The 60,948-nt window shown below is 34.5% G+C and overlaps 2 protein-coding genes across 2 annotated transcripts; both read right to left on the bottom strand.

The window, feature by feature from the left end:
• Positions 1-26,413: 26,413 nt before the first annotated feature.
• LOC132615653 (homeobox-leucine zipper protein ROC8-like) lies at positions 26,414-32,195 on the bottom strand. Its single transcript, XM_060330270.1, has 4 exons — positions 31,546-32,195; positions 28,132-28,249; positions 27,005-27,160; positions 26,414-26,800 (listed from the first exon to the last, which is right to left on the bottom strand). The coding sequence occupies exons 1-4, from the start codon at positions 31,650-31,652 to the stop codon at positions 26,624-26,626; spliced, it is 558 nt and encodes a 185-aa protein (XP_060186253.1). The 5' UTR covers positions 31,653-32,195; the 3' UTR covers positions 26,414-26,623.
• A 4,410-nt stretch (positions 32,196-36,605) lies between these two features.
• Positions 36,606-38,976, bottom strand: LOC132615821 (homeobox-leucine zipper protein PROTODERMAL FACTOR 2-like). Its single transcript, XM_060330411.1, has 4 exons — positions 38,733-38,976; positions 37,944-38,061; positions 37,107-37,286; positions 36,606-36,889 (listed from the first exon to the last, which is right to left on the bottom strand). Exons 1-4 carry the CDS (start codon positions 38,837-38,839, stop codon positions 36,713-36,715), a joined length of 582 nt encoding a protein of 193 aa, XP_060186394.1. The 5' UTR covers positions 38,840-38,976; the 3' UTR covers positions 36,606-36,712.
• Positions 38,977-60,948: the final 21,972 nt, after the last annotated feature.

Raw genomic sequence — 60,948 nt, forward strand, 5'->3', positions numbered from 1 at the left:
TATTAGGAGTATACGGTCGTTGTCAAATATACAATTCAACAAGATTGGGGTCGAATCCCACAGAGAACAATTAAGAAATATACTTGATAAGTGTAATGCATGACTATTAGTCTATATTTCAAGAGAGAGGGGAACATAATAATAATTGGTTTGAATTTTAATCATCAATTTCTAAGAGTTGTTGTTATAAAATGTAAACTATTGGTAAAAGAGACTAAGGTTGTGGTTCCAATGGAAAGTAATGCGCTTGGGTATCAAATAAACTTATTTATATGTGTAGATGTAGTATACCATGGGTTACTAAATTCTTACTAAAATTCTTCTAACCAAATTAGCAAATTTCGTCACTAAGCTTTTTCGAGCCTTAAAATGCTGCACATTTAGTCTCAACTAGCTTTCCTATTTCTAGCTCAAGCTATTAGATGGGTGTAAAACCCTAAATTATTGCTATTAACTCTTTGCCTAACTTACACTCTCTTTTCCATGCAAAGTGTAAGTAAATAGGCACAAATAATGTTTGCAACCATTAAAAGACATTAAAGCTACAAGAGTTAATAGAAGACATCTTTAACACATAAAATAGAGTATGAATATGATATTCAATTACATAACTAACACATTTGGTCCCACAACCTTAGCTAAATGGTTTAGCTACTCATCTTCATTAAATACAAAACAAGAGTAAAGAGAATATTCATAAAGCTTACACTGATTAATGGAAGAAGGTGACAAAAAGTGGAAGAGTCTTCTTTTTAACCCCAACAACCAATATTCAATGTTCTTTATGCTAAAAGACACAATAAATTTTGTGTAATTAATAGTCAATAAATGTTCACAAAAATCTAGAACTAGTATTTATAGAAGGGGGACAAAAAGTACACGTTTGGCATTAAATGACGTGATGCGGACATAGTATGCGGTCGCAACAGGAGTATGCGACCGCATACTGGCTGCATCCTCTTTTGTGGAACTTCGTCATGCTGCCGCAAGTTGAGCTTGTGGTGTTGCATGTTCTTCGCAACCCTGTGCATTTTGCTCCAATCACTGGTTGTTCTGAGGTGGAGTTTTCAACCGCATAACAGAGTTTGCAGTACCGCATACACGAGGCATACTGTTGCATTTTGACAACCGCTCTGGAAATTCTCTGTCCTTAGTATGCGGTCACTACTCGCACTTGCGGTGCCGCATACTAATCGCATATTCAGCTGTTTTCCTTATTTTTCTGTCATTTTGTTCCTTTTGTGCCCTTGACTCACAAACCTGAAAACACACAACAACCTAATAGAAATACAGAAAATTACTTGAAAATACTCCAAAAAAGTATAAGTAGTGGATGTAAAAATCCTAAAATCCACGACTTATCATTCGCTGAGGCGGAACCCCTAAAAATATCCCATGTCCTCAGCGGGCTTCGCTTGCGGCGGAGCTTCGCTTGCAGCTGCGTACTCACTCCTACAGAAACACCTTCACAGGGGCTATTGACACCTAAATTTTGACCTCCCCGTAATTTATTTTAATTACTCAGAGTCTTTGGGTGACAAACAAAATGAATCATGCATTTTTAGAGGTCAAAATAATTTTTATAAAATTTCTTAGGTCAATAGTTTTACTCCTTTAAATTGATAAACTAATTTATATGATATTATAAATCATTTAGGAATTAATTGGTACATTTTATGACATTTATGAGATATTTGTTAGATTTAAACAAAGAAAAGCATTTTTAAATAATCATTTATTTAATTGTTTAAATTGTCAAAAATTAAATTAGCAAAATTCATTATTCCCTTTAATCCAAGTAGTTTGAGTAATTAAAGGAATTGACCATTTTACCCCTTTATCCTTAATTTTGTATATTGGCATAATTTGTTAAAACTAATCATAATTGTTTCCAGTATGTAATTAGTATAATTAATCAATCAGAGGGACATTATTGCAAATTGATTTTTAATTATTTAAAGTTATGACCACAATTAAATTAACCAATTCATGATTTAAGGAAATTGGGGTCAATTTTGTAAAATTAGCCTCTTAATGGCCTTGACTAAAATGACCAAATTCATTTACTCAAATTAACTAAGGTCAATAGTGGCCATAATTGAAATAATCAGTCAGATTAAAATCAATTAAGGTCATATTCGCAAAATTAAGCCTATTTATACAGTTGACCACTTTTTGCATTATTTAATGGGTTAATTATGTCCTAATTTGATTATAATTGAAATATTATGATCAATAATAGATATTTTAGTTTTACCCGCTTATTAAATTACCCAGTATATATATGTATGATTGTATATATATATATATATATATATATATATATATATATATATATATATATATATATATATGTATGTATATGCATACATTATATACATGAAAGGGCCATCCTCAGTTCTTTATGACTTGGACCGAGTCCAGTCCAAAATGGACCAAGACCCGGCCCAAGCCCAGTCAGCTTAAGAGGATAATACCCTTTACAATTTCATTCATAACAAACGACTATCCCAACCCCCATCTCTCCCCTTTCCCTTTCCTTTCAAAACCCTAGAGCCGCCGCCTACTCTCTCTTTCTCTCTCATTTAAAAATGGTAAAATCACAAAGTAGACATAAGACATGCAGCTTTTGCAGAATCATTTGCACGAAACAATTAATTTCAAGGTTTGTTTTCAACCAAATCTCTCCTAAACGCGGTAATGGCCTTTTTCTTTTGCTTTTATTTTGAAATTATTCAGTCAAAAGTTGATCTTTGTTGTCTTATTTGTTGTACTGTGTTCATATTTACTCAAACCTCATTGGTTGAAGGTGAATGGGTCGAATCGAGTACAATAAGACTCCGATCTGACCATTCGTTGTTGTTGAATTCATTTTAAGCCATAGATGTCGTTTTACAAGGCTAATTTCTGAGAAAACTTGTTGTCCCACATCGATATTTTGAGGGTTTTTACTTTGCTGCCCTCACCATGAAAGGAGGTCAGATATGGTTAAAAACAACCTTAAGAGGCTAGAACTTCGAGTTTAAAGCTTCTCAGTATAAAATTTTGAACTTTAGCTTAAAAAGTTGGAGTTTCCTTAGTTGTAAAATTTGTTTTCTTTCTGGTTTTGTGTTTGGTGTGGCTGGGTGTGGGATTTGGAAGCACAAAGGCCTCCAAATTCATTCTCGTACACGGTTGCACATCAAAAAGGTAATTACTTACTATTTTATCACTTTCATTTAATTCTTATTTGTCTTAAAGTTAGTTTAGTTGTAATTAAGTGGTTTGTGTTTAGTTTGAGATGTTGATATAGCTATGTTTTACATGTCTTTACATTATGTTTTACCCAAATGATCAACATGTATCTATTCCTGACAATTTAGTCTGACATTTTGTTTGGTTGTTTGTTGACCTTAAAGGATCAACAATTTGTGACTTGTGATTAGTTTTTTTTTCACTCTAGTTAGACCAGTTAAAGATACAGTCATATGGAATAAAGTAAATGTGAGTTAGATGAAGATATTTTCTAGGCTTAACCTGAAGAAAAAATGGAGAAATATAAACTAGTTTTGAATCCTGATCATTTGAAGAAAATAACTTGAAATCATGTGGTAATTGAATTTTGAGATTAAAGGACCATGACTATCACATAGTTTAAGTTAGGATTAGTTTGACCACCCTGGATGTGAAGATGCTCTTAAAACAAGATGCTTGTTAAATAAAATGTGGATTAACTAAACTTTTGAGGTTCTGAATGTACAATAGCCTTGTCAAAACTTGTTAACTTAAATGTGTAGTCTTAATGAGTCTCTTGTGGGCATGTTCACTTCATGATCTTGTCTATGTGAAATCAATTCATGTATAAAGGATATAAAAGGGCCTAGGTACTTTAAAATAAAGGGTGTGCTTTTATAATCCAAATTGGGCTTTTGATTATACAAATGGACTTGAATGCTTGCCAAAAGATAAAGTAGAGCTGCAGAACCCTTTAATGACTTTGAGAATGATAGAAGAAAAAGAATTGTAGTAAATTAGCACAGATTGTTTACATATCAATGAGTATGTTGTATTTCTATATGATGGATCACTTAGTCCCTCTTGAAAAAAGGGGGAAGGGGAAGAATAAAAGAGGAAGGGAAAAACTTGATATGAGTCTGTCTAGGTCATTTCATGAAAGCTGCCTGCATTATTTTATCAAATTGCATTTATATATTGAATACCATGTTGATCATAGACAAAAACAAGACTAGTAGTGATGGCTATCCCTTCTTTAGGGATAAATATGTTATTTAGGGTTCTGTCCTGATCTGCCTAGAGGTTTAGTTAGTTATTTCAATTAACTTGTGTAGATCATGTTATGTAAAGGACAAACATCCTAAATATGACCTTAGTATGTCACTTGGTTTAGGATGGAGGCGGAGAATGGGAGTTGCTTCTAGGAGTAAAGGGTGAGCTTAGGGATGAACTGCAGGTGATGACCAGTGGAGCCTTTGCTCCGCTTTTACTGAAAGGAAAGTCTAGGAAAGGGTGGGGGGTAATGGCCTCAACCTGCACCATCTTTTCTTCAGTACCTGGAAGCCTTTCCTTCTAAACCTTATTTTTTCCTATAACCATGGGGTTCATCAAGGTCATCCCCATGATTGTTTAAATGAGAGTTAATGTAAATACAAAGGTTCTGATCAAAACTAGTGTCTCTGAGGATCAATATGCTAGAATCATGTTAGTTCCAATATGTCTAAGTAACCTGGCTAATAACTTTAGTTTGAAGTTAAGAGTATTCTGAGGTTTGAAAAGGTTTTGATACTGTGAGCAGGGTTTGTTCGTTTGAATCAATGGTCCTGCTTCAAGTGATCCTCCTGATCTTTGTGATTCTGTGTATCCTAGACCTTGTTTCGACCTTGGATGACTTTTCTTTGATATTCATTTGCCTATAATGGGAAGAGGAGTGCAATTTGAATCTGCCCAGATCTTTTTTATGAATATGTTTGTTTGAATCATTATATGAATTGGTGCTTGAATATTGCGTAGGAAATGGTCATAGTGAAGAAGAGATAGATAATGCAATCTGGTCTTTTCTTGAGGGTGAAATGTACTGCTCTGGCACTATTCTTAGTATGTCCTTTCTTAAAACCAACTTTAGGATGAGGTATCTATGATTTTATTGAGATTTCCATGATCAAAAAGGGCTAAAATCACTTCATAACTAGAATACTAGGATAAGGGTATTTGAAAAAATGTTAAAATATGTGCCATTAGTTAGGTTAAATGTTTAATTGGACTTGGTTTAGGAATGGTATTTGGAGAGGCTTAAGTATGTATGAGTGAGTTATAATCCACTTGGCATGAGGAAACCTTTTTAAAGGCACCTTAAGGAAAGGGTTAAGCATGAACCAAGTATAACTTGGATCATAGCACTTCCCTCCAATAAGAGGTGCAATGGTATGTTCTACATGCTTATGGGGTGTATGTTCACAATGTCCATACTCCTAGTCTTCCAACTGCTATCAGTAAACCAAAGGGGAAAGGGAACCAAAAAATGAATTGGTTAAGTGTCTGAACAAGCTGTTAAAAATGGAAGAAGAATAACTGCTCACTCCAGGTTGCTAATTCCTAAAAAATGGATCTTTTAGAAGACTTAATGTCCAAGTCTCATTGTGATATGAAATGTTAAGCTCTTTTTTTTTAATGCTAAGCTTTTTTTTCTTTTTTGAGTCATTGGGGTTGTCTGGTTTAAATGATTGTGTTTGAAATATATAAGGAAGCCTAGCTATAGTTGGTTAATTTTGGAACAAAAGGGTGTTGGTTGAGTTGAGATGCTGATTAGTGCGGTTGTGTCTTGAGGAGGATACTAAAGCAACTAAAATCATTTAGTTTTTGATGGGACCTTGAGTACTTCTTCTTTCTGTGAGGCCTTGTAATAGACATAGCTTCTCTTTTCCATTTTTTACCTAAATGGAAACTCACATAAATCTTGCTATATACATGCTCCTATTACTGTTAGTGACTAAAGCAAAGGTTCATCCCTGTGTGTTTTCTGGTAATTTAAATCTGCCCAGTTTCAGTCTATTTAGTGTTGTTTCAACTCAGACTTCTTGGTGCTCCCACCCTTCTTTGTGTCACGACCCAGTTCGAGACCGCGCGGGCACCTACCTTTCTTACCTCGGTAGGCGAACCCTCTCATTTAGTAACACATCAATTAAACAAACAATTCATTTTAAACCATTAGATATTTAGAAATACAGCGGAACTCCATAATATATTCAATAAACTCCAGTGTTTATATGGTTACACCAGTACATGATTACAGACTAGATACAATTTCCCATCACCTGGTCTAGACTAGTACAAGAGCGACTAATGACTTCAGATTTCTACTACATTCTAAGACTCAACCTCTGTCCCGGAATGAAGTGGGAGTAGGCCTTCCAAATACGCTCCGCACATTTTCGCTTCGTATCAAATCAAATACCTGAAACAATCTGCACCTAAAAAGGGTGTAGCAAGTGCAATATCAGTACAAGCCACGCGTACTAAGTAAGTATCATAGGCCGGCAATGGTTAGTAACACATATTGGTAAAATAATTCACAAACAACCATGATAATCACTAAATCAAGTCATATATTTATCCACAACACATCATAACATCAATACCTTTAGATCACAACTGCTCCCTAACAACTACAAGTTAAATATCACCAGTGCAAATTCCCAATACATAAATCCTCAGATCGTTCATTTTAGTCTAGGAGTCAACTCATCGTTATAACGCCTTTTATCTTACATCACTTAGAAATAATCAAATAACTAATTATATGGAGGATACACTGGGATAATCCAGCAGGCACAAATAAACAAGTATAATCAACTGTAATCGAATCCAGAAACACATCATCGCTTAAGTAAAGCATTTAATTCCAAATATGCCCAATCTGAATAAGTGCAATCCAATCCAGCATCACAATACAACACCAAACATCTCAATCAAGTCATAATGCAATGCAATGCAATAATGGTATGAATGCAATGCAATGCCATGCAAATGCGGTGTACACATATGCTCCGGACGGAAATATCGACGTCTCAGTAGCACAACCCAGTGTGACTCACGAAGTCTAAGTGCCACATGTCCTAGATCTTTGCCCAACAGACAGACGGGATCCCTGATCTTTGCCCACGGGGGGTTCTCACCGACATCACTCTGGGGGACCCACGGAGTCCATGCACTAACAACGATTCCGGAACTAACATCGGATATCGGCCATGCAACAACGATTTCAGAATTGATCTTCAAATATCAACCATCTCACGTCACTCAAGTAAAAGAGATTTATCAAATATCAATTTTGACTCAATTAACGATTCCGGGATGAACATCGGCCATCTCATGTCACTCAAGTAAAAGAGTTTTATTAAATATCAATTTCACTCAATCAACGATTTCGGGATGAACATCGGACATCAGCCATCTCACGTCACTCAAGTAAAACTGAGCCCAGCTCATCAAATGTTTCATCAATCAAATTCCAGATTTGATTTAGATGGGAATCCAAAAAGGTGGTAGGTAGATTTTTGTCATTCACAAAAGCGAATAATATCATAAATATCTCAACAGTGTATCATGAAAATGAGAGTGTGTGAAATGCATGAATCACATCAATAATCATTCACAATATCACGAATACCAACAATAGGTACGGCAATAATATATCTGAATCACAAATGCCAATAGTGAGTATGCCGATAATATAACCGAATTACAAGTACCGCGGTGGGTACTCCAATAATATATCCAAGTACAATTTCCAACAATGGGTATGCCAACTATATCATAATCGAGATGATAAAACAGAATTCAATATCTACCAACGACTCATGGTATCAAGTCGGCACAACAGAACAATCAAATCACACATAACGGAGTGACTGGCCCCAAACACACAATAGATTAAGCAAGTCAGTACACCTTGTTACCACTTTCCTTAACTCGGCCTAATAGCTTAGAACCAGTAATTTTACCTCCTGCTCACAGTCACTCCTCACACTCAGTCTAGAACTTAGTCACAATCTTTGGTACTTTTTATCCTTTCATTTATCAACTAGGTTCGTTATTAATTGGTATAACACAATTTACCACATATTACGTTATTATCTATTGTAAGGCATAAATAAATTACGTATCATCCACTACTTCCAAGTCACACAAATCCACCAATATTTAAGAAATCAAACCAAACAACTTAAGGAGTCTACAGGCCACAAGCCTGAACACACAAATCGCACATCAATACCATCCTAAAGTTTCATCCCAAGTCTCTAACTCCTATACATGCATTCTCCGTTCCTTCTAATACGCGAATATATGCAACTAACCGGAGTTTACGAAAGGGAAGCCATAACCTACCTCATGGCTGACCTGGTGCCAGGACATCCATTAATTATTTCAATCGACCACCACATCGCAATCCGTACAAAATAGCTTGGAGACAACATGAGGCCCAAGAATAGATCTACCATTTATAACCTTTGTAAGAAATTCCGGATTAAAGGGAGGTTTGGGATTTTAGCCCACCTCTAGATTCTATCCATAACAACACTAGATGTTTTACCCATTTCCTTTTAAGCTTATATTGGGAAAGACCTATTTCCAAGATCCATGGTAGAACTCATTCTTAAAGTGAAGTAATGTAGAGATCTAGGTTATTAATCTATTTTGGATGAAGAACATGGGAGATGGTTTAAAGGGAATTATGTTGAAATGTTGCCCACCCATCATCTCTCCAATTTATGATTACTTGAAAAGCCCCTTTGATGAGTCTCTAGGTGAAAATGGTTAGAAGTGATTTACTAAGTGGAAGGTGAATTTGAAGGTATTAGAAGGACCTATCAAGACTAAGAATCTGATTTTTAGGTTTTCCCACCGAACTGGGCGGCTGGAAATTAAGGTATTGAAAAATGGGATAATTCCCGAAATAATTCCTTAAATAGGAAAATTCATTGTGCGATACCACCCCAGCGGTAGGTTCATCGCTACAGCAGTGCCTCTAGGGCGGCTAAGAGGCTGCTATAGCGGCTCTCTGGCCATGTGCTCTTACCGTTATGGCGGTAAATAGACCGCTACAGCATCATTGCTGTAGCGATAACACCACCGCTATGTCGATTAAGTTGGGCCTGGTAGCCCATACTTCTATCCCTTACGCGATGCGTAAAACAATTTTAGTTGACTTAAATTATCTTTGGAACACACTAGACAAGAACATTATTTAAGGAGCCAGACTGCCAGAGTTGTAGTTTTCCTTCAAAATTCACAGTAACGATGAAACGAGTCGTTACACTTTGTGATCATAAATTGTAATATGTTTAATTCTTTTTTCTTTAACCTGCATCCCTCTACTGCGCTTTGTTATTGACCAGCATCCTGAATATGCATTAATCAGTTCTCACATTTATTACTATGAGGACTGTTGATATTTAAAGCTGGTGTGAATCATTTGCATGACATGTATAGGATTTAAGTTGAACTTGAACTAGCTTTAGTCTCAGTTTTGAACACTACTCTAAGACGCAGGGACTAACAAGGTGAATAAGATGATCATGAGTCTAAGAATTAAGCACAAAGAGTACAAATATACATAGAATATACACAGGTTGGTAAAAAGGGGGAGAGGTATACATATAGTATACACTTGATATACACATCCTATGTGTATATCATAGTGTACTATGTGTATATAAATGAACAAGTTAATCATATATAGAGTGTATACGAGTGAGTAAAGGGGATAGAAACCTCATTTAAGCTTTAAACTTTTAAATGAATCTTTATTTAGAAGGCAGCTGGGCCTAGCCCAATTCAAATTTAATTAAAAATAGACCAGATTTCATTAAGTCCCAAAGGTAAGAGAAAAGAGGATGCTTCTGTTTGGTTCATCTTATGATTAAGTGTTTGGAGTTGTTATCTTATATCATCATGTTGCAATGTCTATTTTGGTTCCCTTACTATGACCTTGAGTTTGCTTTTTCAGTGTTGTTTGTAATTAAATTATTTCCATATATGCTAATTTATACCACATTTGTGCACGATTATGGGATTTTGATTTGTTCTATGGCTTTACTGGTTTGGGGAGCTTGAGGTGATTTGGGGTCTGGTCTTAGCCATTCCCCAATGTCCAGCCATGCCTGGGGTTCATGAAACCCCTTGGATCTTGTGCAGCGTCGGGAATACGGATGGTGATGACTTTTCCTCTTTTGTTGTATAAATCTCGACCAGTAAGGCCCATAGCACATAATCGAATACCTCAATTGTGCAACTTGTAAACAAAATAATTGATATATATATGTGCATAGTTATGCATGTAATAAGTTCAGTAAATATAAACTAACCGGGTCCTTTATCTTTTCCTCTCCTTCAGTGCTTAGCCACTTGGACTGAGTCCAGCCACACTATAGGGCCAAAGGCCAAATAGGAAAATTCTTTCAAAGATCGTTGAGTTCAAGAAAAGAAATGGAAGCTAATATTGTTAAGGACACAAAGAAGACTCAACCATGAGTGAAAATGGCTAACTAGGGGCTTGGTACGCCCCTAGTCTTCCTTTTCTCTTTATTTATGTATTATTTGTTATACATGATTGATTGTTTTTTGTATTTGTAAAATTTTAAAACTCATGTGTATTATTGTAATCATTATGATTATGAACTAGTCGTCTTAGGACAACGGTGCCTACGCCGTTTAGTTCGTCTTTAGGTCCCCACACGATTATTAAAAAAAAAACCCGAGCTTAGTCAATGATTTTGAAAATAAAAATGGCTAAGTAAATAAATCAACAAAGTGGATAAAAGGGTATTGCTTCATTAGGGAATATTATCATCGTTTTCTTGAAATAAAAAATCAAATTGACGTTTTTTAAAAAATAAGAGCATTTTCTTTAAAACTCAGTTTCCTAGAAAGATTTCTTTTTGGACTAAGTCCAGTCAGAAAAAATGATTTCAATGTGTATATATATGTAATGTGTTCATACATCAGATACAAGTTTTTTTGACTAAGCCCAATAGAAAAATGGGGCTAAGGCCCAATTAAAACCGCATTTTTTAAGCCTCACTTAACAAAATTTTCAGAAAAAAAGAGGAAAGGTTATTTTGGGCTGAACCCAGTAACCAAAAAAAATCAAATTTTGGGCCAAGGCCCAACAAAAATCTTTACATCTAGACACTTAAGCAAATTTTCAAAAATAAATTTGGGCCAGGCCCACGTGAGAATACAATCATTTTATCTTTTTTCTTTTTTGCACGGATTGCCCTTCATTTCGGGTGGTGTTTAATTTTTGCTCTTCAAATTGGTGGTCTTTAAGTTTTACCCCTCACCTAACACTCCGAGGTTGTGGGTTCGAACCCCAGCTCAGTAAAAAAAAATCACAAGGCAGAATTTTGCAAGGCAGACTTTGCAAAATTCTGCGTCAAGGCAGAATAGGCAGAATTTTGCAAATTTGCCTAGCGAAATTCTGCCTTCCAAACAGGCAAAATTTATGTTCATGCAAATTCTGCCTGAAGGGCAAAATTTAAAGACCACCATTTTGAGGGGTAAAAATTAAAGACCACCCCCAGCGAAGGGCAATCCTGCAAATTGCCCTTTTTTTATTACAAGCATTAGGCCTTAAGTTTAATGAAGGATAAAGAAAGGGTTAGTTTTTGTTATGTAAAGACTTTTTACATATAAATTAAAATCCGTGTAATTCATTTATGGACATAAAACTTTTAGAAAAGGGCCTTTTGAAGACGTGTTAAACGTATTAACCCGGACCATGTATGAGTCAAGTATGAACAAAACTCATTCATCCCATACTTTAAATAAATGAACCCTTTTTATCTTTACAAAACTACCATTACCCTTATATGTAAAAGGAACTAGTTGTGTCTGGATACTATAAATCCGAACCTAAATACCTTATATACGAAGGGGATATACTCAATTTATTTCAAAACATGATGTGCAAAATGACAGACTTTATAATGCAGGAAACAAACACCAAATAAACAGTTCATGCAAAAACTCATACATTGGAATTCAAAGGTCAACCGTATAGTACGGATACTTAATACTAGGGTGCCTAACACCTTCCCTAAGGGATCACCAAAACTCTTACCTAGAACTTTGGATTACGAAGGACTTTTCACTGTGTATAAATAAATCCTTCAAAACTGGTTTTCCTAATTTCCTAAAAATTAGGTGGCGACTCTTTTAAAACAAAGTCCGAAAGAGCACCAACGAGTTCGAAGTAGCTTTCCGAGCGCTAACCCTGCCCGCGAAAAGAGTACAGTTACAGGGGCGGACCAAGGTCAAACCACCAGTCCTTCACTCCTGCGGGCCTCCTCCAGCTGGAGTGTATCCGCATGGGTGGGATTTCCTCCGCGCCTGCGTGTGTTGACACCCAATTTTGTCCCTCCTTTGTTTCAATTTATTTACTGGAGCTTCTAAATTATTGACGAGCTAAATACTTTATTTTTCACTATTTATTGCTACTACTATTTATATCGCTACTTTTATTTTTAACATTACGAGCATTACTTTGTCACAAATCTTTAAATGGTTCGTCATCGTTTTATTTTCGGGTTTGGACTCGTTGAATTAGCTAAAAGACAACACTTTGTTAAATCCTTATTTTTTCTACATATTAATTATTAATTGTCTTCACATAGTATATATTGTACTAGTTATTAAATTAGAAGCCCAAAAATAATTAAATAAAGGAGGAGGATCAACAATGTTCAGCCAAACTAATGGCCCAAAATACAAATACAATATCCAGCCCACAAAATCATTTCGGACCAAACGTTCAGCCCATACCATCCATTCTACCCGTCCAGCCCACACCCGAAATTGACCCGACCGGCCCAACCCAATCCCCTTATCTTTCTTCTTACCCTAATCCCTCACTCTCCTCTCTTTCTCTTCTCCATCCTTCACATGCCGCCCCCCTTTCTCTCTCCCATGTTCCCCGCTCCTCTCCACTCATCCTTGTCCCCCACGCCTATCTCCTCCATCTCTCTCTGTCATACGCTCCTCTCTCTCATACGCTCCCCTCTCTTGTCTATAAAAAGGGGATTGGAACATTGATTGAAGGACAACGGACTTTACCACATTCAACTTTATTCGATTACTACACAAAGTCTTGAATTTGTTCAAATCGAGTTTTTTTTAGTCGCCGGAACCCCTTCTTAAATATTTACACTTTTACTATACCCGAGAATACTCAGTTGAAGAAATTAAGTCATTTATTCCTTCTCCTGTTACTTTAAAATTGAGTGTAGATTGGAGACCCGACGCCTCAGTTCATTGCACACAAAAAAGGTAAACCTTGATACATTTATTGCTTTTAATCTTTAGTTTTCGCTTTAGTTAAAATTCTAGCTCATTTCTGTTTTCTTTGTAGCAGTTATGTTGTTTTCTTTGTTTTCCTGTTATTTGCTTGATGTTTGGGTGCTGTTAGAATAGGGTGTTAATTGCCAAAGAATGAATTTTGAAAGACGTCATTGTGGTTTGGATGTTTAGACTAAATTTCCAGGACTTAGAACCCATTTAGAGCCGAATATACATAGGATATACAGTTGGGTTAACAAGATAAGAATAAGATATACACCCGATATACACCCGAGATACACACCCTGATATGTATATTTTAGGTATACTGTGTATATGGTTAAAACAGTTCTAAACTATCCCTCTTTACTCTATTTGTTCTAAGTAATGTACCCTGCGACAAATGTAATTTGCTTAGATTTAAATACGATAAAATGATTCTACAACATGTCGATGTTGGTTGTTGAATTCTATTTGATTCCAAATCTGAATTCCGAGTGTAGTTTCATCAACAGGCATGTATTAGACCTTGTTCCATTTTCAGTTAGTCGGTTGTAGTTTAGTAACTTAGCAGGATTATGCACATTTTGATCAGTTTGGATTAGACGCATTCATGTTTTAATTAGTTTAACTTCGGTTTTAATAACGTTCATACGTTCACGTTTTAGTTTAGTTTTTCCAGTCTAGTAGTTAACAGTCCTACACGTTTATGTCTTAATGTGGTCTGCTTTAATTTCAGTTTATAAGTGCTTATATGTTCACGCATATCTGTCGTTTCAGTCAGTTCGATTGTGTGTATTCTGTTGTTAATTAATCTAGTCTTAGTTAGCAGCTTGATAGGATTCGCATATATTTTGTATTTAGCTACTGGCGGTTCAATGATCGATAACATAGTTGCTGCTAATATGATTCTCAAATCTTAATACATGTTTAGCTGGGGTTCCACTTGCAGAATTCTTTTTGTTATGACGACTTCAAAACTAACTAACTTAAGCGATCGAAATTCATTTCTGTAATCAGCCCACTCTTTGTCCTTTTCGGTTTAAGCCATAGTGTTGAATGAATCGATATGGCTAAGTTTATGATGTGATCGTCGATCTCTTATCCCACTCTGTCTCTTTCTTTGCTTGTGGAATGCTGATTTTAGAAGTCTTGTCTTAAAGTTTTGGTTTGGGCTAGACGCTGATGTTCAGATTAGTGTAATGAATCCATAGTATTAACCTCTACAATTCTAAATAGAGATGAGGCTATGTATTCCTTAAAATACTAGGAACCAAGTTTCCATATTCGTCTAGATTATTCTGAAAATCATGTTTGTAACGTTGTTATGCGCACACAATGCATCATGTGTTTGCTGGTCTATTCCGCCTCTTATGTTAAAACTATTCAGCTCATTGTAGAAACATAATGCTCCATTAGATGTTCGATAATATCCTGGAACTGTTGGTGCACGCTAGTTACTTTGCCGCTGCCTTTTGGTGTCGAAACTGCTGCTGCATGTTAATCGTTTTGCTGCTTCGTTTTGAGCCAGGAAGTGTTGCCTTTTAACTGCTTTTTTTTTTCTTTTCTTTTTTTTCGCTTTATTCACGGTCCCGAACTGCTGTAGTTTTAGCCATTTTATTGTGCACTTTGGGCCGTGAACCGCTGCACTCTTTTGAACTGAATTTCTGCCGTGATTGGAGCCAAATTTCAACTTCATTCTGAGCCGAGTTACTGTATTTTGAGGCTGAGAACCCTGCGTGATTCCTCTGTTTCCAGCCCCCCTAATTGAATGTATAATCCTGCTCCAGTCGTTAGTATTTGTCTCGTGTCACGTATGCTTGTTTTGGAACTGAACTTGTATCTGAAGTAATTAGCTATCCATGTCTTTTCTTTCTTTTAAGGTTGCTTTCTTTGAATTTCTATCAACTTGAATGCTAATCCAGTTTATGATGTTATGGGTTCAATTTCAGTGTAATGTTAGTGATAGTTGCCTAATTTTTACACTCCTTAGTCTAGACATTAGTTGTTTGCCCTATGTTTTTCTCCTTTACTTTTTGAAGTCATATTAAGGACCTATTAGCTCATAACAGATCTGTCACGTAACAGTGCATATATTTCTTTGTCTATTTTAGAGTTCATTTATTTGCATACATTTTCCTGGTCACTGATCTTCATTTTTTTCTTTACATGTACACATCGGAAAAATGGAGTCCCAATTCGGGACTCATCCTCCTTCACGTTCGATGTTGGGCTAAAAGCTCAACGTAATTTCTCTTCTTGAGTCAGCCAATCCGCAGCCAAACAAGGAAATAAAATTTGGGCCTAAGCCCAATAAATGTGAACAGCAACAGTAACGCAGCAGCAGTCCCTGGAAATGGGCCGAGCCCATTTAACCTATTTGCTCTTCTATTTTATTTTTTGTGCATCTAATTTATGTTGTATGACTAACACTTTTGCTTGTTAATGCCTTAGCGGAATCAGTGGGGTTTAGTTTTAGTAATAGGTAGATAATTCAAAGAGAAATTAACAATTAACTCCACGAGTATCATTTCCCTTTTATGTTAAAATTATTTATAGTATCTCTAATATTTATTTTGGAGTAATTGATTTTCAAATAGCATGCCTACACATTCTTGGGTTAAAGGAATCATTTTTCATTCTTACCATCTTAGGATTTTCAAAACATCACAAATTATACACTAATGTTAGCTTATTTTGAGAAATAAAAAGGCAAGCTAGTTCTGTGGATAACTTTTTCACTTTAGCTCTTTTTCAATGCTTGAAACATGTATTTATTAAAATAATTCTTACAGAGTCTATATTGAACTAATAATCTTTTATAAGTCTTACTTTTAAATAGCATTTAAAATTTTCTTTTATACCAATTATTACCTTCTACAAATCCTATTTTAAACAACATTCTTACATGTCTATCTATAACTTTAGCCATATTTACAAAGCTACGTTCTTTTTATAATACTATATTTACACTTAGCCTAACTAATCGCAAGTCCGGTCGGTTAATCATTGTTAATGGGTCTTAAAGGGTACCTAATACCTTCCCTTTAGACTAATTGAACCCTTACCTAGAATCTTAAGTTTCACAGACCTTAAATAGAGTTAACTTTAAAATAACTTTAATGAACTTTAAGTGTCCTAATTCACCATAAATAATTAGGTGGCGACTCCTTTAAATAAACAAAAAATAGGAATCACCAATATGTTGTACTCTGATTTAACCCGGTTAAAAAGGGGTATGACAGCGTGAACACCAAAAACAGCAAAATCTAGTTTTTAATTCTCATCACCAGAAATCCCGAGACTCTCCCGGAACCACCCTAATGCAAACTAAATATGCAGACACATAAAAATGCGCTATGAACTTGCTCGTGCCCTCAAAATTCTCAAATGAGGTCTCATTGACCAAGTCAACCCCGAACAAAAAAAAATAACTTTCCAACCAAATGACCAAAATGCCCCAAGACCCTGGGGAACTGAATCAAACACTCAAACATCCTATATTCGACATTCCAAAACTAATGGAACTGATGAATTTCCCAAAATGACACGAATACCCCCGGTGATGCCTAAAGTCAACCTAACACTTAAAGATTCTTCAACTTAGCAATTTTCCAACTTAAGAAATTTTCAGCTATCTCGAGAGTTGTGCCAACCAAACCCACTACAAAACAATCCAAAATAGCAAAGGGGAGGGTTCACAAGGACAAAATAGTAAAAAACAAGAAACAATCAAAACAACCTAACGGGTCGTTACAAAACCTCTTGCACAGGAACACTTTAACAAAATGGAAGGATCAAAAGAAAACACCTTCACATTCTCAATGTGGCACGACCATTAAGATTTCAAGGTCACCTTCCAATAAAGTTCTGGGGAGAATGTGTTTAACTATCGGGTACCTAATCAATCGGACACCCTCTTGAGTGCTGAAAGGAAAAACTCCCTATGAAATTATCTTTGGGAAGGCCCCGCCCTATGAACACTTAAGAGTACTAGGGTCATTGTTCTACGCGCCAAAAATTGAAAGAACATGGTTTCATTTTGCAAACTGTAGTCGTAGTTTATATTCGTAGAATATCCCTATGGAAAGAAATGATGGAAGTTGTTTGACTTAGACAATAAGGAATTCTTGGTCTCAAGGGATGTGGACTTCTATGAAACTAAGTTCCCATTTCCTTCGGGATCGGGTGGATTAAAAAAAATACGAGTCCAGGATTCCCATCCTAGAAAGTAGCGATTCTGTAGCAAGAGGATCTTGAACACCAAGTGAGAAGAAATAGAAGAAGAGAGTATAGATGACACCGGGGAAGACACCAGGATAGACACAGTCTAGACACCAAATATCAGACCTGAAGTCCAGAATGACTCAAACCGGACAGAGACCGGGCTAAATAGAGAACATATACAGGAAGTCTGCACTTTAAAAACTTAGGTGGAGGAACAGATGGGCCAAAGAAAACATCAAAAACATAAATCAGTTCGGCTCCGTGACTATGTTACTGAAACAGCCTGGAAGCAAAGTCCATCAAATCATTCACCTTCTCCTCAGCAATCTTCAGGTGCACCTTATCCTTTAGCTCACTATATAACTTGTGACAATTTTTCTTAGCGACATCAAAATTTCCTTGAAGCAGCTACCACTGGAAATGAGCCGAGAAATTTCTCGAAAGCAATGAAGAAAGAATAATGGCAGAAAGCAATGCAATAAGAGATACAGGAATCTGAGCATAAAGAAACATGGACACTGGAGACGTTTCCACCAGATAAGAAAGCACTCGGATGCAGATGGGTCTATAAAATCAAGTCTAATTCTGACAATACTATTGAGTGTTATAAGGCCCGTTTGGTTATTGTTGGAAATAAGCTGGAAGAAAGGAATCAACTACAATGAGACTTTTGCTCCGATTGCTAAGGTGGTGACTGTACGGGCATTTTGGCATTTGCAGTTGCTCGAAATTAGGAATTGCATCAGATGGATTTTCATAATTTCTTCTTGCACGGAGATCTCAAAGAGGAAGTCTATATAAAATTTCCACCGAGATTCCGCATTTTCTGTCCGAAAAAGGTGTGTCATCTTTGAAAATCTTTATACGGATTGAAACAAGCTCCATATGTTGGTTTGCGAAGCTTTCAAGTGCTTTGCTTAAATATGGGTTCAAACAGTCATACTTGGATTACTCTCTCTTCACTATGCACAAGGATGGTGTACAACTCAATGTTTTAGTTTATGTGGATGGCTTAATTATTTTCGGAAACAAGCATAGTGCCATTGAACGGTTCAAAGACAACCTCTGCAAGTGCTTCCATATGAAGGATTTGGGCTCCTTGAAGTATTTTCTGGGAGTTGAGGTGTTTAGAGACCCTACCGGGATATTCTTGTATCAAGTATGTCTTGGATATAATCTCTGAGACCGGATTGTTGGGAGCTAAACCTATCAGCACTCCTATGGAATAGAATCACAATTTAGCACTGTCCGGTGGAGCCAATTTCGTAGACCGAAACCATACCGTTGATTGGTCAGGAGACTCATATGATTGGTCAGGAGACTCATATATTTTTATTTCACCTAACCGGAATTATCATCTTGTGTGCATAATCTATCTCAGTTCATGCAGGAACTGAAGGGAGCACACTAGGACGCAGCTCTCTGAGTGGTGCGTTATTTCAAGACGAACTCAGGATAAGAAATAGTGATAAGGAAGGATTGTGGCCTCTATTCATACGGATGGTGTGATTCAGACTGGGCACGATGTCCACTAGCCCAAAGATCGCTTACCGGGTGGTTTATCACGCTGGGGAATTCACAGGTGTCTTGAAAGACAAAGAAGCAGTATATTGTCTCCCGATCTTTCGTAGAGGCAGAATATCGATCGGTCAATGGCAATGATGGTATGCGAATAGAAATGGTTGAAAGGAATATTGCTTAGTTTAGGAGTTGAACATGAGTACCCTATTAATGTGTATTGTGACAGTCAAGTGGAATCGTATATTGCCCGAAATCCGGTATTTCATGAACGAACCAAACATATTGAAGTTGATTGTCATTATGTCCGGGATAAGCTTCAATCCGATGATATATCCCCCATCTACATGCCAACCGATAAGCAGTTGGCTGACGTATTTATGAAGGCGTTGGGCAGATCGATGTATGAACATTTACTTGGCAAGTTGGGTATTCGTAACCCTCATGCTCCAACTTAGAATATAGGAATGGTAGTTCTATTAGAATAGGGTACCTTTATAATTATGATACTATAGGAATTGTAGCCCTATTAGAATATGGTTACGTTAGGTGGTGACTTACTTGTATATAAGGAGGTCATATTATGAAATTAAAAGGCATAGAGAAAATTCTCCCAAAATATTCTTGTCTCTTTACCGCTTTCACGTTTCTTTACATTTTAGCAAATCTCTTAGCTAATTCCTGTTTCTTAATTGTAGGAGCAAAGAAAACGCAAATTAAAAGAAACTCACTTGTTAGGTTCTGGAAAAGCCGTTGGTAAGAAATTTAAAGCAAAATAAGGACAAAGAAGCTTGATCTATTTTAGTTTATTATATCACTTGCTTCTCACAAGAGCGGGAAAATCCTTTAGATAGATTGTTCTCATAATGTTCTTACCAAATGTAATATTCAAAGTTCATATTATTGTAATCGGGAATTAATGAATTTTGGGAGATTATCATATGTCAGAATCTGATAAGAAATTGACTTTCTTGCTAAATTTAATGAAATAATTAAATTGAGTTTGAACCTGACCTAATGACGCGATGATCGGGTCACTTGATCTTGAATTATCGGTAATTAGATTTTCCCAACTAGTAATTGACAAATTTGAAATTTGATAACTACTTTTCAAAATGGGGTAACCATATGAGTGCCGCTCTTAATTGTTTGTAAAATCAAGTAAGATTTAGAATTTATTTTCTATGATTGAATTGAACTATTAAAGGAATAGTTTATGTTACCTTGTTATTTTTTATGTTGTTTTCGTTGTCATTGTCATCATTAATAAGTAATGTTAGTACTATTTATACCCTTTTTCTTGCTGGTAATATTGTTATTGTTATTATTTTCGTTGTCAATATTGTGCAATCATATTTACAACATTGGAGCTATGATATGTGGGCATACAAAGAGAGATATGATTAGGAATGAAGTTATACAGGGCAAGGTGGGAGTGACCTCCGTGGAAGATAAGATGAGGAAAACGAGGCTGATGTGGTTCGGACATGTGAAGAGGAGATGCATGGATGCACTGGTGAGGAGGTGTGAGAGGTTGGCTATAGTGGGTGTTAAGAGAGGCAGAGGTACTCCCAAAAAGAACTGGGGAAGGTGATTCGGCAGGACATGACACATCTTCAACTTACCGAGGACATGACCTTAAATAAGAAGGTTTGTAGGTCGAGGATTAGGATAGAATATTAGTAGGTAGCCGGTTGTTCTTTAACTTCTTTAGTAATATTATCTAGTATAAGCATTGTATCTTATTTTTCTTTATTACTATTATTTACTTCATTTGCTTTGTTTATCTTGCTTTTAATGTCGTTATATATTTTTATTTCTACCATGCTTTGATTACACTTCTTTTGAGCCGAGGGCCTATCGGAAACAACCTATCTACCCGACAAAGATAGAGGTAAGATCTGCCTGCGTACATCCTATCCTCTCCAGATCCCACATTGGGGATTACACTTATATATTTTTGTTGTTGTTGTTGATATGTTCGTAACACAATGTTTTTGAAGAATGAGTTGGTCGAAGTTAATTTATGTTTAAATTCTTATATATCTAAGAACTGATGATGTGGTATCTAGTACTTTTGTTGTGTTAGGGATATCATCATTGCCGAACTCTATTCCAGAACTGCATTTACAGGTGAAAGAGTAATTGGACGATAACATCTTAATCTACAACATAAATTGAAAAAAGGGAAAAGGTGCAAATATACCCCTCAACTTTGCGATTTAGAGCAGATATGCCCCTCGTTATAAAAGTGGTGCATATATACCCCTGCCGTTACAAAATGGTGCAAATATACCCCTGCAGTTACAAAATGGTACAAATATACCCTTTTCACTACCATTCGAGGAACATGGAGACTAGTTGAAGTACGGAATTTTTTAAAAAAATCATTTAATTTATTTTTTAATTAAAAAAAAAGACTACCTATATTTTCTTTAGTAGACATAATTTTCTAAAGCCACATGGTAATTTTTTTTTCTGGTGTGTCGGGTCTGGTAAGTTTCAAAAAATATCTCCGTGACTTTAAAAAAAAAAATTTAAGTCATTTATTTTTTGACTTTAATTTGACTTCTTTTTTTTTTTTTTTTTTTTTTGGTACCATTAGAATACTTTCTTATCCTACATGTGCTTTGAGATCGTACTCGATTAAATAAATATAGTTGCATGAAACAGCATAAGTGCTATCCTGATTTTAAAAATTAAAAACAATTAAAAAAAGCTAAAACGTTAGGTTATTTCGAACGTCAAACATCTGTAGATCTACTAGTGATGAGGTATACATAGGTGGAAATAGACTACGTTAGGTTATTAGGAATTTTTTATTTTCTATGATTTTATTGAGATGTCGTACTGTATAGCCATCCTTTTAGTCTATTTCCACCTATGTATACCTCATCACTAGTAGATCTACAGATGCTTGACGTTCGAAATAACCTAACGTTTTAGCTTTTTTTTATTTTTAAAATCAGGTTAGCACTTATGCTGCTTCATGCAACTATATTTATTTAATCGAGTACGATCTCAAAACACATGTAGGATAAGAAAGTATTCTAATGGTACCAAAAAAAAAAAAAGTCAAATTAAAGTAAAAAAATAAATGACTTTAATTTTTTTTTTAAAGTCACGGAGATATTTTTTGAAACTTACCAGACCCGACACACCAGAAAAAAAAATTACCATGTGGCTTTAGAAAATTATGTCTACTAAAGAAAATATAGGTAGACTTTTTTTTTAATTAAAAATAAATTAAATGATTTTTTTAAAAAAAATCCGTTAGTGAAAAGGGTATATTTGCACCATTTTGTAACTGCAGGGGTATATTTGCACCATTTTTGTAACGGCAGGGGTATATATGCACCACTTTTGTAACGAGGGGCATATCTGCTCTAAATCGCAAAGTTGAGGGATATATTTGCACCTTTTCCCTTGAAAAAATAAAAGCATCTAGCCGAGTAGTAGTTCGTGAGGAGAGAAAAAGTCGACGAAGATCGCGTGAATATCTCTTTGCCCGGTGTTCATGGCGTTGTTCTTACTATGAATACTTTCACTATCTTATTACGTACTCTACCACTTTAAAGTAGCTATTTTTTTTTATTAGCTCTTGATATTACCCTTGTTAATTACTCCAATTTTTGCATTGATATCTTTGATATTCACGTTACTATAAATAAAGAAACTAAAGAGAAAAATAATTTTGGTGAAACGTAATTATTATTATTGTCGCTAAATAGACAAAACACTTGTAAAATGAACTATTACGTTAGGGTGATCAATATCGTAGTTGATGCACTTGTAAAATGAGGCTACAAAGATGTGTAAACCAAATCATCAGTCAAAATAATTGTAATCACGCAATTACTTGGAAACTTCTATACGTACAGTTACTCCGAATTAAATTTTCCCGATCGTATTCTGTAATAACGAAGAGTTGCATTTTTTTCGTTTTGGTTGAAAGAGAGGGATAGTATAGATATATAGTCAGTATACATCATTACAAAAGGAGATTGTATGAGTAGCATTTGCTCCAAAGTACAATTAGCAGCCACAATTAAATTAATAAAAGAAATTCTTAATTTGTCTGTTCCAATTTTTTACTGCAGAAAAGAGCAAGCACAATTGGAGTTCTTGGAAAAATTTGTGTCTTTGATAGTCACTGAAATGCTCCAAAATGGAGGCACTACTAACCTCAAACTCAAGAAATTGATGATCACATTCTCAGAGATGCCACTGGTGCTAATGTAAATTGGCCTCTTCGGGTACCTTCTACAATTCTTTTAATCATTTTCCAAAAGAATTGAAGGGACTATTTCAATTTGACAAATGACAACTATCAAGTATAAAGAGGAGGAGATATATAGGAAAAACTTTTTTTTTTGGTTAGTTAATTAGATGTTATGTATGGAAGATAGCATGTATAGCTTAGTCTCTTCCTTTTCGGAAATTGTGTTTTCAATCTCTTTTTGAAGGTAAGGTCCATGTTGGAAATTCTGTATATACATATTTAATATAATTGTATATAGATTGCTATAAATTAAAGATTGTATATAGATTGCTATAAATCAAAGAAGCCCATTTTTTTTATCTAATAAAGTATTAAATTTATGGGCTAAATATATAAATCTTATGTTATAAGGTATGAATTTTATATGCGTAGAAACCTAATTAACTCTTCAGTTATAATTGATGGGTTAATAACTGAAAAGTTACACATCTTCTGAATGGTTACCTTTGAAGAGTTATGTCTTTTCCGAAGAGGTGTCTCGCTATTATATATTGGTTGTGGTCCCTAAGTCTGTTACTGAATTCTTTTCCTCTCTGCCCTATTAAGAGAAGTGTCAAAGAAAGTAACAAAACTTAGAAGATCATGACTTCCTTCTATCGATTCTTACGATGGATGAAAGATAAGTGTCTTTACTATTCTTCTAAATTTATATCAGTGTTTAATGATTTACTTGCGATCTTACGTGAAGTGTATAAAATTTTCCATCACCATGTCCCCCTCTTTTGTATACCTTTTGTATGAATAGACAAGGTAGGGGTCAAAGTCAAACCCTCCATATCAAAGGCACCTAGCCGGAGGTTATGGCTTAATAAAAAATAAAAAAATCTAAAGCAAACAAAGAAGGAACTGTTAGCAATAGAAGTTCTCAGCTTTATCACTGTAAGGCACATGTACATTTAACATATTTGATTTGGTATAATAGAAAGAGTTTGTTCATTCTATCGGTTGGTCCATCAAAAGGTAAGCCCCCATATGCTTCATGTATTATATTTTCGCCACCATTAAGGCAGGAGTCAAATTCAAATCTCTGATAATTTATTTTGTATCCAAATGGTAAAATCAAGTTTAACGATAGTACAAACAAAATATCAAAATTTGGTTATTAAGGAATACTATTTCCGTTTTAAATTTATTGACGCGCAAGACTTTGCATGTAAAATCTCATCGACAAATAACTATTTAGGGATTAAAATATCAAATAACAACAAATTTGTACACGCAACTTAAACTCTGCTTAGATTTGATAATGAGATAAGGGTCAAAAACACACCTCAATTTTTATTTTATTTTTAGTTTTATACCTAAACTATCAGAAGGTTGAGAAAACTATTGAGACTATCACTATCTAGTTTGCAAAACACACCTCAAATTATTCTTGAATGACATGTGATCTACACTCTCCATTTTATATAAAAATGTTGCCAAGTGTTGTCTACGTGGATAAATAATGTCACAATGGCACCTACATGGAAATTTTAAAAAAAAAAACTATTTGTTTTAAAAAACAAATTGAAAAATAATAATTTTTGTAAAAAAATATAATCTTGGTTTTCGTTTTCCTTGTGATGGACCGGCTATAACAGAGTTTCTCTTATTCGTATTAACAGCTACTCCAAAATTCAGTATCTTCCCCCGAATTAGTGATTAGACAGGATTCCTTTGTCCAGAATAAGAAGTGGTGGGTCAATTTTCATAAATTTCATAGTAAATGTGAAATACTTATACAAATAAAAATGCGGGAGAGATAAAAAAGATGCAGGGTCGTTTGTCTGCTTGGCTAGTCAAGCATGGGCTAATTCATAGATCTTTGGGCTTTGATTACCAAGGAATAGAGGGTCCTGTACCTACGACTCAAAATTTCCTTGCCAAGCTACATGAAACAGATTTCCGGAAGAGTCTTACCACTTGGCCACGCCCCATTTAGATTTCTATTCGATACTAATAAAGTATATTGCTGGTTTTGTTTGTTTGTCAACTCTAGTCCAAATATCTATAGAATAATCATCCTCTCCACGGAGGTAAATCTTTGCCTGCTAGGCAAGAGGATAGCAAGTTCCAAATTCTGTCTCGGTAGGACATGTATTTCTATTACTATGAAATTCATAAATGAAGTAGTTAATGGTAGGGTCGAGGAACCCTAGATGCCGTCGGAGTAAAGGATCGTCAACAAGGGTGTTCTAGTGCGTTGTAGATTCTTATCCGGGGCATATGACGATTCTTTCACGACCTGGGGTGTTAATTTACCGACTAAAATATCACCCGTCTCTACCCAAGATCCCAGCATCACAATTCCATTTTTGTCTAAATTGCGGAGTAAATAGGCTTAAAAAATTATAGGTAATTAAAAAAATAGTTTAAAAAATGGAAAAGTTATTTTTTTTTAAATAAGAAAACAGATTATTTAGTTTTCAATTTTAAAAAAAAAAATCAACTTTTCCATTTTTTTAAAAAAAAAATCAACTTTTCCATTTTTTAAATCTTTTTTCTTTCCTGAAATTCTAAATTTTTTGATATTCTTTTACAAAATATATTATTTTTTTCATTTTTTTTTTTAAAATCCAGATTTTTTTTTAAATGCTGATTTTTTTTTTATAAAAAAATTTATTTTTAATTTCCATGTAGGTGCCACCATAGCATTACTTATGCCATGTGGACAATTTTTTTGAGAAAATTTCAGCTTCACTTGCCTTTTGGAGAGTGAGTTCACACATTTAGTTTAGGTGTGTTTTGCAAACTAGATAGTGATAGTTTAGGTAGTTTTCTCAGCCTTATGATAGTTTAGGTATGAAACACAAAAAAGTGATAGTTAGGGTGTGTTTTTGACCCTTATCTCTTTGATAATCTATATATTGTCAGCGTATAAATATTAAATATATTTGAACCACTATGTGTTGAGATTAATCAACCTTAGAGATAACCATAGATAACAAATATCTTAAGAAAGGAAAAGTTCTTAAATTCGAAATTGAACAACTATCTTTAAAAAAGGCACAAATCACCTTAGTTGTAACTCTTTTTTTCTTCTTTTTTTTTTTCAATAAAACCACTGAAAAAGCAAGAACTTGGAAAATCTAACATAACATAAAGTAAATACATGAATAAAATGATAATTGAAACCCAAGTTCTACAACAGTTGCTAGATTATACTTGAGAGAATACTAGAAAAACTAGTTGAATACCAGTTAATCCTTTCATCCTTCATTTTTCAATCATCAAATAGCTTTCAGTTAGTTCCAATTCAATCTTGAAAAATTGCGGGAACATTTATCCCAATTTGAGCTCCAAATCTGGGCCATTTGGATAATTGTAACATTCTAATCGGAGCTCCAAATCTAGGCCATTTGGATCATTGTAGTTATGCAGATAATTTTGTTGGAGTAAGAACAAGTATCTTTCAGGGTCTTCCTTCAAACGATCAATCATATTGGATATCATCGTAATCTGTTAGAAAAGGGGAAGGAGAAGAAAAACCTATGAGTGATAGTATATTGAAAATTACTATGTTACTCAGAGTTTTAAAAAGTACTACCAAGTGCATGTTGGATCCTTCAAAAGTAATGTATTTTTGGAGGATCCGACACAGATGCGACAACAATTATAAAGAATCCAAGCAGCATTAGAAATTAATAGGAAATGGAATTTCACCTCTTCTCTTAATTTAGCATTTTCATTTTGCAAGTCCTGTAAGATTGTTCGTTGTTGCTCAGGATTGTTGCAAGTAGCAAAAAATCGTTTCTTCAACTCGAAACACATCTGCAAGTTCTCCAAACGAATCTCACGTTCTTCCATATCCCTTTGGGCCTGGAATTAATGTAATTTGATATCACAATTGAACATATATATATAGTTGACCTTTTAAATCTAAAAAATTAATAAATAAACAATGAAAATTATTCTTTAAAAATAAAAAAAGTGACTAAATCATGATTGTTGTGATAACACTGACGGGAGTAGTTTAGTAGAAATTTTCGTCGCAAATAGAAAATTGTATGAGAAAATGTTAGACTGGGGTTTATAATTTTGGTTATTGCAAACGTTTTCTTTTTACCCCTCCCTAGGAGCTTCCTCTTTTTTGCTCTCTTGGTGTCTCGAACCCACAACCTTAGGGTTGGAGGTCAAGGGTCACTACAAGAAAGTATAGAAATCACAACAAAAAATTTTATATTTGGCAACAACTTAGTTTTATTATAGGCAAATGATTGTTTTGTTGCCAAAGAATTTAATTTTGTTGCCATAGTATTGATTATTGTTGCAAAAAGTACTTTTGGCAACAAAAAAAAAAGTTATTGCACGTTATTGCAATAACAGCCGTTGGGAAAAGTTCATGCAACAATTTTTTTTTTTTGTTGCAAAAGTACTTTTTGTAACAATAATCAATTTATGACAACAAAAAAAATTTGTTGCGAAATATTCTCTTTCTTGTAGTGGGTGCTTATCACTTGAGCAACCCCCTCTTGTCTTATTGCAAACGTTAGATGGCAATCTAATTTGTTGTATGTAATTAGGTTGAAAGATATATAAGCAAACATTAGACCCAAATTTAGCAACTTAATGTTAGATAATGAGCAATGAAGATACAGATTTCACCAAAAAGAATCTTAAAGTGTCACGCGCAGGTGTCAATCCCTCAATCAATTAGCATATTTTGAACCTTTGGTTGTGCACTGAAAGCTACCTTTAGTCAAGAGAATTATAGTCAAAAAAATATTTAACCTTCATATATACACAATATAATTTTTGGGAGATCCTAAAAAATTTACAATAACTCGAACCTGTATGTAGCATCTTTTGTTATCAAACCAAATTTTAACTTGTGTTGTATCAAGCCCTATCTCCTCACTCAATTGCTTTATTACATGATTTTCTGGGTCTGGTATCTGACTAAACACCCTGGTCAGAAAATAAAAAGTTATAATGAGGAAATTAATTGATAAAAACAAAAAGGTAACAGGTAATTAACAATATTTTTCCCAAATTTTTTTTTTCATGAAATCATATTATTTCATAGGCTACCTAATTATTGTTTTAGCTGTTCTATTTTACTTTCTCAAAATTAACGAAGTGAAAAATGTAAATCTGTTAAATGATTAGTAGAAACTGAAATGGACGGAGAAAAATAAAATGGGAGATTTAGCAAACTATAAATCAAGGAAATCATATACATAGGAAAAATGAAAATCTTATATATATATATATATATATATAAATAACACACAACAACAATAACATATACCTAGTGGAATCCCACAATGTGGGGTCTAAAGAGGGTAAAGTGTACGCAGACCTTACCCCCACCTTGGAAGGTAGGGAGGCTGTTTCCGAAAGACCCTTGGCTCAAAAGAAAACAAGGCAAAAGCGTCAGATACGGATAAACATATCAAAGCAATGTGAAAATGAGAAATAACTAGAGCGAAGGAGGCATGATAAAATAGCCTGTAAAGACAAGACCCAACACATAAAAGCAGGAATCAAAGAGCAATAAACGCTAGAGCAAAACTACGCCTACTAGTGCGAAAGAAAAAGCGAGACTACCTACTAGCCTTCTATCCTAATCTGAGACCTCCACAACCTCCTATCTAAAGTCATGTCCTCGGTAATCTGAAACTGCTCCATGTCCTGTCTAGTCACCTCTCCTCAGTACTTCTTTGGCCTACCTCTACCTATCCTAAAACCGTCCATAGCCAATCTCTCACACCTCCGCACTGGGGCATCTACGTCTCTCCTCTTCACATGCCCAAACCATCTCAACCTCGCTTCCCGCATCTTGTCCTCCACCGTTGCCACTCCCATCATGTCCCGGATGTCTTCATTCCTAATCCTGTCTCTCCTAGTGTGCCCACACATCCACCGCAGCTAAGAGTTCTTGACTGGCCAACACTCTGCCCCGTACAATAGGGTTGGTCTCACCACTACTTTGTAGAACTTGCCATTAAGTTTTGGTGGCACTTTCTTGTCACACAGCACTCCGGAAGCGAGCCTCTATTTCATCCATCCTACACCAATATGATGTTGATATCATCGTCAATATCCCCATTCCCTTGTATAATAGACCCAAGATACTTGAAACTTTATTTCTTTTGGATGACCTGGACACCAAGCCTTACTTCCACGTCAGCCTTATGAGGTACGCCACTGAACCTGCACTCCAAGTACTCTGTCTTGGTCCTACTCAACTTGAATCCTTTAGACTCTAACGTCTGCCTCCAATCCTCTAGCTTAATGTTAACTCCGCCACGAGTCTCGTCAATCAAGAATATGCCATCCGCGAACAACAGACACCATGGCACCTCACCTTGAATATGTCGCGTCAATCCATCCATCAACAAGGCAAATAAAATGGCTAATAGTTGATCCCTGATGCAAACCCATTCGAACTGGAAAGTGCTCTGAGTCTCCTCGTACAGTCCTTACCTTGGTCTTAGCTCCATCATACATGTCCTTGATCGCTCTAATGTACGCCACAGGTACACCTTTAGCCTCCAAGCATCTTCATAGAACCTCTCTTGGCACTTTGTCGTATGCTTTCTCTAGGTCGATGAATACCATGTGCAAGTCCCTCTTCCGCTCTATATACTGATCCACCAATATCCTAACAATATGAATGGATTCAGTAGTAGAACGCCCCAGCATGAATCCCAACTGGTTCTCCGAAATAGACACGCCTCTCCTCACCCTCATCTCTACCACCCTTTCCCACACTTTCATAGTGTGGCTTAGCAGCTTGATACCTCTATAGTTGTTGCAGCTTTGAATATTGCCCTTATTCTTATACAAAGGAATCATTTTACTCCACCTCCATTCTTCGGGCATCTTCGCCATCTTGAAGATGAAATTAAACAACCTAGTCAGCCACTCCAACCCTGCCCTGCCTACACTCTTCCAAAATTCCCCAGGAATCTCGTCAGGTCCAATCACTCTTCCCCTGCGCAATCTATGAACAGCCCCCTTAACCTCATCGACCCTTATACTCCTAAAATATCCAAAATTGTGGCGCCTCTCAGAGTACTCCAAATCTCCTAACACAATATCTCTGTCCCCTTCTTCGTTCAAGAGTTTATGGAAGTATGACTGCCATCTCCGTCTAATGAGAGCTTCTTCCATCAACACTGTGTCATCCTTGTCCTTGATGCACTTCACTTGATCCAAGTCGCATGCCTTCCTCTTTCTCTCCTTGGCAAGCCTGAACAACTTCTTATCCCCGCCTCTGTCCTCTAGTTCTGCATAAAGGCGTTCAAAAGCTGCCATCTTCGCTACTGACACTGCCAATTTCGCCTCCTTCCTCGCGACCTTATACTTTTACCTATTCATCCGCTTTTCTTCATCATCCTTCATGTCTACCAACTTCTCATACGCCTGCTACTTTGCTTCCACCTTACCTTGGACTTCCCCATTCCACCACCAATCCCCTCGGTGCCCACCACGGCGACCTCTTGAGACCCCCAGAACCTCTCTAGCTGCTTCTCTAATGCAACCGGCCGTCTTATCCCACATATTGTTCGCATCTTGCCTGCTCTCCCACGCCCCCAAAGCCATCAACTTTATATATATATATATATATATATAAAATTAGTAACCAAATATGAAATAAAAATATTTTTAAAAATTAAAAAAAAAAAAAAAGGTTAAGGGTCAAAAACACACCTCAAGTATCACCTTTTTTTAATTTCCTACCTGAACTATTAGGTGTGAGAGTTTCCTACCTAATCTACTACCAACTAGTTTGCGAAACACACCTCAACAATCAGTTGTTCACCTTACCTACATGAACTATCATATACTAGTTTGCAAAATGTACCTCATTGAAAGTAAACAACTGATAGTTGAGGTGTGTTTTGCAAACTAGTTGGTGATAGTTTACGTAGGAAATAGGAAACTCAAAAAGAGGTAATACTTGAGGTGTGCTTTTGATCATTATCTAAAAAAAAAATGTATAATAACATGAGTCAAGACATATTTATAACGGACACTTTCGTCAGAACTCCATCGAAAATGTGAGATTTTGAATATAAAGTTCGTCAAAAACATTTCTGACAAGGCATTTTTTACGGATTTTCACAAAAAATTGCCCATTTTTAGTAGTGAGATGCACAAAATTAGGCTACGATAGATACCATAAAGAACATCAAGAATGAGTAAAAACCTAGAAGAAAAAAAAAGACAAAAAATCATTCATTCAACAAACTTACTCTTCTAGTTTCTCGATTACTCGTTCAAAAGAATGTCGATAAACCGATTTGTTTCCATTCTCTTGGCCAGAATTTGATCCAATACTTTCATCACTTTGAGAATCCATGAATGAGAGAAAAATGAAACAAGAGAGCAAAATAAAAGTGATTAACAAATCAAGTTAGCTCTGAGCGAAGAAAATATACAAGAATAATTCACCTTAGTTTTGAATTTATTGAGTCTTGAAGTGAAAAAAGAATCTTAGATTTTTAAGGACAGGTATTTAAATGAACTGAGATTACATAATCTAAGTAATTATTCATTAATAACAGAGTTTGAAGTCAAAAGTAGACAGTAAATATTCAATTATCTGCACCGGGTATTCACACCTAACAATTAACCTAAAGAGGTAATTGGTCATAAAGGAAAATGAATAATTATTTAGTGCTTAAAATAAAAAAGAAGAGCTTCTGTTCGGTGGAGTTTTTGGTGTTGCCGTTTCTGAGATTTGAGGGACTTTCCTAGTATTTCTGATTTATCTTTTTCTTTTTCATTTTACTTCCCATAAAATGTAATTGCCAAAGTTCGTTAAATATTTGACGAAGGTTAAAAGTGATCACTTTCATCAAATTTAGAGGAATCAAATTGTTGAGGAGTAATAATTATAGGCAGGTTCTGAAACTTAACTTGATGAGTACGACCTTTAAGATTCTTATCACTGAACTCATCGTACACTTAAAATTACGAATTTAAATCTAATAGTTGTTGAATTATTTGTCAGTTTTCATATATAAATATATACTCCGCATTGAAAATATTAGGTAAATTTAGCACCGAATCACTAGATCCGCCCTGGCTAATAATTATTCTCATTTGTATTTTTTTCTACAAATGTACGTTAGAAATTACTGAATTTGTTAGTAAATTTTGTAATACTCTTATCCTTTTCCTAAAAGAGAAAAAAATACGTTGACCATGCTACTTTTGCTAAATACTATGTATGATAATATATATTTCACGTCAAAAATACTGAATTCCAATCCGCGCTAAGTAAGAATATCTTCATTTCTGCAGGTTTACATAAGCCTAACCTACAGTAAATTCCAAAATTGAGGTTTTTCTTTATTTGATTTTTCATACTTTTATATAACTATGAAGACTTTTTAAAGGAAAAAAACACAACAATAGATCTCAACGAAGGCAAGGTAAGAGAAGCATGATAGCAATTAAATTTGAAAATCAGAGAGTCGCAACTATTTTATTAGGTAACTCATAAGTAAATTTGCTCCTCCAAAGAGAGGTACAATTATTTTATTTTAGCAATAACTAACTTTTTATTCTAACTGCTGGGAAAATAAATTTGACGGTGAAGCACACATGATATGTTTTAACTTAAGAAATCAGATCATCATTCAGTGACAACGAAACCAACTTATCAGCAGGATTACTGCTGAGAAACATTCTTCAGAACCTTTGCGCTGGTATTTTATTTTGTGGATTCTTTTAACGACTTTGGATTAAAAAAAGAAAAAAAAAACTTTTTCCCCTTGCTACAACAATTTTGTAATATTGCAATCTCATTGAAAGTTTCTAAGTCCAACTCTACTCTTTTTCATGTATTTTCTTCATGAAAATGACAACCCTCAATAAAATTCATTCTGCAAAGTAAAAGACACAAATAAAGTAAGTAATCTTTAGGATTTACATTATATACACCGGTAGAGCAAACACTTTCTTACGCTATCAGTGAATTTTTACCTTTGATAGCATGTTAGTTATTATCTTTATCAGATTATCAATTAATGTTTATTAACAAACTTTAGTTACAATTACCTAATAAATGAGATGATTAAATAAATATATATTATTCACTTGTTAAAGCAAAAAACTTAACTCTAATATACGAGATGAGATGAAAACTGACCTCTGCTTTAGTTGGTCAATCTCCTTGGAAAACTTTTGATTTTCTGTACAAGTTGAGCATGTTGGAATCTTAGTACTTTCACTCAACAATTTGTGTTGCATGAAGAGCATTTTTCCTTATTTTAAAATAAAATAAAAAATATATATATATATAAATATATCTGTGTGTGTGTGTTTCTTTTTTTTTTTTTTTTTTGGGGGTGGGGGGGGGGGGGGGGGGGGTAGGAATTGGGTGGACCCCTACTTGTATATATCACAAGAAAATAATACATGGAAGAGGACGTAAACATTTGCTTCCAATACAAGATGATCAAGATCTTGAAATATTCATATTTTAAAAATACATTTGAAATTTGACAACTACTTTCCAAAATGGGGGTAACCAAATATGAATTTAGAAAGTAAGCATTAAAAGACAACTACTTCCCAAAGAGCAAGTAAGCATTTAGAAAAATTTCTTTTAAGATTTTAACCATTAAAAGAATAGTTTGTGTGACTTTATTATTTTTACTATATGTTATTCATATTGTTGGCCACAGATTTGCACGCTTATAGAAAGACCCAGACCAGTGTAACAATGCAGACAAGTATGACAAGTCTGTTGCTCCCTGTGACTGTAACAATTATGCAGAAGTAAGCAACATGGCCTCCCCAAATGGACTCGTTGATAGTCACTGAAATGCTCAAAAATGGAGGCACTACCAACCTCAAACTCAAAGAATTGATTGATGACATTCTCAGAGAGATACCAATGGTACGTGCTAATGTAGATTTTCTTCACTGCTATAGGGAGGCTAATTATGGGGCTGACCTTTTAGCTAAATTGGCGCCTCCGAGTGGAAGTTGCACCTTCTACAATTCTTTAAATCATTTTCCAAAAGAATTGAAGGGAGCCAATTGCCAATTGCCAATTGCGGATCCAAGATTTTCACTCAAGGGGTTCGAAAAAAACAATAAAAGCTAAACATAAAAAAAAAAAAAATTGTCCCTAGGAATTGAACCGTGGACCCTGGAGAGAAATTTGAACACCCTAGATCACTTGAGCTCAGCTTTTGCATTTGTTTAGTGCATTCAAAATTTATATATACATAAAACACAGAAAATTTATCCTCTATATATAGTGGGATTTTTTGCCGAGGGTGTTCACCCCTCCCTTCCCTTTAAATCGCCCCTGGAAGGGACTATGTCAACTTGACAAATGACAATTCCCAAGTATAAGGAGGAGATATATATATGAGTATGACAAAGATTATTTTTTGTTAGTTAATTAGATGTAATGTATGGAAGATAGCATGTATAACTTAGTCTCTTCCTTTTCGGAGAATGTACTTGTTTTCAATCTCTTTTTGGAGGTGGAGATAAGGTCCATGTCCCCTCTTTTGTACACCTTTTGTAGGAATAGATATGATAGGAGTCAAGTCAAACTATCCATATCAAAGGCACCTAGCAGGAGGTAATGGCTTAAAATAAAAAAATAAAAATCTCAAGCAAACAAAGGAACTGTTAACAAAAGAATTTCACAGCTTTATCATTGCAAAGGCACACACTTAAAGTCTTGGTTTGTTATGATAGAATGAGTTTGTTCACTCTATAGGTAGGTTCAGTGGCGGAGCCAGGAATCCGACTAAGGGTGTTCAGACTATAAAGTAAATAATTTTTTTTCGATGAGTGGGTGCACCAAAATTTTTTAAATCAAAATAAATAATATTTGCTTTTGTCAGTCCCTTCGTAATTTGTCCTGAGAGCATTATTCGATCACTAAAACTTGAAGAGCATTGTCCAAGCACTAAAATTTGAAATGTGTTTGAGCTTTAACTCACTAAAAGTTTTAGTCGAGCAAAGAAAATTACTCAAGGAAGTCCAGTAAAGAAAATGATCAAGCACTAGTAAAAATGAAAAGTTAAAAGGTAATAAAAGAATCAGAGAAGAGCGAATCAAACAATCATCTTTTGACGGCGTCCGACAAGTTTTAGACGATGAGGTTTTAAACAAACTTTCTTGAGTAATTAAAAATCAAGTCAAATGTACTTTATTTTTAAATAAAATTAATAAAATTTTGGATCACGTGGTGTGAAAAACATCAATAAATTTAAATACAATATTTTTGTAAAATATAATCAAGCAATTTCAAGTATATTTATTAGTACTATATTAATGAAATCACAATTATAATTATTTTTATTAGATTTAAAGTTAATATTGAGTTGTAACTTTAATTATCAAATTTTCTCATAAGAAAAAAAATGAAAAAGTATGAGTGAAATCTTTCTGATTTATTATTTTAATTAAGACAAACATTTAGAAAGAAAAATTAAAACAATTTGGCAATATAAGTTTGCCTTTGAGTTGACAATGAACTATTCCAAATAAAATGTTGGACCCTTGTTTGGACATTATCCGACACTCCTGAAAAGAGCCTAGTGCTTGTGCTGAGTTTTTAATGTAAAAAAGATAAATAATTGCTGCAGCGAGGAATTGAATCTGGGATGCAATACTAACTTTGAACACCCTTACCCACTGAGTTGTACCACACAATTGTTCAAGGGTGTTTCATTGTAAAATATTACAAAATTTTACCTATGTATCCATTACAATTTTCCAGTGAAGGTGTTCGGATGACCACCCTTGGTATAGGATGGCTCCGCCCTTGGGTAGGTCCATACGAAGGTAAGGTAGGAGTCAAATTCAAATTTCTGGTATTTCTTCTTGTATCCAAACAAAATATCTACCATTTTCTTGTTTAAGCATAGAAACAGTACATGCAACTTAAACTCCTATTAGATTTGATAATCTATATATTGCTAGTGCATAAATATTAAACATATCTGAACCACTAGGTGTCGAGACTTTCTAAAACCGTCTTCTTTACCTATACCTGAAAAACTTAACTAGAATGATGACAATAAGAAGAGAATATCAACCTTAGAGATAACCATAGATAACAAATATCTTAAGAAAGGAAAAGTTCTTAATTCAAAATTAATTAACTATCTTTAAAAAAAAAAAACACAAATCACACTAGTTGCAACTCTTTTTTCTTTTTGTTCAATAAAACCACTTAAAAAGTAGGAGCTTGGAAACTCCAACGTTTTTTTTTTTTTTTTTTTTTCTAACAAAAGAGCTCAGATGCGCTTGGAAACTCCAACTTAACATAAAGTAAATACAAGAAGAAAATGATAATTGAAACCCAAGTTCTACAAAACAGTTGCTAGATAATACTTGAAGAGAATACTAAAAAAACTAGTTGAATACCACTTAACCCTTTCATCCCAATCTGAGCTCCAAATCTGGGCCATTTGGATCATTGTAACATTCCAACCGGAGCTCCAAATCTAGGCCATTTGGATCATTGTAGTTATTCAGATAATCTTGTCGGAGTAAGAACAAGTACCCTTCAGGGTCTTCTTTAAAACGGTCAATCACATTGGATATCATCGTAATCTGTTAGAAAAGGAGAAGGAGAAAGAAAAACATATGAGTGATATAGTATATAGAAAATAGCAATTACTAACTATGTTACTCGGAGTTTTCAAAAATATTACCCAGTGCGTGTTGGATCCTTCAAAAGTAATGCATTTTAGAAGATCCAACAAAAATGCAACAACATTTATAAAAAAATCCAAGCAGCGTAGGAAATTAATAGAAAATGAAAGTTCACCTCTTCTCTTAATATAGCATTTTCATTTTGCAAGTCTTGTAGGATTGTTCGTTGTTGCTCAGGATTATTGCAAGTAGCACAAAATCGTTTCTTTAACTCGAAACACATTTGCAAGTTCTCTGCATACAATCTTTTGTTTTTCAAATGAATAATCTCCCGTTCTTCAATATCTCTTTGGGCCTGGAATTAATGTAGTTTGATATCACAATTTATGTATATATTGGTCCAAATATAAGAGTAGTTGACCTTTTAAATCTAAAAAAAAAAATGAAAATTATTCTTTAAAAAATAAAAAACTGACTAAATCATGAATTTTGTGACAACACCGGCAGGATCAGTTTCTTTTTATGATATCTGCTTAGTAAATGACCCTCTTTTAATGTCTCGTGAAACTTATGAATTTCTTAGACTATGATTTAAAGATCTCTTTTGAGTTTTTTAGCAAACTGAAAATCTTATGAGAAAATGTTAGACTGGGGTCACTTGAACAACACCCTCTTGTCTTATAGCAAAAGTTAGAAGAAAATTTGATGCGTTGTCTGTAAGGATAAAAAAGATATGAGCAAACATTAGATCCAAATTTAGAAACTTATGTTATATAATGAGCAATGAAGACACAAATATTCACCAAAACAATTTACAAAAATTCTTAAACTCTCATGCGCAGGTGTCAACCCCGCATCAATTAGCATTTTATGAACCTTTTGTTGTGCACTAGAAGCTTTTTGTGAAGAGAATTCAAAAATTGCAAGATTATTAGTCCAAAAAAAAAATTAACCTTTATATATACACAATATAATATTTTGACGACCATCAAAATTTTATAATAATAAGAACCTCTATAGAGCGTCTTTTGTTATCAAACGAAATCTTGACTTGTGTAGCATCCAGCCCTATCTTCTCACTTAATTGCTCTATCACGTGATTTTTCGATTTTGGCATTTGACTAAACACCCTGGTACAAAAAATGCTAAAATGAGAAAAATGAATTGATAAAAAGCAAAACGGTAATAGGTAATTAACAATCTTTTTCCCAATTTTTTTTTTTTCAAGAAAACATTCTATTTCATAGTGTACCTAATTATTTTATTAGCTTTTCTATTTTACTTTTTCAAAATTAATGAAGTGAAACATGTGAATCTGTTAAGTGATTAGTAGAAACTGAAATGGACAGAGAAAAATAAATAAAGATTTAGCAAACTAAAAACCAAGGAAATCAGATACATCACAGGAAAAATGAAAATCATATCTTTTTTTTATATAAATAAAAAACCGAATCTCAAATAATAACATTTTTAAAAATTTAAAAACAAAAAATTTGTATAATAAAATGAGTTAAGACATTTATCTCAAATCCTTAGAGTACACTACTAAAAACGTAGATTTGTAACCGACGGTTCCGTCAGAACGCCATCGAAAAAATAATATTTTTACAGAAAGTTCATCTAAAACATTTCTGACAGGCCATTTTTTACGGATTTCATAAGAAATTACCGTTTTTAGTATGAGATCAATGCACAAAAGGCTACATAGACACCACAAAGAACATCAAGAATGAGTTAAAACCTAGAAAAAATAAAAACGATAAAAAAGAGAGACATAAAATTATTCATTCAACAAACTCACTCTTCTAGTTTCTCGATTACTCGTTCAAAAGAATGTCGACAAACCAATTTTTTTCCATTCTCTTGACCAGAATTTGATCCAAGACTTCCATCACGTTGAAAATCCATGAATGAGAGAAAATAAAAGTGATGAACAGACAAAGTCAATTCTGATGAAAGAATATAGATGACTTCACCTTAGTTTTGGTTTTATTGAGTCTTTCAAGTGAAAAAAAGTGTGACCATTTTGAATTTTTGTGAACAGATGTCTAAATGAACTGAGATTATGCAATCTAAGTAGCTACTCATTAATAAGACGGTTTGGAGTCAAGACTAAACAGTAAATATTTAATTATCCATATCAGGTATTCATACCTAACCAATAACCAGTAATTAACCTAAAGAGAAAATTGGCCATAAAGGAAAATAATTCATTTAGGGTCTGTTTGGAAAGCCACCTGGTAATTGGAATTGGTGTAATTACTAGGGTAGTAATTACACAACCTAGTAATTACACAGTAGTGTAATTACAACGACTTGTTTGTTTGTCATAACGTAATTACAGTGTAATTACAAGCGTGCTGTTTGGTTGCACAAGTGTAATTACACAGTCAGTTTAATTTAAAAATAAAATTTAATTATAAAAAATTTAAAATTAATATTTAAAAAATATTGCCTTTATAAATAATATTAAATTAGTTATTTAATAACACATTGTTTCTTGAAAATATATTAATTAATAATCATATATTTGTAACTAATATTGTAACAAAAATAATTGATATATATATTTTTCAAATTAATATTGAATTATAAAACTTAAAAGAAGACTTTTTTTGTGAGAACGTCATGGATTGGACGTTTGACAAAAAATTAATATTAATAAATATAATGCCATAACATCATTCAGATGTTTGACACAAAAAATCCATCAAATGTAAGTGAAAAATAAACAACATGCAATGTGAAAGCAAATAACTTAAAATTGAAAATATAACATAAATTCAAAATCCAAAAGAAAAAGTTCAACATAATACTCTTATGTCAAATTCCAACATTACATAAGTAAGTTCCAATGTAGCTTAAGTAAATAATTCAAAAGAAAGGAAAAATATAAGTTTATAACCCCATTCACAATGAAATTATACTTTAATAACGTCACATGTTATATGTCAAGTTTGTTAATAACTCATTCTTTCCAATATTAAGAGGTGTAGTTTCAAATATTAGAATAATAACACGGTTATGCTAAATGAATAAAATAAAATAAAAAATACGAGCAATTACATGGAATCACAAGAAGTAAAGGTTGGGAATGAAAAGAAAGAAAATGAAAAATAAATAATATAAAAATAAAAATACATTTTAAAAAATAAAAATAATAAAAAAGTAAAAATAAAAAAGAAATTAAAAAAATAGAAATAAAAAAATATTTAAAATCAAAAAAATTAAAATAATAGAAATAAAATAAATTAAAAATAAAAATGAATTAAAGTAAAAAAATAAACAGACTAAAAAGTAACCCTGTAATTACAGGGTGTAATTACACCCAATTCTCAGCCCCCCCCCCCCCCCCCCCCCCTTGAGAATTGGAGAGTGTAATTACACCCAATTCCCACCTAACTGTGTAATTACCTGGTCAAACAAACAGGTCAAACTGTGTAATTACACCCAATTACACCCAATTCCAATTACCTGGATGGCTTTCCAAACAGGCCCTTAATTATTTAGTTTTTAAAATAAAAATGAAGTGCTAATCTGTCCGATGCAATTTTTGATATTGCTGTTCCAGAGATTTGAGGGATTTTGTTGGTGTGTCTGGTGTATCCTTTTATTTTTCATTTTATTTTTCATTTTACTTCCCATAAAATGTATTGAAGTTCGTTAAATATTTGACAGACACTAAAGGTGACAACTTTTGTCAAATTTTAAGGAATTGAATTGTTGAGAAGTAATAATTAGAGGCAGGTTCAGGAATTTAACTTGATGTGTTCGACCTTTAAGGTTCTTATCACTGAACTCATTGTACTTTTAAAATAATGAATTTAGATCTAATAGTTGTTGAAATATTTGTTAGTTTTCATATACAAATATATACTCCGCATTGAATATATTATGTTGGAATAAAATTTGGCACCAAATCACTATATCTGCCCCTGCAAATAATTTTTCTCATGTGTATTCTTTTTCTACAAATGTATGTTGAAAATTGCTGGATTTGTTAGTAAATTTTGTAAATACTCTTATCATCTCCCTAAAAGAAAACATCTACCATGCCGCTTTTGCTAAAATTCTTTGTACGATAATATATATTTCACGTCAAAAATATTAAGATTGAATCCCCGCTGAGTAAGAATATCTTCACTTCTGTGGGTTCACTAAATCCTAGCCTATAGGAGATTCCAAACTTGAGGCTTTTCTTTATTTAATTTGATTTTACATACCTTGTATAACTACAAAGACTTTAAATTAAAAACACAACAATATATATATTTTAACGAAGGTAAGTTAAGGGAAACATGATAGCAATTAAATTTGAAAATGAGAGAGCTACAACTATTTTATTAGGTAACTCAAAAGTAAAATCGCTTCCCCAAAGAGAGGTACAATTAGTTTATTAACTTTTTCCGCAGCAGTTGGATGGAAAAAAACATTGATGGTGAAGCACACAGTATATGTTTTAATTTAAGAAATCAGGTCATCATTCGGTAACAGTGAAACCAACTGATCATCAAGATTATTTGATTGCTGCTAAGAAACATTCGACTCTTCGTCATGTATTTTCTTCATAAAATTGACAACCCTCGACATAAGCCTGTCAAGTGAGCTGGGCCGGGCCATATAAATGGGGATCACATGGGGATGGGCCGGGCCATAGTTAGTGGGCCGGGTTGGGGCCGGGTTGAAGGAGGGAAAGGGGTGTCCGGCCCAGCCCCCTACCCGGGTAGGGGTACATAGTGGGTTAAGTGGGCCGGGCCGGGCCGAATTTTAATTATTTTTTGAAAAAACTCTAATACTAAAATTTATTAAGTTTGATACTTTAAAATCTAGTGTTGTCAACTTTATTTTAACCATGAAGTTCCTTAAATTATACTTTGGCCCTATTTTCAATCTATAAATACCATTCATTCTTCTCCATATTGTCTCACAATTCCCTACTCTCCTCTTTCCCTAAATTTCCCTCACAATTCCCTTCTCTCCTCTTTCCCAAAATTTCCTACTCATCTAAATATCTCTCTCTCTCTCTCTCTCTCTCTTCCAACTTCCAAGTTCAAATTTCAAAATTTAAATTTAATGGATAATGATAATCCTCCACCTCCTCCTAGCTCCAGTCCGAAGATCAATTTCAAGTCCGGTGTGGTTGCATTTTGAGCGAGTAGACGAGGAATATGTTAAATGTCAACATTGTGGTCAAATATATCTCCATAAGTTCGAACCGATTTTTGGGGGTACCGGGCCGTTACGTAGGCACTTGGACAAAAGGCACAAAATTGAACTTTGAAGTTTATCTCTTCTTTAAATTTCTCCATCGATGCTAGCGTTTTGAACTTTTCATTTGTAATAAGTTAACCGTTCAAGTTTGTATGTTTTGAATTTGCAATGTTATCAATTTAAGTTTGAAGTTTTATTTTAAATTACTTATGTAGTCTTGTATCACATTCTCAACTTTTTATAATTTTTAGCACTTCAATAGCCGTTGGGAGTCTTCATTCCAACAACATATTCAAGATATACACAAATATACCATTAACATATACAAGATATACACAAATATACCACTTAAATAATTTATCTTTTTTAAAAAAAAATTAATTCAAAGTGGGTCGGGCCGGGCCCCTGGTGGGCCAGAACCCGAGCTGTTGGTGGGCCGGGCTACCGGGCTAAATTGCATGTCCGGCCCAGCCCCCTAATTTTTTCCACTAGCCCAGCCCACCACCCTCTTACCGGGTTGGGGGGCCGGGCCGGTTATGGGCCGGGTTAGGTGGGATGGTCCCGGGCCGACCCGGCCCAATTGACAGGCTTACCTTGACAACTTTTCGTTCTGCAAAGGAAAAGACACAAATAAAATCAGTAACTTTTAGGATTTACGTTGTATAAACTGACAACGCAAACACTTCCTTTTGTTATTATCCTTTGAGAGTATGTTAGTTATTATCTTTTTCGGATTATCAATTAATGCTTATTAACAAAATTTAGTTTTTTTTTAAAAAAAAAATCCGCCGTAGGTGGCGTCTCCCTTGTATTGATAAAATCATATAGTACAGCAAAGAGGTAAGGGGAGCTTAGCTACCACCCCTCCTGGGGTTAAACAGGGTTACAAAAACTTCCCCAGTACTCGAAAAGTTGCAACAAAAGAATCATATGCCCCTTCCTATAATGAAGGAGGCATATGTAGCAAAAGAATAAGCACTATACTGAAGAACCATCCTTAGCGGGTTCTAAATTGTATCTTAACATGCTTGTGTCTGAACGATGGCATTTGGATTAAATCAAGTCTAAAGGGGCCAGAGCCTCTTTTGGGAGGTTATTACAAAATTTAGTTAAAATTACCTAATAAATGAGAGGATTATATACACAAATTTTTCACCTGTTAAAGCAAAAAACTTAAACCCTAATACATGTGATGAGATGAAAACTAACCTCTGCTTTCAGTTGGTCAATCTCCTTGGACACCTTTTGATTTTCTGTACTAGTTGAGCAAGTTGGAATATTAATCCTTTGATCACTCAGCAATTTGTGTTGCATGAATAGCATTTAAGTTTCAAACTTAATTCCTTGTTTTCTTTATTGATTTCCCTAGTATTGGAAGCACCATAAAATTTCGTAAATAATGAAAAAGAAATAGAGTTTAATTTATATACACCAAAAGTGTAAGAAAATTTTACATTGTTAGGTAATCCAAAAGATATCTACAAAGAGTTTTACCCTCCATAAAAAAAAGTGTGATATTTAGTCTTGAAAATAAGAACGATTATTTGTTACAATAGATATATCTGACATGAGATTGTAAAATATCTTTAAAGCATCGACAAATATTAGACAAGCTCAAATTTTACAGTGTCGGCAAATATTAGATAATCTCAAACAAATAACTACCAAAAAAAAAAGGAACTCCCTTGATAAGTTCTTGTTCTGAACTAGAACCCCCTTATGGAGAAGTCATTTTGGTTAAGAATAAAGAAGCTTTTTCTCTCTCCGTAGTTTGTTATATGACTTTCTTCTCACAAAAGAAAAAAAACCCATTAAATAGATTAATTTCATAATACTTACGAAAGGTAATATTACAAATGCATATTTTGAAATTTTTCCACATGTTAAGAAAATGGTAAGAAATTGATTTTTGCTGCTCAATTGCATGAGATTAATTGTGTTAAGAATTCATCACCAACTTAATTAATATTTAAGATATTTTGTGAAGAATCTAGAATAATTAAGGAGTAGAGAATAGGGAGGATCACTCTAGAATGGGAATTCTAGAGTGATTCTAGAAAAAGATATTTAGGAATATTCTAGAGAAAGTTATAAATATCTCTCTCACTAGATCATTCCATCTCCACCTATAAATAGAGGTGGTCATTTGAGTTGTAAGCAAGGAAAAAGCAAGCAAGAAAGTTACAAGTGATAAGTGAGAAGTGAGAAGTGTGAGAGCTAGTAAGAAATAGTAGAGAGAAACAAAGAGAGTTTCTAGAGTGAGTGCAAGAAAAGAAATTAGTGTAAGAAATTGTAAGACCGAAGCTGGTCCTTACTTTAAAATAATAAAATTCAAGTCGTGCGCAACTATTGTGCCCGACGATACTCAACGAGTGGTATCAGAGCCTGGTTGATCAAGAGAGGTAGCAACTCAAGGGAGACCCTACAAGCTACTGCGGAGGCTACAAGTCAAGAGGCACTGGTAAATGTCGGATTTTGCAAGCACTCTTAATAGCGTTAAGAAGCTCAACGCAAGCAACTACGGTGGAGCACGAGAATGCAATATTATTTTCTCGGGCAGGAATTATGGGATATTGTTGGTGGCTCAGAGACTACAGCACCAACTGATGCCGAAACAAAAAAAGATGGAAGGTTAAAACTGGAAAGGCCATGTATGCTCTCACTGTAACAATCGAAGATGAGTTCTTGCAACGGATTAAGAACGCCAAGACACCCAAAGAAGCTTGGGACACGCTGGCAACGATTTTTACGAAGAAGAATGATGCGAGATTACAAAGGCTTGAAAATGAGCTTTTGCCGATCTCACAGCGTAACATGATGATCAATCAATACTTCTCAAAGGTAAAATCTTTATATGATGAAATATCAAAATTAGATCCAGAGAATGCAATCACAAAGACAAGGATGAGAAGAATCATTGTTCATGGTTTAAGGCTGAAGTATAAAGGCATAATTACAGCTACAAGAGGGTGGGCCACAGAACCAACTTTATCTGAGTTGGAAAATCTGTTGGCAAATGAAGAAGACTTGGATAAGCCATTATCGAGTCTTTCTATAAAAGATGAAGATACGGCGCTCTTCATCAAAAGGCAAGGTTACCAAAAAAAGGATGAGGAGAGAAGCTCATTGCCAGGGGGAGACCAAAAGAATCAGCATCAAAGAAGCTAGCGAGCCAACAAGCAGGCAAACAAAGGTTTCAACAACCGACAAAGAGATAAGTGCTACAATTGCGGAAAGAAAGGACACTACGCCAGAGATTGCTGGTACAAGAAAGCCGAAGGTAACGTAGCTACTTCTACCCAAAACAAGCAAGATGAAGAAGAAGCTTGGAATTTCGAGACTTCTAACGCAGTTGAAGAAAGCAATCGACAGGAAGAGCTTGTGACCTATCACTCTGACAAAGAAAAGGAGTTTGCACTTGCAACTGTAAGTAAGAAACTGGTCAATTACGAACATAATTGGATCGTTGATTCGGGATGCTCCAATCACATGACCGGTGATGAAAAGAAGCTGACCAACATGAGCGAATATAAGTGCGGGCGGGTAGCGGTAACAACAAATAATTCAAGAATGCCAATAACTCATATTGGCAAGACGGTGTCCATGCCTTGTCATAGCTTCGAAACAAGTGCAACTTCAAAATGTCTAACATGTTCCAGGTATGAAGAAGAACTTATTATCTGTGTTGCAACTTACAGCCTCAGGCAACTATGTCGTGTTTGGGTCAGATGACGTAAAAGTATATCAAAATTTGAAAATTACAAACTCGCCAATCATGGAGGGAAGAAGATTAGAGAAGATTAGAGTCAATCTATGTCATGTCAGCTGAGACAGCTTATGTGGAGAAGACTCAAAGTAACGAAATAGCTGATCTATGGCATGCACGTCTTGGGCACGTGAGCTACAGCAAATTAAAAGTCATGATGCAACAGTCTAAATTAAAGGGCCTTACTCAACTTGAGTTTAGAGGAGACATAGCATGTGCTGGATGCCAATACGGAAAAGCACATCAACTTCCCTATGGAGAATCAAAGTATCAAGCCAAGGAGCCATTGGAGCTGGTACACTCAAACGTGTTTGGACCAGTAAAGAAGTCTTCTATTAGTGGTTACCGATACTGATGACTTCTCAAGGTACATGTGGATTTACTTATTAAAGGAGAAGTCTGAAGTATTTGAGAAGTTTAAGGAGTTCCAACATACTGTGGAGAATGATATTGGAAGGAGAATCGAATGTCTCCGTACGGACAATGGGGGAGAATACACATCACGTGAGAATGACTACCTTAAAGAGAAGATGATAAGGCACAACTGACTTGCCCTATACGCCACAACAAAATGGAGTAGCTGAAAGAAAAAAAGACACCTGGCAGAGATATATAGAAGTATGTTGCATGGTATGCATGTACCAGCAAGATTTTGGGCAGAATGCATGAAGACTGTTGTCCACATCCCTAACAAGCTGCCACAACAATATTAGGGTTTATCTCACCATTCGAGAAGCTCAATAGGATGATACCTACCGTAGGTCACTTTCGAGTATTCGGTTGTGTGTGCTATGTGTTTGTGCCAGATCATCTCCGCAACAAGTTTTATAAAAAAGTTGTCTGTTACATCTTTGTTGGTTACGACGAACAAAGAAAAGGATGGAGGTGGTGTGACCCTACCACAAATCGAACATATGTGTCAAGAAATTTGGTATTTGATGAAGCATCATCATGGTGGTCCAAAGAAGTCACATTATCAAATTCAAGAGAATTGGAGCAAGAGCTACAACATAAACTTGAAGAAGAAGAAGGACAAGCAAGTAGGGCAAATCAGAAGTATGTGAAAAGCATAAATCACATACAGAAGAGATATCTCCACAAAAGGAAAATAAAGGTTCATGGAAAAATGGAGCCTGTGAAACTCCAGATGTGTTGCAAGAGGAAGTTCAAGAAGCACCACAACCGCAACTAAGGAGGTTTACACGGATAAAATATCCAAACCCCAAGTATGTAGATGCATCGTTAGCTAAGGTGGTCAATATCAAAGAGACTACTACCTTTGAAGAAGCTTCAAAGAGTAGGGACTGGAGTAATCCGACGGAAGAAGATATTCCTAAAGGGCATGGATATCATGATGTCTGCAGAGTTTTAGGAATCGCTCACAACGAACACAAAGAACAAATTAAGTTGGTGCTGAGGGGAAGTGTTAAGAATTCATCACCAACTTAATTAATATCTAAGATATTTTGTGAAGAATCTAGAATAATTAAGGAGCTGTAGAGAATAGGGAGGAGCACTCTAGAATGAGAATTCTAGAGTGATTCTAGAAAAAGATATTTAGGAATATTCTAGAGAAAGCTATAAATATCTCTCTCACGAGATCATTCCATCTCCACCTATAAATAGAGGTGGTCATTTGAGTTGTAAGCAAGCAAGAAAGTTACAAGTGAGAAGTGAGAAATGTGAGAGCTAGTAAGAAATAGTAGAGAGAAACAAAGAGAGTTGCTAGAGTGAGTGCAAGAAAAGAAATTAGTGTAAGAAATTGTAACACCAAAGCTGGTCCTTACTTTGAAATAATAAAATTCAAGTTGTGCCCGACTATTGTACTCGACGATACTCAACAAATTGAAGGCTATAACCTAAGAAGAAAAGATCGGGTTTCCTTTTTTATATATATATATAACAAAATCATGTTATTGGTGTGGGATTTAGCCGACCCCTACTTGTATACGTCACACCCCTTTTTCACTCCTGCGAAGCACACAGGTTTTATTATTAAAGGATTCCATTTGAAGTGACGATTTTGAATAACGATTAATTATTTTACAGAGTCACCACTTGAAATCAATTTTTGGTGTTCTAAGTCACCTTGTGAATTCCTAATCAAAATTAAAGGAAATGACTCTTTTATTATTGATCCGTTATAACAAAAGGTCAGGCAAGGAATTATGTTAACGGGGGAGAAGATATTAGCCATTCCTAGAATCTCGTGGTCCTAGCACGGTCTCTTTATCAACTTGTGTTTGGCTTAAATTGATCTTTGACAAATTGTAATTGTTAGTTATGCGTGCGATTCTCTTAATATTGTTATCTTTTATTAGTCTTAACTAAGACACAAGGTTGCTACCTCTGCTTCGACATACACCTATCAAGATGCGTAAATGCGATCTTGACTTGCGTATCACACCTAAAGATTGAACCTACTGCCATTGGTGAAACAATTATGATTATTTTATTATGGTGTTTGGGTCAAGAGGTATGGGCACGACCTTACCATTCTATTTACATGTCCTTATCCAAGACACATGGTTGCGACATCAGTAATGACGATATTATGTGTGCCCTCATTAAGGCTTATTATTTGAAGCAAATCATTTTATAATAATCCGGGACAAGTATTGTGTCACTTTTTCACTCTTTTGACAACGGATTTTGAGATGAATTCGTACCCCATCTTGTTCCCTTGCAATGCTTTTTCCTCTCTTTTCTTTTAATTATGCAAAGAGACTTGAAATATTTCGCATCTCATCTTGCTCATCTCACACCAAAAATTACTCCCTCTGTCCCATTTTATGTGATATTTTTCGCTTCCTGAGATTCAAACTGCACGAACTTTGACCAACAATTTTAGATGTATTTTTTCAATTGATATGAGAAAAGTTGCAACATACAGTACTTATCATGTAGTTTTTAAATATATAATTTTAATCATAAGATTTTGAGTTAATCTGATCCATACTAGCTTCAAAATTTAATCAAATTGACTCTCGAAAAGCGAAAAGTATTACATAAATAGAAATTGAGGGAGTAATTAATTGGGTCTTACTCATTTGTCAGGCCCAAAATGTACTATCATATCCCCGAAGAGTCCAATTAAAAATAAGGAATTTTTACTCATTGTAACTTCTTTTAAGACCTAATTATTAATATTAACTACCCTTTTATTTAATTATATTTAGTAGCTAAATTAACTTTTCTAAATTACAAATGGTAGCTATATCAAAAATACATATCCAAACACATATATCTTTCTTTTTTCCCAATCACTACCCATTTCAGATTTTTTATTTCTCAAAACCCTAAAAAATCTCTCTCCCCTTCTCTCAACCACCACCACCATGGCCGCGCCGCCCCTCTTCTCTTCTTCTTCTCCTTCTGTGCTCACCCCTCTCTCTCTCCGCTGCCTCTCTCTCTCTCTCTCTCTCTCTCTCTCTCTCTCTCTCTCTCTCTCTCTCTCTCTCTCTCTCTTCTCCCTCTCCCTCTCTGCTCACCCCCCTCTTTTTTTTTTCACCCTATCCGGTGAGGTGATGACACAAATTTGGCCATGTGTATTGTTGGTGGTGGCAGCGATGACACTGATTTTGAGATGGCAGCGGAGAAGATAACGTGGAGGTGGAGAGATTAGGGTTTTGTTGGTGGTGGAAAGGTTAGGGTTTTTTTGTGGTGGTGGTGTCTCATATTTGGGTTTTTGGTGGTGGTGGTGTCTCAGATTAGGATTTTGGTGGTGGTGGAGAGATTAGGGTTTTTGGTGGTGGTAGTGTCTCAGATCTGGCTGTGTGTATTTGTTAAAAGCCAAATACAAATTCATTCAAAAATCTACATCTCACAAATACACTGTTTTTGAATGTATTTGTCTTTATATTTTTTTGAGTGTATTTTGTTAATTTTTGTCTTTGTATCTGAATGCATTTGTTGAAATCCATTCAAATACACGAAAATTTGAATATATTTGGCTTCATATGTAGTTGGAATGTACACAATGTATTTGAAATACATCAAAAACAAATCAGTAAAATACATCGAAAAAAATCACTGAAATACATTAAAAAAAAAAAAAAAAAGACACGGAAATACATCATAGCAAAAAAAAAAAAACATTGAAATACATAAAAAAAAATCACTAAAATACATCAAAAAAAATATATTAATATCTAAGTTAATAGCTCTACCGTTAAAGGCTAAAATCAAAGATCCTGTTTTTTTACCGTGTTCTCATGTATTTGTTGGCAACAAATACACGCGAAAACATACACTATTTTGCTACAATGTAGCTAAAAATGATAATATTTAAAAGGGTAGCTACAAATGGTAGGAAGTTACAATAAGGTAGTCATTTGAGTAAGTTTGCCTAAAAATAATAATGCGAATTGCCCTTTTTTTGGGGTGGTCTTTAACTTTTGCCCCTCAAATTGGTGGTCTTTAATTTTTGCCCTTCCCCTAAAACTCATGGATTCCGGGTTCGAACCCGCGCTCAGTCAAAAATTTTTTAAAAAATCGCAAGGCAAAGTTTGAGTTTCGCTCTGCCCCCTCCGGCGGACTTTTAGTTATGCTTAACTAAAAGTCTGCCGGAGAGGGCAGACTTTGCCTTGAGGCATATATTTTATCTTTTTTACTTTTCAAGGCAAACGTTTAGTTATGCCTTATGGGGCACACTTTTAGTTAAGGCTTAACTAAAAGTGTGCCCCATAAGACATAACTAAAAGTGTGCCCCATAAGGTGAAACTTTTCCTTAAGGCATAACTAAAAGTTTGCCTTATAAGGCAAAGTCTATGCCTTAAGGAAAAGCTCTGTCTTATGGGTCATACTTTTGGTTATGCCTTAACTAAAAGTCTGCCCCATAAGGCATAACTAAACTATGCCTTAAGGAAAAGTTCTGTCTTAGGGGACAGATCTTTAGTTACGCCGGATCTAAGCCTGTCAATTAGGTCGGGTCGGCCCGGGACCGGCCCATAACCAACCTGGCCCCCCAACCCGGTAAGAGGGTGGTGGGCTGGGCTAGTGGAAAAAATTAGGGGGCTGGGCCGGACATGCATTTTAGCCCGGTAGCCCGGCCCACCAACAGCCCGGGTTCTGGCCCACCGGGGGCCAGGCCCGGCCCACTTTGAATTAATTTTTTTTTAAAAAGATAAATTATTTAAGTGGTATATTTGTGTATATCTTGTATATGTTAATGGTATATTTGTGTATATCTTGAATATGTTGTTGGAATGAAGACTCCCAACGGCTATTGAAGTGCTAAAAATTATAAAAATTGGAGAATGTGATACAAGAATACATAAGTAATTTAAAATAAAACTTCAAACTTAAATTGATAACATTGCAAATTCAAAACATACAAACTTGAACGGTTAACTTATTACAAATGAAAAGTTTAAAACGCTAGCATCGATGGAGAAATTTAAAGAAGAGATAAACTTCAAAGTTCAATTTTGTGCCTTTTGTCCAAGTGCCTACGTAACGGCCCGGTACCCCCAAAAATCGGTTCGAACTTATGGAGATATATTTGACCACAATGTTGACATTTAACATATTCCTCGTCTACTCGCTCAAAATGCAACCACACCGGACTTGAAATTGATCTTCGGACTGGAGCTAGGAGGAGGTGGAGGATTATCATTATCCATTAAATTTAAATTTTGAAATTTGAACTTGGAAGTTGAGAGAGAGAGAGAGAGAGAGAGAGAGAGAGAGATTTAGATGAGTAGGAAATTTGGGGAAAGAGGAGAGTAGGGAATTGTGAGATTTAGATGAGTAGGGAATTTGGGGAAAAGGAGAGATTTAGATGAGTAGGGAATTGTGAGACAATATGGAGAAGAACGAATAGTATTTATAGATTGAAAATAGGGCCAAAGTATAATTTAAGAAACTTGATGGTTAAAATAAAGTTGACAACAACTAAATTTTAAAGTATCAAACTTAATAAATTTTAGTATTAGAATTTTTTAAAAAAATAATTAAAACCCGGCCCGTCCCACTTAGCCCAATAAATTATTGTGGATGTCTATCTTTAGAGAAAAGTTAAGGTTTATGACTTTGGGACCAAGTTAGTTTTCTCTTATAAATAGAGATGTTCCCTTTATTGTATTTATCTCCTCTCTTCTCTCTTTTCTATGCAATATTCTTCTTGTAGCTTTACTATTTTATAACACATTATCAGCACGAGATTCTAATTGAGTTAAAATCTCCAAACATGAAACTTGACACCAGGTGTAGAACCTCTTCGCTGCTTAAATTGATCAGGTTTGATTATTTCAAATTAAATACGACATCAAGATAAGTGACTTCTTCTATATATTAAGTTGAACCACGTGGACTATTATACACGTAAGCATAGTAACTCACAGTGACCATAATTTGCCAATACATAATTCATGACTATATGATTTACCATGTGATATATATATATATATATATATATATATATATATATATATATATATATATATATATATATATATATATATATATATATATATATATATATAGTATATATATTAAGTTATACATATATATAAGTATATATAGTATATAGTACATATATATAAGTATATATATACTTATATACATATATAGTATATATAGTATATAAGTAAATATAGATATATATATTAAGTTATACATATATATAAGTATATATAGTATATAGTACATATATATAAGTATATATATACTTATATACATATATAGTATATATAGTATATAAGTAAATATAGATATATATATTAAGTTATACATATATATATATAAGTATATATAGTATATAAGTATATATATATATATATAATTCTATTGCAAACGTTGTTCTTTAATTAAGTAATGATGAGATTTGTAGCCATGATAAGACATATTATGTGGCTGGCACACATGCAGGTGTTGGTTCCCTTTGGCAATTTTAGTATATTTTTTTGTTAATGTTTCTTTTCAATTCCCAAGTTTAAGATGATACTAACTATTCTTGTTCTTCCTTATGATACGGCCTTTGAGTAGCAGGAAAGGCCGGAAAGACGACAAATAAAAGGGAAATATGGTTGATAGCCGAAAACAAAACAGTTATGTGATGAATTTTGATCAACCTCAGGTCGAGTATAATTGAGTTTGCGGGCAGACTCTCATCAATGGTAATATTTTTATATGGTTGTGATTATAATTAAAGATGTGCTTTCGTGAAGTAGGAATATCTTAAAAAGGTTCACAAATACAAATCCATTCCCAGAAGTGAATGAGATGATATTTAGTAAAGATTATAAATACAGACATGTTCTTGGTTGTGAAAATATCACGCCTCACCCCAAGAAGAGGTAGAATAATTGAGAAGAAATATTCTAAATACTCTATACTTTACTCCCAAAGTAGTAAACATTGAAATTTACTCCTGAAGTAGTAAACTTAGAAATCTGCTCCCGAAGTAGCAAATTTTGAACTCTACTATTGTTTATCTCATGACACCAGTAGTGTTTAACTAAAATTTCTTTTATGATACCACAAATATTTAAGCAATGCTTGGTAGTACAAAATTAATCAAGGTTCCAGAAAAGCTACTATATCTAGAAGATCATGACACCAATAGTGTCCAAATAATATTTGATTATGGAAAGTAAATTAAAGGCTCCTGAAGGGCTTATATACTATTATGCTAGTCGTTCGAGATTGTATTATATGAAGTTGTTATGATCGAAATACAAATTGTAGTAAACCCGAAGTTTACTAAAGTAAATAACTATCATATTGTAGCAATAAATGATAGGATGATCAAATATCTTCAAAATCATGGTGGGTAAGAAATATCTATGTGAAAGGTTACACGCCTTTATTTTCTAAATTGTACTACAATATATGCATGATGAAATCACATGTCAAGGTAACCAGAAGTTTATCGATGCGAAAGAGAATTCATGACATAGTAAATCAGAAGTTTACTAAAATAAATAGCACATGGCATGGTAAACTTGAAGTTTACTAGTGTAGATAATTTTATCAATTGGCATGAGCAATTCGTCCATCCCGATTCAAATATGATGTGCAGATTAAGTATTCGACATATATTGAAGATCTTGAAGATTCTTCAAGAATTTATTTGTGTTGCTTGTTCTCATGATAAGTTGATTATATTAGTTAATGTTGAGATTGAATTTCCTAAATTCTGAAAATATATAAAAGGTGAATATGGGCCCGTTCACCTGTTATGTGATGTCTTGAATAGATGCATCAATAAGACGGTCTCATGTGCGTTTATTGTCAACCCGCAGTTTTACATATGCAAAGTTACTTGCTCAAAATAATTGAGTTGAGAGCACAACTTTCAGATCACATAATCAAGATAATTCATCTTGTTAACGTTGGTTTATATCCAAGCTGGTTTGGCGTTGAATGTCTCCGATAAATAGCTAAACCATTGCTTATGAGAACAAAGCTTCATGTGTTGACCTGAAATATGATATATTGCATACAATGACACTTGCATGCTTCAGACCAATACATTATGATAAATTCTCCCCTCACAATTGGTTCAGGGTTAGCAACCAGATATTTCCATCTAACAGTTTTTTATGTGTGGTATATGATTAATTAATCTATCATGATGCACAAAGAAGATGGGATATATGTTAGTTTTTCTAACATAAGAGGGAGAGAATAAGCAGCTAATAAATATGTTATGATCCTCATTCAAAAGGTAATGTAAGTTAATGCTTGAAGCATTTGCTGACCCAAAACTAGTTTCATTTTTCAGCTACAAAATGTTCGTATTAACATTAACGTCCCTGAAGGACAAAGTATACAACATGGATGAAGCATGATAAATCAATTGGTTCCAAATGAAATAATCCTTGAAAAGGAGAGGAGAAAATAATCAAAATGGTCATAATAAGGAGGCAATGTGCTCTTGAAGAGCATATGACGTAACAACTCATGAGAGGTTCTAGTACCTAAAATAATGAAAGTGATGAGATCTCAATAAGTTATGTCACATTTCGAACTGATACAAATGATATATCGTCAACGATATCTTTGGTTCAACATGGCGCAATATTGTAAAAGATTGCGTGGATCTGAATTCTATGTCTATAAAGCATGCTAACATAGACATTATTACCAAGTAGAATGACGCTTTTGGTAAGCTTCAAGCGCATTGGACCTGCAGTCCAGACAATCAGAATTTGTCACGCATTTAAATATTAATGGATATTGTCACTTAACAAAATTTATATGAAAATCTTGAAGGATTTTAAATGCCCGAAGCATATACAGGTTCTAAAAATCTGTTCATAATTCTTATATGGATTAAATCAAGCAAGGTGAATGTGATTTTATCATAATGAGTATTCATTGACTAAAGGTACACATGACTCTACTATCCTTATGTCTTTATGAGAGTAAATTGATTATTTGAATATTATTCGAACTCTTGAAGAGTTTCCACAAGCAATAGATTATCTGCTGAAAGAAGTTGAAATGAGAAACTTGCAGAATTCTTTGGTCCTGAAGCGCCATAGCTTTATGAAATTGATGCATTTATATATTTTGCTATGATCATGACTATGAGGGATTACAGTCATATGATGTTGTTCTACATGACAGTCAAATCATATAAAGATAAGGCCAAAGTCATAGACAGCCCCCTAAACTTGTCCACAAATTCCTCATGGCCATCTAAATCTAAGCTTGTTCCAATTTGACACCTAAACCAGTACACATTTGAACCACTTGAACCCTTTTTTGACAATCAGAGAAAAATATAAAGTGTGTTTTGTCCACTCGCGGATGATGTGGCAAAACAGCGAATTAAATGAGGACACGTGAAAATTCGACTAAAAAAAATCATTCAACAATGAAATTGTGAATAAAAAATAAAAATACCTATTTTTCTACACCCACACCCATGTACCCAGGCATCCCCCATTCTTTTCCTCCATTCCGTTTGATCCATTCGGTGGAAACGGTGGAGTTTTGCCGGAAACAATGGGCTAGCCTCAAACTCATATATAACAAATTTCTTCATCCCGCTCACTTCACACAATTCGAACTCAAAAATCCCCATTCATAGCCGCAAAGGAAATTAGAAATCCAACCATGGTACAATTAGAAACAACGAAAATCTCTTTGGATGTTTTTTTCTTCTTCTTGTGTTGTGGGTTATTTAGGGTTTGGGTTTTTTGACAATTTCAAAGAAAATAACTTTAGAGTCGTACTAATATTGCTGGAAAAAATAGAGTTTCGCCGGAAAACTTTTTAACCCAATTTGATTTTTATTTTTCTGATGAACTTCTCTTCTGCGGCCTTAATGGAAATCTTTGCCAGTCAACTCTTTAGATTTTTTCTATTTTGGCTGGCTAACTTTGTTTACTTGGTGCTCCATTTGCCTTAATCTATTCTGAATCTAAGAGCTATGGAACGCTTCCCGTTTACAACAACAAAATATAAATGCATAGCAGTTCATTAGTTAACGTTTTTTGGCGAAGGTAAGGGGTGTGACGTGGGACGGTGGACAAGGGATTTGGCCAGTGAAGAAATGCATAGCAGTTCTTGCTAAGAGCTGGGGAAGATAAGGGAATTTTTCCTTCTTTTTTTTTTTTTTTTTTTAAATTCAGATTTTGGCTTTTTTTTTTTTTAATTGTTGACATGTCATTTTTTGATTGGCCCTGTAAATATATAAATGCCCTTTCACGTGCCTTTTAGATGTGTATTACACTTACCCTGCCATGTCATCAAAAAGTGTCTAAGTGGTTCAAATGTGTACTGTTTTCGGTGTCAAATTGGAGCAAGTTTAGGTTTAGTTGGCCATGAGGAATCTGTGGACAAGTTTAGGGGGCTATCTATGACTTTGGCCTAAAGATAACATCTATTTATAAGGCAAGTCAGGAATGCACTTGGAGTGATTTATTTCAACAATATTATATGTCGATGCAACTCTATCCAAAGACTGGAGATTTAGCAACGTACATAGCCCATGAACAAAGCATACTTCACTAAAATTGTTCTTCACACACGATATCCAGAAGAATGGTGATATCAACGTGTAAGAGATTTGTTCAAGCGATAATATGACTGATTTATTCACCAAGTCTCTACCAACTGCAACTTTCGAGAAGATGGTGCACAAGATTGAGATGTGAAAATTCAAGTTTTTGGATTGAAGTTCTCATCAGGGGGAGTTAATATGCGTTGTACTCTTTTTCCCTTTCTAGGTTTTTGTCCCACTGGATTTTTCCTTGTAAAGTTTTTAATGAGGCAACCAAATTGCGTATTATTATAAATGTGTACGTTTTTTCCTTCACTAGAATTTTTCCCACTGGATTTTTTCTAGTAAGATTAGTGAGGCACATTATCTACCAAATAGACATCCAAGGTGTTATGAAATATTAGAATAATATGGTGGATGTCCAACTCCTAAAGAATTAACTCCCACTACTCTTCTCCATGATGTATAGTTAATCCTCCACTACTTCCTCACCATTATGTAGTTATTACTCCCACACCTCTGTGATCTCCCGCATAACTATCCCATGATGTCAATTGGTTAATGTCATCTTTAAGACATCATTTGTAATTCTACCTCTATGTAATAGTATAAGTAGAGGTATGTGATGTGATATGAATACACACTTGAACATACTTGGATGAATAAGAAAGTTTTCATCTCTTGTGTCTTTTTATCTCTTTATTGTTCTTGCTTCATCTTTTGATAAATTGTACTAACTCTTTTGGAATGATTTTACAATACGTTATCAGCACGAGTTTCTAACCAAGTGAGATGGCATAGTCTTTTTCCTAAAGGAGTTGCTAAATTTCGTTCTGTTCAGCCTCCAAGGAAACCAAAAGATAGATGCTAATGGTTGGCTAATCTTTGTCCACGAATTCCGTTTATGGGCCAGGGAGGTATGAGGTTTGGTTCTGTAACTCTCAATCATTTAATACGTTCCAAATTCTCTTATATTACTCATTGAATTTTGTGTGGAAGGTGCATATTGGTTCCAATTTTATTGCATCCTCTTGTTGGTTGTGGACTCTTTGCATCATCTTAAAAAATTTCTAAATATTATCATACTTCGTTTAAGTTAAGTGTTGGAGACATGTTTGGAGAATTTCTTTTTACAGTCTTTATGTTCTCTTTCTCTAAAAGGCACATCTACTAAGTTTTCTTTTCCTGGGAGTGGTTTTTTTTTTCTAATTGCATGTTATTAACATTTTTACTAAATTTTAACTGATACCTTTAGAGATATGTGGTTTCACTATTTTCATGGTCATCTTTGCACAACAAAAGCTTCAACTTTTGGACAAGAAATTCTGTAACGCTGGCAATACTTATTTTTCAAGTACTGTGCGGTAGATTACATATTTACCGTCATGTCTGAAGCATGGGATACATTTCAGGTCTTATTTTCTTTTAAATCTCTTGGCTGCTAGCGTTTCATTTTTGTTGTTTAATTTTGTTTTCTGAAAAAACAATAACCTTTGTTGAATACCAAAAGTCAACGTTTCATTTTGAATCCTTAATTAATAATCCTTAATTAATACAATAGCTTTTAAGAACAAGACTAATGATTTTGAAGGCAGAGTTGGTATCACCGGAAAATTACTGACTATTAAGTCCTATATATGAGACCTCAAGAAGTTCTATAAGTACTAATTGTTTCATGCATCAATGTGTTAACAAGCTTTTCATTTTGATACTAAAAAGTTGTTTGTACTTCTGTAATACATGATTATGATTGGCAGTATGATCAGTTGTTTTAGTATATTGAAATATGAAAAATTCGATGCACTTTGGCTTATATTATGTCATTGATTGAGGGTAAGACGATGGAGTCGAGTTCCGCTGCACCAAGAAGGTAAGACATCAAGTTTGATTTTAAGTTATGGTGCACTACGATGATAATATAAAATGCTGGGTTCAAGTCCCATCTATTATGGCCTAACACACTTTTATATGGGTAAGACGTTGGGTTCAAGTCCCAATGCACGATTTTGATGATACAATGGTGATTGAGGCAAAATAATATGTTTTTGATGAAATATCATGAAGACCGTACCAATTGATGTGCTCCATTCCGTTAAGGGAATGTGGTAGCAAAGATAAGTGGTTAAACGAATGAATGTGGACGTGGCAAAGGACAAAATAATGTTAATCATCATTTTGGTAATATAAAAGGAAGAACACTATGAGTTCTCCAAATAGTCCTTCAAAAGGTGAAGGTAATTTTTGTCATCAATATGGTATGAAAGGTATTGGCCACTCGGTTGTAGTGCGACCTAATTTGATAAATATTATAAATCCTTCGTCAAAAGAAAAAAAAATATACTTGACTGTTCAAATCGATGTTGAGGCAGATCATGTGAATGTAATAAATTACAAGGCATGATAATAGGCTTATAATAAAATTTATGAAGCACGTACATATGATTATAGTCTATTCCTTGAGAGAATGACTTGTGATAAGTATCATGAATGCTAGACCATTCTTGAAAGTGAATGTGTCAAGAGGTGATAAAATTATGGATAAGGACGTGCTCATGTATGGTTGAATAGATACCACAACTCACCTCTACGGGAGGTTTGAGGGTAAAAAGAAACTTTATTTCAGCATAAATGGTCATTGGTCACGTGTTTTTAGTATGTCACAAATGTTGTGGCATGTTTTACATATTATAAATAACGAAGGGTAAAAGTAAGAATAAGTCTTGCTTATAAAGGTTTTGGCCATGACCATAATGACAATTACTCCCTAAAAGAGGATGTTCACCATATGGATGGTATTATGAAATATGTGGTAGTACATAATTAATTGAGAGTTCTGGAAAAGCTAAATTGTACTACCTGGAGGAATGAAGTTGTTCAAAATATTAGTGTTGTAGTAAGTCTCAAAAGAAACTTTTTTAAGTTTCAAAGGCATTGGCCAAATATGAATTATATTGAGACTATAAATTATGGGAAGGTTTAATATCTTCATATTACTACAACTATAGCGGGTAAATAAATGTATGTGTAATGTAGCCCCTTTATTCTCCGAATTTGTACCACACAAATACAAGCATAATGGAATCACATGCTACAGAGGGTGGCATGATCGATTGGCCATCCCGGTTCAATTGTGATGCGAAAATAATTAAGAATTCATGTGGTTATATATTGAAGAAATAAAATATTCTTCAAGAATTCTCTTCTGCTGCTTGTTCTCATGATGACAAGTTGATTAATTTACCAGGTAAGGTTGGGATTGTATCCATGATTTTGGAACGTATAAAAGGTGATATATATATATATATATATATATATATATATATATATATATATATATATATATATGGGCCCAGTCACCTACCATGTGGACCGGTTTACAATTATATGGTTTTAATAGATACATCTATGTTTGTCACGACCCGACTAGGGCCATGACGGGTACTCGGGGCTAACCACCGAGCACCACCCATTCTATTACTCATCATACTCATTATACGTTTCTTCATTATTCTTGTGCTCATAATCATAGGAAAACCATTTTCGTTTGAAACATGCTTACCTTTATATACATAAGCCCTTCGGCTATCAAAATAATATATGCATACACATATACAATAAGGATATCGTGGGACCATGCTACCCACACATATGCATCTACGAGCCTCTACTAGAGTACTAGACATATGGACGGGTTAGGACCCTTCCGTGCCCAAATATGTACACAAAATAATAAATCAAATAGCACCTCCGGAATAATGGAGTGCTCCTGTAAATCTGATGATAGCTTTTATGGATCTGCATCGTCTCCCTATCTACCTGTGGGCATGAACACAGCGTCCAAAGAAAATGAACGTCAGTACGAACATTGTACTGAGTATGTAAGGCATCAACAATAATAATACATCAATGAAATAAGGAAGCATCAATTAAGGAGCAACCTGTAACTGACTATCAATCATAAAAGAAATAATGCATGCTGGCTTACTCCATAATCATCATTATATCATGTATGCATGTATGTATAAGTTGTCCGACCATATAGGTACGATGTGATAATCAATAGCCCGCGTCCACGCCTCCCGC

Source organism: Lycium barbarum, chromosome 10 (genome assembly GCF_019175385.1).
Source record: "Lycium barbarum isolate Lr01 chromosome 10, ASM1917538v2, whole genome shotgun sequence".
Classification (NCBI taxonomy): domain Eukaryota; kingdom Viridiplantae; phylum Streptophyta; class Magnoliopsida; order Solanales; family Solanaceae; genus Lycium; species Lycium barbarum.

What these genes read in the sequence shown, in the direction of transcription:
- LOC132615653 (XM_060330270.1), bottom strand. Translation starts at nt 31,652, where the DNA reads ATGGATTCTCAAAGTGATGAAAGTATTGGATCAAATTCTGGCCAAGAG. An exon ending in GTAATCGAGAAACTAGAAGA is followed by an intron (nt 28,250 to 31,545) that starts GTAAGTTTGTTG and finishes TTTTCTGACCAG; the next exon opens with GGTGTTTAGTCAGATACCAG. An exon ending in ATGCTAAATTAAGAGAAGAG is followed by an intron (nt 26,801 to 27,004) that starts GTGAAATTCCAT and finishes CTTTTCTAACAG; the next exon opens with ATTACGATGATATCCAATAT.
- LOC132615821 (XM_060330411.1), bottom strand. Translation starts at nt 38,839, where the DNA reads ATGGATTTTCAACGTGATGGAAGTCTTGGATCAAATTCTGGTCAAGAG. An exon ending in GTAATCGAGAAACTAGAAGA is followed by an intron (nt 38,062 to 38,732) that starts GTGAGTTTGTTG and finishes TTTTTGTACCAG; the next exon opens with GGTGTTTAGTCAAATGCCAA. An exon ending in ACAAAAGACGCTCTATAGAG is followed by an intron (nt 37,287 to 37,943) that starts GTTCTTATTATT and finishes CATTAATTCCAG; the next exon opens with GCCCAAAGAGATATTGAAGA.